At 46.3% G+C, this 72,089-nt stretch overlaps 1 long non-coding RNA gene across 1 annotated transcript; it reads right to left on the bottom strand.

Annotated features, from left to right (window-relative positions):
* Window positions 1-55,619: 55,619 nt before the first annotated feature.
* LOC119353482 lies at window positions 55,620-57,379 on the bottom strand. The gene is made up of 2 exons (XR_005170442.1): window positions 56,974-57,379; window positions 55,620-56,147 (listed from the first exon to the last, which is right to left on the bottom strand). It is a non-coding gene; the product is annotated as an uncharacterized LOC119353482 (long non-coding RNA).
* Between the last annotated feature and the right edge of the window lie 14,710 nt (window positions 57,380-72,089).

The raw sequence follows: 72,089 nt of genomic DNA, 5'->3' as shown, positions 1-72,089 counted from the left end.
CCACAATGATATGACCGAGGTGGAAATCTGTGGAGCGGGGCATCGCACACGGCTAAAACAATCAATTTGTGTGTCTATGGGGTGCCCCTCCCCCATATATAAAGGAGGCGAGGAGGAGGCCGACTGGCCCTAGAGGGCGCGCCAAGGGGGGAGGAATCCTCCTCCTAGTAGGAGTAGGATTCCTCCTTTCCTAGTCCTACTAGGAGGGGGAAGGAAGGAGAGGGGGAGTGAGAGGGAAAGAGGGGCCACCCCCCCTAGTCCAATTCAGACTCCCTTGGGGGGCGCCACCTCCTGGCTGTTGCCCTCTCTCTCCCCTAAATCCCACTAAGGGCCCAATAACTTCCCGGGGGGTTCCGATAACCCTCCGGCACTCCAGTTTTATCCGAAACCTCTCGGAACACTTCCGGTGTCCGAACATAGCCGTCCAATATATCAATACTTATGTCTCGACCATTTCGAGACTCCTTGTCATGTCTGTGATCACATCCGGGACTCTGAACTATCTTCGATACATCAAAACACATAAACTCATAATACTGATCGTCACCGAAGTTAAGCGTGCGGACCCTATGGGTTCAAGAACTATGTAGACATGTCCGAGACTCATCTCCGGTCAATAACCAATAGAGGAACCGGGATGCTCATCTTGGTTCCTACATATTCGACGAAGATCTTTATCGGTCAAACCGCACAACAATATACGTTGTTCCCTTTGTCATCGGTATGTTACTTGCCCGAGATTCAATCGTCGGTATCATCATACCTAGTTCAATCTCGTTACCAGCAAGTCTCTTTACTCGTTCCGTAATGCATCATCACGCAACTAACTCATTAGTCACATTGCTTGCAAGGCTTATAGTGATGTGCATTATCGATAGGGCCCAGAGATACCTCTCGGATGCACGGAGTGACAAATCCTAATCTCGATATATGCCAACTCAACAAACACCATCACAGACACCTGTAGAGAATATTTATAGTCACCCCATTACGTTGTGACATTTGATAGCACACTAAGTGTTCCTCCGGCATTCGGGAGTTGCATAATCTCATAGTCATAGGAACATGTACAAGTTATGGAGAAAGCAATATCAGTAAACTAAATGATCATTTGTGCTAAGCTAACGGATGGGTCTTGTCCATCACATCATTCTCTAATGGTGTGATCCCATTCATCAAATGACAACACATGTCTATGGTCAGGAAACTTAACCATCTTTGATTAATGAGCTAGTCAAGTAGAGGCATACTAGGGACACTTTGTTTTGTCTATGTATTCACACATGTACTAAGTTTATGGTTAATACAATTCTAGCATGAATAATAAACATTTATCATGATATAAGGAAATATAAGTAACAACTTTATTATTGCCTCTAGGGCATATTTCCTTCATTGATGTCTGCTAGAAGCCTAGAACTACGTCGGTATTTCTCCAAAGAGGAAGGGAAGCAATGGTAGGTCTTTCCCTCAGTGATGATGCCAAGGTTATCGAACTAGTAGGAGAACCAAGCAACACTACGTAAACATCACCTGCACACAAATAACAAATACTCGCAACCTGACGTGTTAAAGGGGTTGTCAATCCCTTTCGGGTAACGTTGGCACAAATTGGCAAACGGACGCGAGAGAGTTGTAAATATTGATAGATCGAACGCCAAATAAAATAAATTGTAGCAAGGTATTTTTGTATTTTTGGTTTAATAGATTTGAAAATAAAAGGTAAATAAAATAGACCGCAAAGACAATATGAGAAAGAGACCCGGGGGCCGTAGGTTTCAGTAGTGGCTTCTCTCGAGAAAAATAGCAAATGGTGGGTAAATGAATTACTGTTGGGAAATTGATAGAACTTTAAATAATCATAACGATATCCAGGCAATGATCATTATATAGGCATCACGTCCAAGATTAGTAGACCCGACTCCTGCCTGCATCTAGTTCTATTACTCCACACATCGACGCTATCCAGCATGCATCTAGTGTATTAAGTTCATGGAGAAATAGAGTAATGCAATAAGAACGATGACATGATGTAGACAAGATATATTTATGTAGAAATATACCCCATCGTTTTATCCTTAGTAGCAACGATACATACGTGTTGGTTCCCCTTCTGCCACTGGGATCAAGCACCGTAAGATCGAACCCACTACAAAGCACCTCTTCCCATTGCAATATAAATAGATCAAGTTGGCCAAACAAAACCCAAATATCAGAGAAGAAATACAAGGCTATAAGCAAGCATGCATATAAGAGATCAAAGAAACTCAAATAACTTTCATGGATAAAAAGAGATAGATCTGATCATAAACTCAAAGTTCATCGGATCCCAACAAACACACCGCAAAAAGAGTTACATCATATGGATCTCCAAGATACCATTGTATTAAGAATCAAACGAGAGAGAGGAAGTCATCTAGCTACTAACTACGGACCCAAAGGTCTACAAAGAACTACTCATGCATCATCGGAGAGGCACCAATGGAATTTGTGAACCCCTCTGTCATGGTGTCTAGATTGGATCTCGTGGTTCTGGACTCTGCAATGGCTAGAATTGATTTTCGCCGACTCCCCTAGGGTTTCTGGAATATTGGGGTATTCATAGAACAAAGAGGCAGTCCCGGGGGCACCCAAGGTGGGCACAACCCACCAGGGCGCGCCTGGGCCTCCACGGGCCTTGGTGGGTTGTGCTCCCCTCGGATCACCCCCTAGGCGCTTCTCTGGCCCATTGGATGTCTTCTGGTCCAAAAAACGCCACAAAAAGTTTTGATGCGTTTGGACTCCGTTTGATATTGATTACCTGCGATGTAAAAACATGCAAAAAAACAGCAACTGGCACTATGTCAATTGGTCAGTATCAAAAAATGATATAAAATGATTATGAAACATCCAAGAATGATAATATAACAGCATGGAACAATAAAAAATTATAGATACGTTGGAGACGTATCACGCATTCTGATCCAAATTTAAACGAAAAGCTTCAGCCCTTATTCATTGTGGCTCGGCCTCTGTCGGTGGGAATGACACCTATGGGATCACAAGAATCCCTACTGTGGTTAGCAGGGCGCGGGGTCGTGAGAAGAACGGATCAAACAGATAGCACACGGTTCGTTTATCCAGGTTCGGGCCGCGAGGATGCGTAAAACCCTACTCTTGCTTTGGTGGATTGTATATCTGTGTTCTTGAGCTAGCTATGGGGCGTGAGGAGCTCCAAAATGCCGAATCCCCCCTCTGGTCGCCTCGGGCCTCCTTTTATAGAAAAAGGGGTTGCCACAGTGGCACACAGGAGGTGGAAACGGTACAGTGCTGCGAGGTTATCCCTCGCATCACATGACAATGCGCATTTAATGTGTCTTGCTTAGGTGTCCTTGCTTTGACGGGGGGAGAGATCTGTCTCGTCCGTCGCCCCTCCTTCTTGTGTCGACACGCGCCCTGGCCAGCGACGCCTGCGATGCCATGTAGGTACGCAGGCAGCTGAGGTGGCGTAGTGGTGGGTCTTCACGAAGATCTGCATGCCGCCACGCAGGTGCCTACCCAGCTGGTTGGGTCGGCAGCTCCATGCATGCGGCGGTGGAGGTTTAGTCGGCGTGGGCCTGATGGTGGCCCTGCGGGTGTCCTCGGTGTCGGTGTCAAAATCGGCGGATCTCGGGTAGGGGGTCCCGAACTGTGCGTCAAGGCCGGATGATAACAGGAGACAAGGGACGCGATGTTTTTACCTAGGTTCGGGCCCTCTCGATGGAGGTAATACCCTACTCCTGCTTGATTAATATTGATGATATGGGTAGTACAAGAGTTGATCTACCACGAGATCAAGGAGGCTAAACCCTAGAAGCTAGCCTATGGTATGATTGTTGTGTATGGAGTTTATTCTGCCCTACGGACTACAACCCTCCGGTTTATATAGACACCGGATAGGCTTAGGGTTACATGGAGTCGGTTACAATGGTAGGAGATCTTGAATATCCGCATCACCAAGCTTGCCTTCCACGCCAAGGAAAGTCCCATCCGGACACGGGACGAAGTCTTCAATCTTGTATCTTCATAGTCCAGGAGTCCGGCTGAAGGTATAGTCCGGCTATCCGAACACCCCCTAATCCAGGACTCCCTCAGTAGCCCCCGAACCAGGCTTCAATGACAACGAGTCTGGCGCGCAGATTGTTCGGCATTGCAAGGCGGGTTCCTCTCCAAATCCTGTGTACCTGTAGGAATAATGTCCGATTATTGTAATATAGTGCTCCTCAGCTCCCACGCCCAATAATGGCCGTCTTCCATGTGTCAAACGAATGCGAAAAGCCAGGGCGTTTTTACATCCACACCCCTAGCCATATAAACGAGTCGCCTATTTAACGGGATGGGGATTTAGGTCCAAACCACATCTTCTCCTCTTCGCGAGTTATCATTAGAGCGCTTCCAGCAAAGGTCCCTTCCAACATGACCAGCCATCGCAGCTCCTCCCCTCGCCCCTCCGGTTCCAAACCCGGGGACTAGGAGAGTTGTACCATCCCGCACAGCGAGTTAGCGTCGCTTCAGGCCAAGGGATTTCTCCCTCAGGCATACATGGTCCCGGTCCGAGCCAGTCTCGCCACCTATAATGGCGGAAAACAAGCGGAGAGCACCCCCAATCCTTCTAAAGGAGAGCGGGTGTGGCTCGTCCCCTATGTAATAAGGGGACTGGGATTTCCAATCCATCCCTTTCTCCGCGGGCTTCTGGAGTTCTACAGCCTCCAGCTGCATAATCTCACGCCTGCCTCCGTATTACATATTGCGGGTTTCGTCACCCTTTGCGAGCTATTTTTAGGTGTCGAGGCTCATTTCGCGCTGTGGAAGAGGTTATTCTGTCTGGTGCCCCGTTCTCAAGAGGGGTCTATATACCAAGTGGGCGGAGCCGAAGTATGGCGCATCGCCTGGACCGGATACCTATCCGGAACCCCAAAGAAGGCGTCCGAGGACTGGCCTTCGGAATGGTTTTACATAGATGACGTCCCACTGCCGGACCCTATCCGGGTCGGTCTCCCTGAGTTCAACAGTGCTCCATTGAAGAAACGCTTGAGCTGGCACACGCGGAGCTCTCAGAGAGAAAGCAACAGAGACGTCCTTTACCTGATGGGCCGGATAAGACTGTTGGCCCATTCCGGACTAACCATGATTGGAGTCATGGTCGCGTGCATTATGCGGGGGGTGCAGCCGCTTCAATATAGAGGCCACCCAATGTGGGATTTTAACGGGGAGGATGACGCCACCCGTTACGGTCGTAAGGGGCCGGCCTCAGCTGCCGCTCTAGAAAAGATCTTATCCTCTTTGTACAAGGTAGAAAAGGAGGAATTCCTCCGCGTCAATCCGCAGGCCGGATTTACCATGTACGATCCTCCAAGTTGGGTAAGTGAACAATTGCGCTTGCCCATTCGTTTTATATTCCCATGGTTAGGTATGTAGTTTAACGACTGCAGTGCAGGAACTACGACACGAAGTAAAGGATATAAACAGCCGCCCTCCACAGCCCGAGGACCCAGAACGGTCCCTCGATCCGGACTCCGAAGAGGACCCGGACATATCGGTGGAGCTTATCAACGGGGTGTTTTATCAGCTAAGCAAGGACAATACCTTGGTAGCCATCCTGGCTGATTACCCAGGGTTAATCCCGGCCTCCCAGGTGATAGAAACCAGAGTCTCATTCCCTTGAGAGAGATTCCACTCTCACGTATTCCGGTGTTTCTAACGACAACCGTGTTTTGCAGGGGAGATTTCCGAGGCAGGAGGCCGAACCTGCGGCGGCTAGCCAACGAGGGGCCGCGGGGCCCTGTGGGACAAAAAGGAATGTAGTCCGGACTGAGATGCTGGCGCAAAGGTATAGCGCACCCTCTGTTTCCCTGGTGTTATTCCGTCAGGGCGTATTAATGTTTGTGTTATCTTCAGAATGAAGAGATCTCGCCGGACTACATCCGGAGAGGTTGCTAATCGCGCCTCCACCAGCCAGGCGCCAACGTCTGGCCAGGAAGCGGAGGCGAGCACAAGGCGCGCACCAGACGCTCCTCCGACAGAGGATGCGGATAGGCTGTCTGCCACAAATTCTGAAGTGGAGAGTGCCATGAACCATAGGCGTCGCCGGACAATTCTACGCGACGCTTGTTTCTCCCAAGAGGCTTTAGATGCCTTTAATTTGGGAGATGCGTACCTCCGTGCCGCTCAAAATGGTTTAGCCAGAGCCACAGAGCAGTATGTAAAAGACATACGGGTAAGAAAATTTTGGTTAAATATATATATATGCCAGTAGCCCCCGAGACTTGAAGCAGTTAGAGCAACTGATTTAAGGATCATTTAATATGCAGGTTCTTACCGAGAAGAATGCCGTACTGTCCCAGGAGCTGAAAAAGTGCAAGGCCCAACTAGAGGCCGCACTAGCCGCAGCATGGGAGCCCAAAGAGACCCCCTTAGGTAAGATACACTTCGAAAGATTTGTATTCTGCGGTGTGGGTGCAAATCTGACAAATCATATTGCAGATGGCGCCGGACTCGATCCGGACAAGCAACAACTCTTACGCCGGCTAAAGGCCGGTGAGAGTATGTTGACAAAGGTGAGGCGAGAGAAGAATGATCTTCAGGATGCCAACACCAAGCTGGACGTCGAACTTAAAGATGTTCGTGGCCAGCTGTTGGAATCCACGAAGGAGAATCAGCGGCTTCGACGCGGCATTTTTAGTAAGTGCTTGAACGAACTTCGAAAAAAAAGTTCGGCGAGGAAGTCGACTAACAATGTAATGTCTGTAGGTATGCTCACAGGTCGTCCTGCAGAGGAGATGCCCGGTTCTACGGGTGACCTTCTTCCCGAACTCTTGCAACTGTACGAGCGAATTCGGCAGGCGATGCGGGGTATTGCCCAAGCCTTATGGCCTGCCCACTCCGTGCCCGAGGGCCTTGGAGAGCTTGCAGAGAAGCTGAAGGGAGCTCGACGGCGCTTCCGGTTGTGGAAGATATCGGCCTACCGGCAAGGCGCTCAGGAGGCCTGGGCCATGGTGAAGACCCGTTTTATGAAGTCTGACCCAAACCATATGGCCGAGGTCGGACCAGTGGGGCCTGACAGGAAGGAGATCCCTGTGAGCTTAGTATACGGCCAAGTAGAGTTGGCCACGAGGTATTCCCAGCAGGACTGTAAATTAGACAGCCTATTAGATGGTATAGAAGAGGAATACAATCAGTCAGAATGACTATGTAATTTTGAATTGACATGTGTAATGCCTTCTAGCCGGATTGTAGATCGTTTGTCGTTGCCGACCTTTTCGCTTCAACCTCGGGACCTGACGGTCCGGAGTGTGTCTGAATACCATAGCGGTTATATAAGAACCGTGGTATGCATGGAGACCAGGCGTAGGGGTCATTAGTGCGTTATCAAACAAGTGCCCAACTAGTTATGTTATATTACATGGTTAGTAAGAAACATCTTCCAGAGAGGATAGTTCCGTTAGGGGTTCCTTTCGCTGGGAGGCATGCCCTAAAGTGCATGTCCGGACTGCGTGAAAAGAGGCAGAAAAAAAAGCATCTGGGGGCGTATAAAATGAGTAAAAGATCATCTTTTATTTCACTGACCGAATATTCCCTTAAGAACGCTAGCTTTCGGCTTCACCCAGTCTGAGGTACACATCCGGCTGACCCGGTAGTAGCAATCGCAGAGGTGCTCCCTTTACCGCCTAGCCGAACAATCGGGAACATAGGGGTAAGCACAGGAGCCAGGCAACCCAGCTTGGCCAAAACTTAAGTCATATCGATGCATATAATGGTGAAGAAAAAGGTACATGCGGAAGTTTGATGCATGTGTTGGGCGTGAAGCCCGTATAAATAAGCATCTATTAAAGAAGCCCCCAGGTTTAATGAGCGCGAGTGGCGCGTCACTAGATGAGCCTTTAAGGGCTATAAAAGAAAAGAGGGGAAGGAGAGAAATGTAAGACAGAAAAATGCAAAAAATGGACAGAGGAAGGAGACGAACACAGAGTCCGGTGCTAGGCATAGAATCTTCGGAGACTGGTGGCGTTCCACGGGTTCGGCTCGAGTCGGTTATCCGACGCATCTCGCAGGTGGTACGCCCAGCCAGTCAGGACTTGGTCGATTATGAATGGACCTTCCCACTTGGGCTTGAGTTTGTCCTTTTTCTTGTCCGGTAGGCGTAGAACTAGTTCGCCAACATTGTAATTTTTGGCCCGTACTTCTCTGCTTTGATATCTTCGGGCCTGCTGTTGATAAAATGCGGAACGGGCTTTTGCCACATCGCGCTCCTCCTCCAAGGCGTCCAAGTTGTCCTGCCGATCGAGCTCGGCTTCTATTTCTTCGTACATACACACTCTAGGTGATTCATGAATTATGTCGCAGGGCAGAACTGCCTCTGCGCCGTACACCATGAAAAATGGTGTGTATCCGGTGGTGCGATTCGGCGTGGTCCGCAGCCCCCATAGCACGTAGTCGAGCTCCTCTACCCAGTGCGTGTTAGATTCCTTGAGGGACCGCACCAGTCTGGGTTTAATGCCGCTCATGATAAGACCATTTGCATGTTTGACCTGGCCGTTGGTTTGTGGGTGATAGACGAAAGCATAATCGAGTTTGATGCCCATGTTTTTGCACCAGAGTTTTACCTCGTCGGCGGTAAAGTTTGTACCGTTATCGGTTATGATGTTGTGGGGGACGCCGTAATGGTGTACAACCCCAGATATGAAGTCTATCACAGGTCCGGATTCGGCCGTTTTAACAGGCTTGGGTTCTATCCATTTGGTGAATTTATCCACCATGACCAGTAAGTATTTTTTCCTATCGGTCCCACCTTTAAGGGGTCCGACCATGTCAAGCCCCCAGACCACAAAAGGCCAGGTGATGGGTATAGTTTGGAGTGCGGTGGGTGGCATATGGCTTTGGTTGGCAAAAAGTTGGCAACCAGCGCATCATTGGACTAGGTCCTAAGCGTCTGCCCGGGCCGTCGGCCAATAAAAGCCTGTACGGAAAGCCTTGCTAACAAGGGACCGAGCAGCAGCGTGGTGACCACCGAGTCCTGCATGAATTTCAGCCAGAAGGTTCCGCCCTTCCTCTTCGAGGATGCACCTTTGAAGGACTCTGGTGGTGCTTTTCTTATAAAGCTCTCCCTCATGGACTATATAGGCTTTAGAGCGCCGCACTAAGCAGCGGGCCTCGTTTTGGTACTCCGGGAGTTCCTGCCTAGTAAGGTAGGCTAGGAATGGTTCTGTCCACGGGGCGATAACCGCCATTATTACGTGGGTTGAAGGTGTAATTTCATTGGCAGAACCTCCAATTGTGTCCGATTGTTCGGCGTCGAGTGGTGCGGCTGGGTCCGGGCTGTTATTTGCAGATTCCCCCTCCCATGCTACGGATGGCTTGAAAAATCTTTCTAAAAAGATGTTGGGGGGGACTGCATCGCGTTTTGCTCCGATGCGTGCCAGGACGTCCGCTGCCTGATTGTTTTCTCGGGCTATATGGTGAAACTCCAGCCCTTCGAAACGAGCTGACATTTTTAGGACGGCGTTGCGGTAAGCTGCCATTTTTGGGTCCTTGGCGTCGAAGTCTCCATTTACTTGGGATATCGCGAGGTTTGAATCCCCACGTACCTCTAGGCGCTGGATACCCATGGATACTGCTATCCGGAGACCATGTAGGAGGGCCTCGTATTCGGCTGCATTGTTGGAATCCGTGTACATGATCTGGAGCACATATTGGACTGTGTCTCCTGTGGGGGACGTCAGGGCGACGCCAGCCCCCAGTCCGGCCAGCATTTTGGAGCCATCGAAATGCATAATCCAGTTTGAATATGTGCCGTACTCTTTAGGGAGCTCGGCTTCCGTCCATTCTGCGACGAAGTCGGCCAAAACTTGCGATTTAATGGCTCGCCGTGGCTTATAGGTTATATCGAACGGGAGAAGCTCGATGGCCCATTTTGCGATCCGGTCCATTGCATCGCGGTTGTTGATAATATCGTTGAGTGGTACTTCCGAGGCTACTGTTATGGAACACTCTTGAAAGTAGTGTCGTAGCTTCCGGGATGCCATGAATACCGCGTATGCAATCTTTTGATAATGCGGGTACCGTAATTTGCATGGAGTGAGGACAGTGGATACGTAGTAGACCGGCCTTGGAAGGGGGGATTTGTGTCCATCCATTTCCCGCTCGACAACTAACACTGCGCTGACAACTTGATGTGTTGTTGCAATGTACAATAGCAATGGTTCGCCGGTGTTCGGCGCGGCCAGGACTGGGTTTGTTGCCAATATGGCTTTTATTTCATCAAGTTCGGCCGTGGCGGCATCCGTCCACTTGAAGTGTTCAGTGCGCCGAAGGAGGCGATAGAGGGGTAGTGCCTTTTCTCCCAAGCGGGAGATGAAGCGGCTTAAAGCCGCCACGCATCCGGTTAATTTTTGTATTTGTTTGAGGTCCTTTGGGACATCCAATTGTGACAAAGCTCGGATCTTGGCTGGGTTTGCTTCAATTCCTCTACCGGATACAATGAAGCCCAAGAGCTTTCCGGCTGGAACGCCGAAGACGCATTTTTCCGGGTTGAGTTTGATGTCATATTTTCGGAGGTTATCGAATGTAATCCTCAAGTCGTCTACTAGAGATTCGACATGTCTTGATTTGACGACCACATCATCTACGTACGCCTCCACTGTTTTGCCGATCTGGTTTGCCAGACATGTCTGGATCATGCGCTGATATGTTGCGCCGGCGTTTTTCAGCCCAAAGGGCATTGTGTTGAACCAGAATGGGCCGTATGGTGTGATGAATGCTATTGCGGCTTGGTCTGATTCTGCCATCTTGATTTGATGGTAACCGGAATATGCGTCGAGGAAACACAACGAATCGTGTCCTGCGATGGCATCGATAATTTGATCGATACGGGGGAGGGGGAAGGGATCCTTGGGGCAAGCCTTGTTAAGGTCTTTAAAATCGACACACAGGCGCCAGGATTTGTCCTTCTTTGGTACCATCACCAGGTTTGCTAGCCAGTCCGGATGTTTTATGTCTCTAATGAATCCGGCCTCCAATAGCTTGGCTAGCTCCTCTCCCATAGCCTGTCTCTTGGGTTCGGAAAAACGCCGAAGGGCTTGTTTGACAGGTTTGAATCCTTTTAGGATGTTTAAGCTGTGTTCGGCCAGCCTGCGTGGGATCCCTGGCATGTCTGAAGGGTGCCAGGCGAAAATGTCCCAGTTCTCTTGTAGGAATTCTCGCAGTGCGGCGTCTACATCAGGGTTCAGTCGTGCCCCCATGGAGGCTGTTTTATTAGGGTCCGTTGGATGGACCTGGAATTTGACTATTTCGTCGGCTGGCTTGAAGGATGTGGATTTGGATCTCTTGTCGAGTATCACATCATCCCTGTTAACTGTGGAGCGCAGCGCAGTCAGTTCCTCGATCGCTAAGGCTTCGGATAGTGCCTCAAGGGCTAATGCGGCTGTCTTGTTTTCGGCGCGGAGTGCTATGTCCGGATCACTAGTTAGAGTGATAATTCCGTTTGGCCCGGGCATCTTAAGCTTCATGTACCCGTAATGGGGTATTGCTTGGAAGATTGTGAATGCTTCCCGCCCTAGTAAAGCGTGATGTCCGCTTTTGAACGGGGCCACCTGAAACGTGACTTCTTCGGACCTGTAATTATCCGACGTGCCGAACACCACATCTAGTGTGATTTTTCCTGTGCAGCGCGCTTCCCGACTGGGGATTATTCCTCTAAAGGTTGTGCTGCTTTGCTCGATGCGGTTCCAGTCTATTTCCATTTTTTGAAGGGTTTCCTCATAAATGAGGTTCAGTCCGCTGCCTCCATCCATGAGCACCTTGGTGAGGCGAAAGCCGTCCACTATGGGACTGAGGACCAATGCGGCTGGTGCTCGGGCAGTTCGGAATCTAGGTTCATCACTTGCGTTGAAGGTAATAGCAGTGTCGCTCCATGGATTTATTGTTGCAACTTGATAGACTTCGGCGAGGTTGCGGAGTGTTCTTTTTCGCATATTGTTTGATGCGAAAGTCTCGAAGACTGTGAGAACGGTACTGGTGCCCTCGGGCTGGCTTTCTGCGGCCTCCGGAATTAAGAGATCCTCGCCAATTTTGGCCACCTGCCGGAGTATCCAACATGCTCTAAGGCTGTGAGTTGGTGTGGCGTCCTGTGTACTGTGAATTCTACAGGGTCCATCAAGCCAGCTTTCCAGTACGGTTCCATGCCCATTAGAGGGTTTTGGCTTTTTGGTGTTTATCCCGGGTGTCCTGTGATAATGCACCCTCTTAGTTCGGACGGGATTACTATTCGAGGCCAGATTATCCCAAAAATTTATTTCGGTTTTCCAGGCGCTTTCCATCGCACAGTATTTTTGTACTATGGACTGTTGGAAATATGCCCTAGAGGCAATAATAAATTGATTATTATTATATTTCCTTGTTCGTGATAATCGTTTATTATCCATGCTAGAATTGTATTGATAGGAAACTCAGATACATGTGTGGATACATAGACAACACCATGTCCCTAGTAAGCCTCTAGTTGACTAGCTCGTTAATCAATAGATGGTTACGGTTTCCTGACCATGGACATTGGATGTCGTTGATAACGGGATCACATCATTAGGAGAATGATGTGATGGACAAGACCCAATCCTAAGCCTAGCACAAGATCATGTAGTTCGTATGCTAAAGCTTTTCTAATGTCAAGTATCATTTCCTTAGACCATGAGATTGTGCAACTCCCGGATACCGTAGGAGTGCTTTGGGTGTGCCAAACGTCACAACGTAACTGGGTGGCTATAAGGGTACACTACGGGTATCTCTGAAAGTGTCTGTTGGGTTGGCACGAATCGAGATTGGGATTTTGTCACTCCGTGTAAACGGAGAGGTATCTCTGGGCCCACTCGGTAGGACATCATCATAATGTGCACAATGTGACCAAGGGGTTGATCACGGGATGATGTGTTACGGAACGAGTAAAGAGACTTGCCGGTAACGAGATTGAACAAGGTATCGGTATACCGACGATCGAATCTCGGGCAAGTACCATACCGCTAGACAAAGGGAATTGTATACGGGATTGATTGAGTCCTTGACATCGTGGTTCATCCGATGAGATCATCGTGGAACATGTGGGAGCCAACATGGGTATCCAGATCCCGCTGTTGTTTATTGACCGGAGAACATCTCGGTCATGACTACATGTCTCCCGAACCCGTAGGGTCTACACACTTAAGGTTCGATGACGCTAGGGTTATAAAGGAAGTTTGTATGTGGTTACCGAATGTTGTTCGGAGTCCCGGATGAGATCCCGGACGTCACGAGGAGTTCCGGAATGGTCCGGAGGTAAAGATTTATATATAGGAAGTCCTGTTTCGGCCATCGGGACAAGTTTCGGGGTCATCGGTATTGTACCGGGACCACCGGAAGGGTCCCGGGGGCCCACCGGGTGGGGCCACCTGCCCCGGGGGGCCACATGGGCTGTAGGGGGTGCGCCTTGGCCTACATGGGCCAAGGGCACCAGCCCCTAGAGGCCCATGCGCCAAGATAAAGGAAAAAGGGGAGAGTCCTAAAGGGGGAAGGCACCTCCGAGGTGCCTTGGGGAGGATGGACTCCTCCCCCCCTCCTTAGCCGCACCCCTTTCTTGGAGTAGGGGGCAAGGCTGCGCCTCCCCCTTCTCCCCTTCCCCTATATATAGTGGAGGGGAGGGAGGGCATCGATACCTGAGCCCTTGGCGCCTCCCTCCCTCCCGTGACACCTCCTCCTCTCCCGTAGGTGCTTGGCGAAGCCCTGCAGGATTGCCACGCTCCTCCATCATCACCACGCCGTTGTGCTGCTGCTGGATGGAGTCTTCCTCAACCTCTCCCTCTCTCCTTGCTGGATCAAGGCGTGGGAGACGTCACCGGGCTGTACGTGTGTTGAACGCGGAGGTGCCGTCCGTTCGGCACTTGGTCATCGGTGATTTGAATCACGACGAGAACGACTCCTTCAACCCCGTTCACTTGAACGCTTCCGCTTAGCGATCTACAAGGGTATGTAGATGCACTCTCCTTCTACTCGTTGCTGGTCTCTCCATAGATAGATCTTGGTGATTCGTAGGAAATTTTTTGAATTTCTGCTACGTTCCCCAACAGTGGCATCATGAGCTAGGTCTATTGCGTAGATTCTTTGCACGAGTAGAACACAAAGTAGTTGTGGGCGTTGATGTTGTTCAATATGCTTACCGTTACTAGTCCAATCTTGTTTCGACGGTATTGTGGGATGAAGCGGCCCGGACCGACCTTACACGTACTCTTACGTGAGACAGGTTCCACCGATTGACATGCACTTGGTGCATAAGGTGGCTAGCGGGTGCCAGTCTCTCCCACTTTAGTCGGAACGGATTCGATGAAAAGGGTCCTTATGAAGGGTAAATAGCAATTGGCATACCACGTTGTGGTTTTGCGTAGGTAAGAAACGTTCTTGCTAGAAACCCATAGCAGCCACGTAAAACATGCAAACAACAATTAGAGGACGTCTAACTTGTTTTTGCAGGGTATGCTTTGTGATGTGATATGGCCAAGAAGAATGTGATGAATGATATGTGATGTATGAGATTGATCATGTTCTTGTAATAGGATTCACGACTTGCATGTCGATGAGTATGACAACCGGCAGGAGCCATAGGAGTTGTCTTTATTTATTGTATGACCTGCGTGTCATTGAAGAACGCCATGTAAACTACTTTACTTTATTGCTAAACGCGTTAGTCATAGAAGTAGAAGTAGTCGTTGGCGTGACAACTTCATGAAGACACGATGATGGAGATCATGATGATGGAGATCATGGTGTCGTGCCGGTGACGATGATGATCATGGAGCCCCGAAGATGAAGATCAAAAGGAGAAAAATGATATTGGCCATATCATGTCACTATTTGATTGCATGTGATGTTTATCATGTTTATGCATCTTGTTTGCTTAGGACGACGGTAGTAAATAAGATGATCCCTTACAAAATTTCAAGAAGTGTTCTCCCCTAACTGTGCACCGTTGCTACGGTTCGTCGCTTCTAAGCACCATGTGATGATTGGGTGTGATGGATTCTTACGTTCACATACAACGGGTGTAAGACAGTTTTACACAGCGAAAACACTTAGGGTTAACTTGACGAGCCTAGCATGTGCAGACATGGCCTCGGAACATGGAGACCGAAAGGTCGAGCATGAGTCGTATGGTAGATACGATCAACATGAAGATGTTCACCGATGATGACTAGTCCGTCTCACGTGATGATCGGACACGGCCTAGTTGACTCGGATCATGTGATCACTTAGATGACCAGAGGGATGTCTATCTAAGTGGGAGTTCATAAGATGAACTTAATTATCCTGAAATAGTCAAAAGACCTTTTGCAAATTATGTCGTAAGCTCGCGCTTTAGTTCCACTGTTTAGATATGTTCCTAGAGAAAATATAGTTGAAAGTTGATAGTAGCGATTATGCGATCAGTAGAAAGCATATGTCCTTAATGCACCGCTCAGTGTGCTGAACCCCAACGTCGTTTGTCGATGTTGCGAACATCGGACATACACGTTTTGATAACTACGTGATAGTTCAATTAAATGGTTTAAGTAGAGGCACCAAAGACGTTTTCGAAACGTCGCGGAACATATGAGATGTTTCGAGGGCTAAAATTGGGATTTCAGGCTCGTGCCCACGTCAAGAGGTATAAGACCTCCGACGATTTTCTTAGCCTGCAAACTAAGGGAGAAAAGCTAAATCGTTGAGCTTGTGCTCAGATTGTCTGAGCACAACAATCACTTGAATCGAGTGGGAGTTGATCCTCCAGATGAGATAGTGATGTTTCCCCAAAGTCATTGCCATCAAGCTGCTAGAGCTTCGTGATTAACTATAACATATCAGGGATAGATATGATGATCCTTGAAATATTCATGATGTTTGACACCGCGAAAGTAGAAATCAAGAAGGAGCATCAATTGTTGATGGTTGGTGAAACCACTAGTTTCAAGAAGGGCAAGGGAACAAAGGGATACTTCATGAAACGGCAATTCAGCTGCTGCTCTAGTGAAGAAACCCAAGGTTGAACCCAAACCCGAGACTAAGTGCTTCTGTAATAAGGGGAACAACCACTGGAGCAGCATTACCCTAGATACTTGGTAGATGAGAAGGCTGGCAAGGTCGATAGAAGTATATTGGATATACATTATGTTAATGTGTACTTTACTAGTACTCCTAGTAGCACCAGGGTATTGGATACCGGTTCGGTTGCTAAGTGTTAGTAACTCGAAATAAAAGCTACGGAATAAAAGGAGACTAGCTAAAGGTGAGCTGACGATATATGTTGGAAGTGTTTCCAAGGTTGATATGATCAAGCATCGCACGCTCCCTCTACCACCGAGATTGGTGTTTGCGTTGAGCATAGACATGATTGGATTATGTCTATCGCAATACGGTTATTCATTTAAGGAGAATAATGGTTACTCTATTTTTGAATAATACCTTCAATGGTCTTGCACCTAAAGGAATGGTTTATTGAATCTCGGTCGTAGTGATACACATTTTCATGCCAAAAGATATAAGATAGTAATGATAGTACCACTTACTTGTGGCACTGCCATGTAAGTCATAATGGTATAAAACGCATGAAGAAGCTCCATGTTGATGGATCTTTGGACTCACTCGTTTTTGAAAAGTTTGAGACATGCGAACCATGTCTATTGGTGTATATGCATGAAGAAACTCCATGCAAATGGATCGTTCGGACTCACTTGATTTTGAATCACTTGAGATATGCAAATCATACCACATGGGCAAGATGACTGAAAAGCCTCATTTCAGTAAGATGGAAGAAGATAGCAACTTGTTGGAAGTAACACATTTTGATGTGTGCAGTAGAATGAGTGCTGAGGCATGCAGTGAATATCATTATGTTCTTACTTCACAGATGATTCGAGTAAATGTTGAGTATATTTACTTGATGAAACACAAGTCTGAATTATTGAATGGTTCAAGTAATTTCAGAGTGAAGTAGCAGATCATTGTGACAAGAGGATAAAATGTCTATGATATGATCATAGAGATGAATATCTAAGTTACGAGTTTTGGCACACAATTAAGACATTGTGGAAATTGTTTCGCAATTAATACCGCCTGGAACACCATAATGTGATGGTGTGTCCGAACATCATAGTTGCACCCTATTGGATATGGTGCGTACCATGATGTCTCTTATCGAATTACCACTATCGTTCATGGGTTAGGCATTAGAGACAACCACATTCACTTTAAATAGGGCACCACGTAATTCCGATGAGATGACACCGTATGAATTATGGTTTAGAGAAACCTAAGTTGTCGTTTCTTAAAAGTTTGTGGCTGCGACGCTTATATGAAAAAGTTTCAGGTTGATAAGCTCGAACCCAAAGCGGATAAAATGCATCTTCATAGGAAACCCAAAACAGTTGGGTATACCTCCTAATTCAGATCCGAAAGCAATATGGATTGTTTCTAGAATCGGGTCCTTTCTCGAGGAAAAGTTTCTCTCAAAAGAATTGAGTGGGAGGATGGTGGAGACTTGATGAGGTTATTGAACCGTCTCTTCAACTAGTGTGTGACAGGGCACAGGGAGTAGTTCCTGTGGCACCTACACCAATTGAAGTGGAAGCTTATGATATTGATCATGAAACTTCGGATCAAGTCACTCCCAAACCTCGTAGGATGACAAGGATGCGTACTACTTCAGAGTGGTACGTAATCCTGTCTTGAAGGTCATGTTGCTAGACAACAATGAACCTACGAGCTATGAAGAAGCGATGGTGGGCCCGGATTCCGATAAATGGCTTGAGGCCATAAAATCCGAGAGAGGATCCATGTATGAAAACAAAGTGTAGACTTTGGCAGAACGGCTCGATGGTCGTAAGGCTAATGAGTACAGATGGATTTCAAAAGGAAGACGGACAATGATGGTAAATGTCACCATTAAGAAAGCTCGACTTGTCGTTAAGATGTTTTCCGACAAGTTCAAGGAGTTGACTACGATGAGATTTTCTCACTCGTAGCGATGCTAAGAGTCTGTTGGAATTATATTAGCGATTACTGCATTATTTATGAAATCTTGCAGATAGGATGTCAAAACATTGTTTCCTCGACAATTTTAATGAGGAAAGGTTGTATGTGATACAACCGGAAGGTTTTGTCAATCCCGAAAGATGCTAATAAGTATGCAAAGCTCCAGCAATCCTTCTAAGGACTGGAGTGAGCATCTCGGAGTTGGAATGTATGCTTTGATGATGATCAAAAATTTTGGGTTTGTACAAAGTTTATGAGAAACTTGTATTTCCAAAGAAGTGAGTGGGAGCACTATAGAATTTCTGATGAGTATATGTTGTTGACATATTGTTGATCAGAAATGACGTAGAATTTCTGGAAAGCATATAGGGTTATTTTGAAAGTGTTTTTCAATGGAAAGCATGGATTAAGCTACTTGAACATTGAGCATCAAGATCTATAAGGATAGATCAAAATGCTTAATAATACTTTCAAATGAGCACATACCTTGACATGATCTTGAAGGTGTTCAAGATGGACCATTCAAAGAAGGAGTTCTTGCCTGAGTTGTAAGGTACGAAGTTAAGACTTAAAGCTCGACCACGGCAGAATAGAGAGAAAGGACGAAGGTCGTCCCCTATGCTTAAGACGTAGGCTCTTCAGTATGCTATGCTGTGTACCGCACCTGAAGTGTGCCTTGCCATGAGTCAGTCAAGGGGTACAAGAGTGATCCAAGAATGGCTCACAGGACAGCGGTCAAAGTTATCATTAGTAACTAGTGGACTAAGGAATTTTCTTGATTATGGAGGTGGTAAAAGAGTTCGTCGTAAAGGTTACGACGATGCAAGCTTGACACCTATCCGGATAGCTCTGAGTAGAGAGACCAGATACATATAATGGACCAATAATTTAGAATAGCTCCAAGTAGAACAGTTGTTTGGAATAGCTCCAAATAGAGCGTGGTAGCTGCATCTAGGAGATGACATAGAGATTTGTAAAGCACACACGGATCTGAAAGGTTCAGACCCGTTGACTAAAACCTCTCTCACAAGCAACATGATCAAACATAAAACTCATTGAGTGTTAATCACATAGTGATGTGAACTAGACTACTGACTCTAGTAAACTCTTGGGTATTAGTCACATGGCGATGTGACCTGTGAGTGTTAATCACATGGCGATGTGAACTAGATTATTGACTCTAGTGCAAGTGGGAGACTGTTGGAAATATGCCCTAGAGGCAATAATAAAAGTATTATTATTATATTTCCTTGTTCATGATAATTGTCTTTTATTCATGCTATAACTGTATTATCCGGAAATCATAATACACGTGTGAATACATAGACCACAATATGTCCCTAGTGAGCCTCTAGTTGACTAGCTCGTTGTGATCAACAGATAGTCATGGTTTCCTGGCTATGGACATTGGATGTCGTTGATAACGGGATCACATCATTAGGAGAATGATGTGATGGACAAGACCCAATCCTACGACTAGCACAAAAGATCGTGTAGTTCATTTGCTAGAGCTTTGCCAATGTCAAGTATCTCTTCCTTCGACCATGAGAGCGTGTAACTCCTGGATACCGTAGGAGTGCTTTGGGTGTATCAAACGTCACAACGTAACTGGGTGACTATAAAGGTGCACTACAGGTATCTCCGAAAGTATCTATTGTTTTATGCGGATCGAGACTGGGATTTGTCACTCCGTGTAAACGGAGAGGTATCTCTGGGCCCACTCGGTAGGACATCATCATATGCGCAATGTGACCAAGGAGTTGATCACGGGATGATGTGTTACGGAACGAGTAAAGTGACTTGCCGGTAACGAGATTGAACAAGGTATTGGATACCGACGATCGAATCTCGGGCAAGTAACATACCGATAGACAAAGGGAATTGAATACGGGATCGATTGAGTCCTTGACATCGTGGTTCATCCGATGAGATCATCGTGGAACATGTGGGAGCCAACATGGGTATCCAGATCCCGCTGTTGGTTATTGACTGGAGAACGTCTCGGTCATGTCTGCATGTCTCCGAACCCGTAGGGTCTACACACTTAAGGTTCGATGACGCTAGGGTTATAAAGGAAGCTTGTATGTGGTTACCGAATGTTGTTCGGAGTCCCGGATGAGATCCCGGACGTCACGAGGAGTTCCGGAATGGTCCGGAGGTAAAGATTTATATATAGGAAGTCCTGTTTCGGCCATCGGGACAAGTTTCGGGGTCATCGGTATTGTACCGGGACCACCGGAAGGGTCCCGGGGGCCCACCGGGTGGGGCCACCTGCCCCGGGGGGCCACATGGGCTATAGGGGGTGCGCCTTGGCCTACATGGGCCAAGGGCACCAGCCCCTAGAGGCCCATGCGCCAAGATATAGGAAAAAGGGGAGAGTCCTAAAGGGGGAAGGCACCTCCGAGGTGCCTTGGGGAGGATGGACTCCTCCCCCCCTCTTAGCCGCACCCCTTCCTTGGAGGAAGGGGCAAGGCTGCGCCTCCCCCCTCTCCCCTGCCCCTATATATAGTGGAGGGGAGGGAGGGCATCCATACCTGAGCCCTTGGCGCCTCCCTCCCTCCCGTGACACCTCCTCCTCTCCCGTAGGTGCTTGGCGAAGCCCTGCAGGATTACCACGCTCCTCCATCACCACCACGCCGTTGTGCTGCTGCTGGATGGAGTCTTCCTCAACCTCTCCCTCTCTCCTTCCTGGATCAAGGCGTGGGAGACATCGTCGAGCTGTACGTGTGTTGAACGCGGAGGTGCCGTCCGTTCGGCACTAGGATCATCGGTGATCTGAATCACAACGAGTACGACTCCATCAACCCCGTTCACTTGAACGCTTGCGCTTAGCGATCTACAAGGGTATGTAGATGCACTCTCCTTCCCCTCGTTGCTAGTCTCTCCATAGATAGATCTTGGTGACACGTAGGAAAATTTTGAATTTCTGCTACGTTCCCCAACATGGACGCCAAGTCAGCAAAGCGTGTGATATCACGACGACTTACGGCGTTAAGGATTCCCTTGTCCGTGCAATTACTGCAGAAAATTGAGATTGCGTCCTCCTCGCGGCAATCCTTTATCCTGTTCATAACCAGGAGGAATCTGGCCCAGTAATGATGTACTGTTTCCTCGGGCCTCCGCCTGATTTGGGAGAGATCGCTTATGATCGGGTGGGCGGGTGTCGTTGAATCTGAAACCTCACCCAATCCAAGATTCGGAGGCCGAAGAGTTTCCGAACTCTGATGTTCGGATTCTTGGATGTTATCCGATGAATCTAGCCCGTTGCCTGATCCAAAGCTCAAGTCTTGAGTTACATCCTCCCCTTCACGGGTATCCGGCTTGGAGGGGTCGGGAATTCGGACGTAGCTAGTCCTTAAAATAGATGAAGGGTCGCCGCACTGCGCCTCTACCACGGCAACGTGGTGGGTGACTTGGGGAGAGTTAATTTCTCTTAGATCGGGTTTAAGCCCAACCTGGTCGTAATCCGTAGCGACCCCCAGTGCGGCGATGCGATCCAAGAGCTCGTTTACGGAAGAGAGCTCCATTGGATCTAGCTGCTCGACGAGCTTCGAGCTGACGTGTAGGTTGCTTTTGATGACCCGAGAGGTCACTGTCGGCGCAACAGCCGAACAGGCGGTCATGAGGAAACCTCCTAGCCGGAGGGTTTGGCTGACAGCCAAGGTTCCCTTAGCAACGGCGCCGTCTTTAAAGACGGGAGGAGGCATCCTTCCTGATTGTGACGGCACAGAGGAACTCTCAATGAAAGCACCAATGTCGGTGTCAAAACCGGCGGATCTCGGGTAGGGGGTCCCGAACTGTGCGTCAAGGCCGGATGGTAACAGGAGACAAGGGACGCGATGTTTTTACCCAGGTTCGGGCCCTCTCGATGGAGATAATACCCAACTCCTGCTTGATTAATATTGATGATATGGGTAGTACAAGAGTTCATCTACCACGAGATCAAGGAGGCTAAACCCTAGAAGCTAGACTATGGTATGATTGTTGTGTATGGAGTTTATTCTGCCCTACGGACTACAATCCTCTAGTTTATATAGACACCGGATAGGGTTAGGGTTACATGGAGTCGGTTACAATGGTAGGAGATCTTGAATATCCGCATCGCCAAGCTTGCCTTCCACGCCAAGGAAAGTCCCATCCGGACACGGGACGAAGTCTTCAATCTTGTATCTTCATAGTCCAGGAGTCCGGCTGAAGGTATAGTCCGGCTATCCGAACACCCCCTAATCCAGGACTCCCTCACTCGGTAAGGGCCTTGCCGGGGCCCCGGCAAGGGTCTTGCCGAGGCGCCTGCTGTCATCCCCGGCAAGGCGCTTGCCGGGGGCCTTGTGGTCTTCCTCGGCTGGGATCCCGTCAAGGGTTGTCGTCTCCTTAGTGCGTATCTGAACTTGAATGTCTTTACAAAGATCTGCATGCCACCACGGGGATGTTTCCCGAATCCTTGCCCCATGGGGGCAATGGACTCAAGGGTGATTTGCTCCGTAGGTGCGGGACGAGTCGCCACGGCAAGGGTCTTGCCGGGGCTGCTAAAACTGTCCCCCGGCAAGGATCTTGACGGGGGAGTCCACTTCGTCCCCTTTGCTTTTTGTGGTCTTGGCCTTGGCGTCGTTCTAGTTCTCTTGAGCTTCGGTCTTACCCTGGCTCACCTCCCTTGCCTTGCTTGGTGTGGTGGTGCCCGTGGCTCAGACTGCCCGTGCACAGTTATAGGGGTACAAAAAGTGTACCCCTCTTTTTGTACACCGACAGGAGCCCCCGGGCCTGTGCCACACATAAGCGCAACGCGTTGTTGGGCTAGGCCCAAAAATGGTGCGCGGGCAGGCGGGGCGGTTTTTACCAGGGTAAGGTTCTTCGCGCGCTGCGCTTCCCACGACTCCCGCGCGTGGCGCGGCGTGGGGAGGTGCATGTGACGTGGGCAGCATGCGTGGGGTTGGTTCCTGCGGGCATGCGTCACACCATAGTTAATGTGAAAGCAGGCGGCCCGTGTTTTCCCCCATAAAAAAGGAATAACCGCGGGCGCGCTGCTCACTTTCTCCTCTTTCCTCGTGCCTTTTCCAATCTTAGAGCCGCCGTTTCCTCTCTTCCTTCCTTCCTAAGCTTCCGCCGTCGCCCGCCGTCATTGCTTCGCCATCCCCCTTCCTCATCCCTCTAAACTTCTTGGCCGTCATGGCGCCCAAATCCGTCAAGGGCAAAGGGGTGGCTAAGGGCGCTGGGACTATGGAGCCGCTGGAGAGCACGCTGTCGGGGGACCGGACGAAGTCGGCCTTTTTCTTCCCCTCGACGGTTGATGTTCATGAGCTCCGGGCCTCCTTCAAGCCCCTATGGGGAGCGAAGACGGGGGGAGAGAATTCGGGACACCCGGCGATGCGCGTCATTCCTGCTGCTTGCGCCGATCCTACTCCAAATCGGTACCCCATTTTCATCAATTATCTTTCTTGCGGGTTATGCCCCCTTTCTCCGATTTCTTCTGCGACATTATGCACACCTTCGGCTTTCGCCTCTTGGATTTTACACCGAATGCGGTGGCGTGCATGGCTTTCTTCGCGCATCTTTGCGAAGGCTTTGTCGGGGTGCAGCCCAACACGATGCTCTTCCGCTATTATTTCTTCCCTCGGATCCAGCCGGGAGGTGCCGTCTATGGTTGCGTCACTGGATCCCAAGATCCAAGGGGGCGTACCCGGACGGTGCCGTGAAGGAGAGGTGGGAGAAATGGCGTGGCCGGCGGTGCTGGATTGAGGATGAAGACCCGCCGGAATTCTGCAAGGTCCGCCGAGTGCCGCCGGTCCGTGGCAGCGATTGGAGCGATGTCGACGCCGCCGACGGGAGGCTCACTGTTGCCACTACTAGGATTCTCCAGCTCACCCGGGCTGGACTCACCCTTGAGATGATCGGGGCGGACTTCATTTGTCGCCGGATTGCCCCGTTGCACAACAAGGGGAGGCCAGCCTGGCTTTTTACGAATCCGGCTGACATTATGCGACTCCGCCTCGGCCTCGACCACAATTTCACGGTGTTGGCGCATGCCCACTTCTGCCAGCGGCTTTTTCAGCTTGATGTGGGTCGCGATGGCAAGGTCGAACGGACCGGCAAGGCCGCGAGGGCTGCCGCAAAGGTTGGCAAGGCCCTCAAGGGGCCGTTTTTCAAGCTGCCAGCGGGGGTGGTCCCGTTGTGCAACAATTCACGTCGGCCCAAGATCATCGCCATGATGCCGGACTGTAATGTGCACGGCCCTGTCTCGAGCTGGAAGGAGCCGAAGGACGCGAATGTGCAGCAATTCTTTGACACCTTGATCGAGGTGTATGTCAATGCTGACGCCGAGTGGTGGCTTGTCATGGACACCACCCAGGCAGAGATGGACTACATCGCCACTAGGGCGAGGGAGGCACAGCTTGCCATGGAGGCCGGCAGCGCCGGGGGTGTGGAGGACAAGGCCGCAACCGCTGCGGAGGAAGAGGAGCTCACCCGGTGGGCGGCGGCCACCGAGGAGGTCAGCAGCACCGACACTGGAGCTCCGCTTGTCGAAGACGCAGCCGACGAGTCGTTGTCGGAGGAGGACGTGGCGGCAGGCTCGACGCCAACCAGGGGAAGAGGGCGAGTCCTACGGCGGGCTGGCTCCGGTGAGCCGGTCCGGCCCGGCAGGGCTGCGCGGCCTCAATTGACCCTAGAGGGGTCCGGGCGTCATACGAGGGACACGACACCGAAGAGGCTGACGAAGGCCGCTGAGAAGAAGAAGACAACTGCCCCTTCCCCATCTGGCCGCGCACAAACCCCGCCTTCTTTGCCTCCTCCGGCAGATGTCGACTCGGATGTTGACGCGGAGCTCCCTTTTGATCTTGGGCCTCTCAGCCCGAAGAGGAAAAGGGAAGTGGTGGAAGAGGAGGAGATGGATGATGAGTAAGTACTCCTTTCCTTACTGCCATTTCCATTCCTCTGAATTAAGGCACTCATCTTGATCCGTTTTTTCTTTTGCAGGGATGCAGAGACGTTGGCCCAGAGGGTGAAGAGGGCGAAGGCCTCGGCGAGCAGTCAGCCCCCGGCTGGGGCTTCAAAGACACCACTGGTGGTGTTGAGCAGTCCAGACAGCAGCCCCCGGCACAGCCCCCAGCGTAAGTTCGTCACCCTCCTCTTATTTGACACGTGGTAGGCATTCGATGCTATGGTGTTGACCTTGTCCGGTTTGCAGGAGGGGAGCGGCAGCAGGAGGAGCCGCAGAGGGATACCCCCAACACACCACCCCCATCGACTACGCCGCCGCGAGGGGCGTCCCCGGCAAGGGCATCAAGCACGGAGCCCACACCCATGGAGGAAGAGGGGAACTTGGGCGCTGGTGACTCTGCGACGGCGCCAAATGCTGGTGGGGAGGGGACTTCTGCTTCACAGCCTGGCACTGGTGAGTCGCCTGTCCTCCGTCTGTGTTTTTCTCTTATTCTTTTTCTTGGCTTCAATGCTCCCATTACTATCCAGGCCCTCCTTCAATAGGTATGGAGGACATGGATACTGTTGTTGGGAATATTGCTGAGGAGGCCGCGGCGGAGGCCGACGGGATTGCCGCCGAGGAGGTCGCCAGGGATGCTGACGAGGTCACCGCTGATGAGGCCGCCAAGGATGCTGCTGAGGACACCGCTGCGGGGGCCGCCAAGGCGACCGGCGAGGCTTCTGCCGAGGGCGCCAACGGTGGGCCTGCCGGGGAAGCCGGCAAGGCCACTGCCGAGGAAGAGGTGGTTGATGATCAGCCTCCCTCCTCCTCAACCTCGGGCCTCGGCAGATACCTGAAGGTGGGCGACGATCTTTTCGTCCATCTCCCAGGGGCGTCAAGTTCTCGAGCGCCCGCCGAAGGGGAAGTTTTTGACGGCGAGGTTCTTGCCGCCATCGGGCTCGAGGTTGTCGATGAGCCAGGCGTTGGCGGTGATGGTTCTCCAGAAGAGCAGCTTTTCCGTGCTATGGGGGCCAACTTCTGAAAACTCCAGGCGCTCTACCGTGTCCGTCTGGACAAGGTTAAGTCCAGGACGACAACGGTGGACCAGGCGGAGGTGGATTTCAAGGTGCGCGTTGCTGAGACACAGACCAGGTTCCACCAGACTCGCGAGGAGCAGAGGGCCTTTCAGGAGGAATTGGCCAAGCGCAATGTCGAGCTCACCATGAAGATGGCTAACATCGAGAAGGCCCAGGAAAAGGCGGCAAACGTGGCTGCCGCGGCCGAGGCCGTCCGGAACCAACATCAAGACGCACTAGATTCCCAGGAAGAGGACTTCACCGTGCGTGAGGCGAAGCTTGCCGCAGCGCTCCGTGGCAAGGATGAGGAGCTCGAGGCCCTTGTCGCGCGGCGGACTCGCGAGCTGGAGCAGAGGCGCAAGGAGGCACGCAATGCCCAGGCTCTGGCCCATGCCGGCAAAGTAAGGGAGTTGGAGGTGGAGCGGGACAAGCTGAAGGAGCAAGCCCTCAAGCTGTCCAACGAGAAGAGCACGCTCAACAGCGCCTTGGCGGAGGCGCAAGGACCAGTCATCAGCGGGAATGGGGAGCTCTCCGAAGCGCAAAACTCCGTCAGAGATCTCAAGCTGAAGCTGGAGGATCTCGAGAAGATGTTGTCGGAGAGCAGGGCTCGGGAGGAGACCTTGACCAGGAGCCTGGAGGAGGAGAAGCAGCTACGGGCGGACGAGGCCGCCTCCCACCAGGAATTGTGGCGGGCGAGAACAGATGGATCAGCCGTCTGGAGGACGTCGCCGGCAGGGTCACCTTGCAGTTGGCCACCATGGGGATGCCAAACATGAGGTATGCCCCTGAGCGCAGCTGGACCGTCAACGCCAAGCTGACCCAGTTCTTCGAGGGCGTCCTTGGAGCCTTGGCTTATCTTCACTCCAGCAGAGCGGCCACGTTGGCCGGGGAGGCTCGGCGACTTTGCCGGAGGGTCGTGACCAAGGTCCTCACCAAGATGGCGTACTGGAATCCCGACCTTGACTTCGAGGCCGCGATGGATAGCTTGCCGGATGGTACTGACCTCATGGTGCTCAAGGAGTGCATCAAGCCCATCATCGACTGCATCGACGAAATCAAGAGGGTGGAAGGCCAGCGCCGGGATTAGGCATCTCGTTCTTATTCGCCGCTGCGGGTTCCCGACCAAGACAAATTTTATCTTTAGTTAGAACCGCAGCAATGATGTGATGTAACATAACTTTTGCAGTACTCTTAATTTCATGCATGTTATTTCCCTATTCAATTCCTCTTTGTATGCGCGCCCTATGTCTATTGGGTAGGCTCGCCAGCGTGGAAGCCCCTAGCGGCGTTTTGGGGACGGATCCCCATGGGTCTGCTGGGTATGCGTGCTGCCGGACGAGCCACCTTTCCATTCTGAACGCGGCCTCTCGAACTTTCGAGCTTGACTCGAGTCAGAATCGAGAGCATTGTTGATCGCGGAAGGCTACTCTGCCATTCTCGACGTAGTCGCTTGAGCTGTTGAGCGGACTCGAAACAGGGCAAGGGCGTGGCCGATCATGGGAGAGCCCCCTGGCGTGCAGGTTTCTCATACAAAGGCGTGACATCTCCAGGGGGAATAACCTCATGTAAGAAGGATAGAACAAATAAGGGTTCAGTGTAACTTAGCTTCTGTTTGCAATCGCTCGAGTGCCGATCTTCTGGCCTCCTTTCTTCTCCAAGGGTCAGGAAGATGAAGGAGTGCCAGGCAAACTGCTAAAGCCAATTCTCACAACTACGCCCCCTACCTAGCACGCCAAAGATGTCGGTGGGAACGACACCTATGGGATCACAAGAATCCCTACTGTGGTTAGCGGGGCGCGGGGTCGTGAGAAGAGCGGATCAAACAGATAGCACACGGTTCGTTTATCCAGGTTCGGGCCGCGAGGATGCGTAAAACCCTACTCCTGCTTTGGTGGATTATATATCTGTGTTCTTGAGCTAGCTATGGGGCGTGAGGAGCTCCAAAAAGCCAAATCCCCCTCTGGTCGCCTCGGGCCTTCTTTTATAGAAAAAGGGTTGCCACAGTGGCACACAGGAGGTGGAAAGGGTACAGTGCTGCGAGGTTATCCCTCGCATCACATGACAAGGCGCATTTAATGCGTCTTGCTTAGGTGTCCTTGCTTTATCGGGGACGGGGGAGAGATATGTCTCGTCCGTCGCCACTCCTTCTTGTGCCGACACGCGCCCTGGCCAGCGACGCCTACGATGCCATGTAGGTAGGCAGGCAGCTGAGGTGGCGCAGTGGTGGGTCTTCACGAAGATCTGCATGCCACCACACAGGTGCCTGCCCAGTTGGTTGGGTCAGTAGCTGCATGCATGCGGTGGTGGAGGTTTAGTCGGCGTGGGCCTGATGGTGGCCCTGCGGGTGTCCTCGGTAAGGGCCTTGCCGGGGCCCCGGCAAGGGTCTTGATGAGGCGCCTGCTATCATCCCCGGCAAGGCGCTTGCCGGGGGCCTTGTGGTCTTCCTCGGTTGGGATCCCGTCAAGGGTTGTCGTCTCCTTAATGCGTATCTGATCTTGAATGTCTTTACAAAGATTTGCATGCCACCACGGGGATGTTTCCCGAATCCTTGCCCCATGGGGGCAGTGGACACAAGGGTGATTTGCTCCGTAGGCGCGGGACGAGTCACCGCGGCAAGGGTCTTGCCGGGGCTGCTAGAACTGTCCCCCGGCAAGGATCTTGCCGGGGGAGTCCGCTTCGTCCCCTTTGCTCTTCATGGTCTTGGCCTTGGCGTCGTTCTAGTTCTCTTGAGCTTCCGTCTTACCCTGGCTCACCTCCCTTGCCTTGCTTGGTGTGGTGGTGCCCGTGGCTCAGACTGCCCGTGCACAATTATAGGGGTACAAAAAGTGTACCCCTCTTTATGTACACCGACAGCCTCCAACGCGGCTCGCTTTGTCGCCATCCTGATATTCTCTGCATCGAGATCCTCTCGGGCCTTGGTCACCTCGTCTCGTACCTTTGCAACTTCTGCATTATGTTGCGCTTGATTTGCCTCTACAGCTAACAGGGTCACCAAGGTATCCAGGAACTCAGACAAGACTTGAGCCAGCAGCCGTGCAAAGCCGCTCGCCCCGGCCATCGCAACGGCAATTGAGCCGGATGTCATGGTCATGGCCATCGAGGAGTTCAACATTGGTTGTGTGCTAGCCATAAAAATAGCAGCCCTACTCGGCAGCTCATAAGGGTCCGAAATACTGTCACCATCGGAGTAGCCCCCAAGCCCCCGTCTTGAAGTTGATAGATTGACCCGGTCTCTCCAGTTGAGGACTCATCACCTGAATAGATGGTCGTCTCTCCACTAGACACAGAACCTTCCTCAAGATCCACCCCATGAACAAAGCCAGCAGAGGCATGCTTCCGGCTGGGTTGAACCCTCATGGGTCGTGCGCGCCGAGCCGTCTCGATGATGTCGGTGCAGGTGTCCGGCTAAGGTTCTGACTCACCAATCTTGCCGATGAAGACGTGAATTCTGCCAAAGGGGACCCGGTACCCATACTCGATTCAGTCGACCTCGGGACCCCAACCAACATCGTCGATGTAGATCTTACCGCGGTTACTCTTAATCATCCGGCCCACAATGTATCCTTCAATCCCTGAGAAGTCACCCTTCAGGAACTCGAAACCACCGTGCTCTGCCCCCACGGTGGGCACCAACTGCCGTGGTTTTGTCACGGCAGATGCCCTAGTGAAAGGACTTAGGTGTGGAGCCATCGCAACATAGGTTAGCTCGAAGGGGTTGAACGAGACAAAAGACACAAAGGATTTACCCAAGTTCGCCCCCCCCACAACGAGGTAAAACCCTACGGTATGCTTCTAGTCGTATTGCTTTGGTTTTGATTACAAGGGAGTGAATAGGCTTGACCTAGCTATCGATCAATTGTCTCTTGGGTTAACCCGCCGCTAGGTCTCGCCTTTATATACAAAGGTCGAGGCCCGAGGCATACAAGGGTCTGAGCCAGATCACACAACGTGATCGGCCTGGTTCCTAATTATCTCGCCTTAACAGGAAAGCCACCATATGGCGGTTTACATGTCTAGGCCTTGGGCCAACCCCAGGGCCGCCTCTATGAGCTGTCGTCTTCTCACTTCGTCTTCTTGGGCCTCTTGGGCCTTCTTCATATTAAGTTGCCAATGTTGTAACCCGGCCCCTCCTAGGCGGGTCACACCTCGAGGTTGTATCCCCAACACCTATTGAGATTGAAGGTTTTAGGAATAAATATCTCATTGATGAAAATATTCTGTTGCAAGAACAAATCATCGCCCTCCGGAGCATCATTCGTAGATTGGAGTACCTTCTGAGCCTGAAGTGTTACACTACCTCATCACCACGACCATCATCATCTTCCCCACCAAAGGAGACTTGAGTACATGGTATGGGCACTCCCCTTGTCTTGTGCCAAGCTTGGGGGAGATGCCCCGGTATCGTTTCACCATCACTTCTACTATCTTTACCTATTTTAGTTCGATCTTTAGTTTTATCATGAGTTAGTTGAATAAAATTCAGCATGATCTCCTTTTGAGTGTTAGTTTTTGTGATCCGTCTATCTCTGTAACCGAGTGAGAGTTATATAATAAAGTTTAGTTTGAGTTTTTGCTTCTTTACTTTCTTGTTGCAATCAAATAAAAATAAATAAATGAAAAAGATCATAGGCTAGTCTTATGGTAAGTAATGACATCACATAAGGAAAAGTATAAGTGGTAAAATTTATTGAGATTGACAAACATGGCATTGGTCAATGATGCAACTCATGAAAGAATTAATAAGGGAAGAGAAGATTCACATGCAAATACACTATCTTGGACATTTATTATGATTGTGAGCCCCCATTAAATATTATATGTCAAAATTGTTGACGTTGGACAAGGAACACAACATAATGATTTATGTTTGTTCATATTCACATAGAAGTTATATTGTCATAGATCCTTCAACATGTGGTGCTTGCTCAACATCTTTGCTAGCTAAAATTCTGCACTAAGTGGAGATACTACTTGTGCATCCAAAACCCCGAACCCCAAACTCATGTTTTGAGAGTCCACCATACCTACCTATGGATTGTGTAAGATCCTTCAAGTAAGTTTGTCATTGGTACAATAAGGCAATAAAAATTGCTTCTAAATGTGTTGGATCATTTAGTGTAAGAGAAAATTGAGTGTTGTATGAACTTGTGATGGCAAAGTAATAAAAGTGACGGACTGCATAATAAAGGTTGCTATCATAAGGGGCAATATAACGTGACATTCTTTTCCATTAAGGGATTTGGCATACAAACAAAAAGCGCATGGGAACCTCTACTTCCCTCTGCGTAGGTCCTAACTTTTACTTTTATGTATTTACTTTTATGCAAGAGTCAAAGTATTCTTCCCTATCCCTTTTTATTTTCTCTTTTTGCAAGCATCACGTGGTGAGGAAAGATCTAGGCACATATACCCAGTTGGATATGAGTGAGCATGAGTTATTATTGTTGACATCACCCTTGAGGTGAATACGTTGGGAGCCGAAACTATAAGCCCCTATCTTTCTATGTGTCCGGTTAAAACTTTAAGCTCATGGGTATGTTGTGAGTGTTAGCAATCATAGAAGATTAAATGATAGTTGAGTATGTGGACTTGCCAAAAGGCTCCGATACACGACCCTTCCTAAAAATATGATGAATTGTAGTTGCAAAGTTGACTGAGAACATAGTTCATCGGTTTTCAATAGAGTTTATGCTCTATACTTCAATGTTGTGATGAATTGTTACTTGTTCATGAGAAGTTATATGATAAAGCTTTATGATTAAGTTTGTTGCTGTTATAATAATAAGCATGATGCTACTATGTTCGTACTTTTTTTATCAACACCTCTCACTCTAAGCATGTCGATATGTTTTTCGATATCGATTTTTCACTTGAGGACAAGCGAGGTCCAAGCTTGGGGGAGTTGATACATCATTTTGCATCATGATTTCCTACTGCTATTTATAATGTTGTTATGTATAATAATGATTTATGGAGTAATTCTAATGCCTTTTCTCTCATAATATGTAAGGTTTACACAAAGAGGGAGAATGCCGGCAGCTAGAATTCTAGACCTGAAAAAGCTACGCCATAGATGCCTATTCTACACATCTCCAAATGAGCTAAAAATTTACGGAGAATTATCTTGGAATATATGAAAAATACTGGAGCAAATAACTACCGGAGGGGGGTGATACGTCCATTTTGCATCATGCTTTCCTACTGTTATTTATAATATTTTTATGCATAATAATGCCTTTTGGAGTAATTCTAATGCCTTTTTCTCATAATATGCAAGGTTTACACAAAGAGGGAGAATACCGGCAGCTGGAATTCTGGACCTGAAAAAGCTACGTCAGAGTTTCCTATTCTACACATCTCCAAATGAGCTGAAAATTTACAGTGAATTTTTATGCAATATATAAAAAATACTGGAGCAAATAACTACCAAAGGAGGCCCACCAGGTGGGCACAACCCACCTGGGCGTGCCAGGCCCCCCAGGCGTGCCCTGGTGGGTTGTGCCCTCCTCGGCCCACCTCTGGTGCACATCTTCTGGTATATAGGTCATTTTGACCTAGAAAAAATCAGGAGGGGACTTTCGGGAGGAAGCGCCATGTCTCGAGGCGGAACTTGGGCAGGAGCACTTTTGCCCTCCGGCAGAGCGATTCCACCGGGGGAACTTCCAGGAGGGGGAAACCGTCGCCATTGTCATCACCAATAACTCTCCCATCTTTGGGAGTGCCATCTCCATCAACATCTTCAGCAACACCATCTCCTCTCAAACCCTAGTTCATCTCTTGTGTTCAATCTTTGTACCGGAACCTTAGATTGGTACTTGTTGGTGACTAGTAGAGTTGATTACATCTTTTAGTTGATTACTATATGGTTTATTTGGTGGAATGTTATATGTTCAGATCCATTATGCTATTTAATACCCCTCTGATCTTGAGCATGATTATCATTTGTGAGTAGTTACTTCTATTCTTGAGGTCACGGGAGAAGTCATGTTGCAAGTAATCATGTGAACTTGATATGTGTTAAATATTTTGATGATATGTATGTTGTGATTACCTTAGTGGTGTCATGTGAATGTCGACTACTTGGCACTTCACCATATTTGGGTCTAAGGGGGTGCATTGTGGAATAGTTATTAGATGATGGGTTACTATAGTGACAGAAGCTTAAACCGTAGTTTATGCGCTACTTCGTAAGGGATCGATTTGGATCCAAAAGTTTAATGCTATGGTTAGATTTTGTCTTAATACTTTTCTCATAGGTGTGGATGCTTGCGAGGGGGTTAATCATAAGTAGGAGGTTTCTTCAAGTAAGAACAACACCTAAGCACCGGTCCACCCACATATCAAATTATCAAAGTAAAGTAGCGAACACAAATCAAACCAACATGATGAAAGTGATATGATGAAATTCCCGTATACCCTCAAGAACGCTTTGCTTATCATAAGAGACCGTTTTGGCCTGCCCTTTGCCACAAAAGGATTGGGTTACTTTGCTGCACTTGATTTACTATTACCATTACTTCCTTGTTACAAATTATCTTTCTATCAAACTACTTGTTACCGACTATTTCAGTGCTTGCAGAAAATACCTTGCTGAAAACCACTTGTCATTTCGTTCTGCCCCTCGTTGGGTTCGACACTCTTACTTATCGAAAGGACTCGGATTGATCCCCTATACGTGTGGGTCATCAAGGCTCTTTTCTGGCGCCATTGCCAGGGAGTGAAGCGCTCTTGGTAAGGAAAAATTATTACTATGTGCTGAAATTTATTGTTACTTGCTACTATGGAGAATCATCCTTTGAGAGGTTTGGGTATCTTCACCTCGACCGGAACCACAATTAGCTACCCCTCAACCTACTGCACTTACTGAAAATATTGGTTATGAAATTCCTTCGGGTATGATAGAACAACTGCTATCTAATCCTTATGCAGGAGACAGAACTGAACATCCTGATATGCACTTGATATATGTGGATAAAATTTGTGGATTATTTAAGCTTGCAGGTTTATCCATAGATGAAGCTAAGAATAAGGTTCTTCCTTTATATTTGAAGGTAAAAGCATTGACATGGTATAGGCTATGCGATGATATTGGATCTTGGAGCTGGAATCGATTGAAATTGGAATTTCACCAAAAAAACATCCTATGCATCTAGTTCATCGTGATCGGAATTATATATATAATTTTTGGCCGCGCGAAGGATAAAGTATCGCTCTAGGTTGGGGGAGGCTTAAGTCAATGTTATATTCATTCCCCAATCATGAGCTCTCTAGAGAAATTATTATTCAGAATTTTTATACTTGGCTTTCTCGTTATGATCGATCCATGCTCGATACCTCTTATACTAGTTCTTTTATGAAGAAGACTATTGAATTCAGGTGAGATCTTTTACAAATAATTAAACACAATTCTGAAGATTGGGAACTCGACAAAGGTAAAGAGTCAAGTATTAAGCTTGAATTTGATTGTGTTAAACCTTTTATGAATACCGATGCTTTTCACAAGTTTAGCACTAAATATGGACTTGACTCTGAGATAGTAGCCTCTTTTTGTGAATCATTTGCTACTCATGTTGATCTCCCTAATAAGAAGTGGTTTAAATATCATCCCCCTATCAAAGAATAAATTAAAGAACCCGACATAGCTAAAGATGAAAATATTATTTACAATGTTGATCCAGTTGTGCCTACTGCTTATATTGAAAAGCCACCTTTCCCTATTAGGATAAAGGAACATGCTAAGGTTTTGACTTTGGTTCGCAAAAGTAATATTAGAGCACCTAAGCCTGCTGAACAAATTAAAGTAGAACCTAGTGTTGCTATGGTTAAAGATCTCCTAGTAGAAAATATTGATGGGCATGTTATTTACTTCTATGATGAAGCTGGTAGAATTACCAAACCCGATGAAAAAGACAAACATAGACCTGTTGTTGGCATGCCTGTTGTCTCAGTTAAAATAGGAGATCATTGTTATCATGGTTTATGTGATTTAGGTGCTAGTGTGAGTGCTATTCCTTTTACCTTATACCAAGAAATTATGAATGACATAGCACCCGCTGAAATAGAAGACATAGATGTTACTATTAAACTTGCTAATAGAGACACCATCACACCACTTGGGATTATTAGAGATGTTGAAGTCTTGTGTGGGAAAATAAAATACCCTACTGATTTTCTAGTTCTTGGTTCCCCACAAGATGACTTCTGTCCCATTATCTTTGGTAGACCTTTCTTGAACACTGTCAATGCCACTATAGATTGTCATAAACAATCTGTCAGTGTTAGCTTTGGTGATGAGTCTCATGAGTTTAATTTTTCCAAGTTTAATAGACAACCTCATAGGAAAGAATTACCTAGTAAGGATTAAATAATTGGTCTTGCTTCTATTGTCGTGCCTCCTATTGATCCACTAGAACAATATTTGCTGGACCATGAAAATGATATGCATATGCATGAAAGAAATGAGATAGATAAAATTTTCTTTGAACAACGACCTCTGCTCAAACACAATTTGCCTGTTGAAACTCTAGGAGGTCCTCCTCCACCTAAAGGTGATCCTATGTTTGAATTAAAACAATTGCCTGACACTTTGAAATATGCTTATCTCGATGAGAAAAGGATATATCATGTTATTATTAGTGGTAACCTTTCAGAACATGAAGAAGAAAGATTATTGAAAATTCTGAAGAAGCACCACGCTGTTATTGGATATACTCTTGATGATCTTAGTGGCACTAGTCCCACTCTTTGTCGGCACAAGATTAATATGGAACCTAATGCTAAACCCGTTGTTGATCAGCAACGACGTTTGAATCCTAAGATGAAAGAAGTAGTAAGAATTGAAATATTAAAGCTTCTAGAAGCAGGTATAATCTATCCCATAGCTGATAGTAGATGGGTAAGCCACGTTCATTGTGTCCCTAATAAGGGAGGTGTTACCATTGTTCCAAATGATAAAAATGAACTCATTCTACAAAGAATGTTACTGGCTATAGATTGGTCATTGATTTTGGAAAATTAAATAAAGCAACTAGAAAAGATCATTACCCTTTGCCTTTTATTGATCAAATGCTAGAAAGATTATCAAAGCACACACACTTTTGCTTCCTTGATGGATATTCTGGCTTTTCTCAAATACCCGTCTGACAACCTAAACAAGATAAAACCACTTTTACTTGCCCTATTGGAACTTATGCTTATAGATGTATGCCTTTTCGTTTATGTAATGCACCTGCTACCTTTCAAAGATGTATGACTCTATATTCTCTGATTTTTGTGAAAAGATTGTTGAGGTTTTCATGGATGGTTTTTCTGTATATGGAACTTCTTTTGATGATTGCTTGAGCAACCTTGATCGAGTTTTGTAGAGATGTGAGCAAACTAATCTTGTCTTGAATTGGGAGAAGTGCCACTTTATGGTTAATGAAGGTATTGTTTTGGGGCATAAAATTTCTAAACGAGGTATTGAGGTGGACCAAACTAAAGTTGATGCAATTGAGAAAATGACATGCCCTAAAGATATTAAAGGTATTTGTAGTTTTCTCAGTCATGCTGGTTTCTATAGGAGGTTTATTAAAGACTTCTTTAAAATTTCTAGGCCTCTTACAGATCTTTTACAAAAGGATGTTCCATTTGTTTTTGATGATGCTTGTGTAGAAGCCTTTGAAACACTCAAGAAAGCCTTTCTGCACCTATTGTTCAACCACCTGATTGGAATTTGCCTTTTGAAATCATGTGTGATGCTAGTGATTATGTTGTTGGTGTTGTTATAGGACAAAGAGTTGATAAGAAAATAAATGTTATTCATTATGCTAGCAAAACTCTAGACAGTGCCCAAAGAAATTATGCTACTACGGAAAAGGAATTTTTAGTAGTTGTGTTTGCTTGTGATAAATTCAGATCTTACACTGTTGATTCTAAAGTTACTGTTCACACCGATCATGTTGCTATTAAATATCTTATTGAAAAGAAAGATGCTAAACCTAGACTCATTAGGTGGGTTCTCTTGCTACAAGAATTTGATTTACATATCACTGATAGAAAACGAGCTGAGAACCCCGTAGCTTATAACTTGTCTGGGTTAGAGAATATCCTTGATGACCCAATACCTATTGATGATAGATTTCCTAATGAGCGACTGGCTGCAATAAATGTTTCTCATAACAGTCCTTGGTATGCTGACTATGCTAATTATATTGTTGCTAAATACATACCACCTAGTTTCACTTACCAACAAAAGAAAAAAATTCTTCTATGATTTAAGACATTACTTTTGGGATGACCCACATCTTTATAAAGAAGGAGTAGATGGTAGTATTAGACGTTGTGTACCTGAGCATGAACAAGAACAAATCCTACGGAAATGTCACTCTGAAGCTTATGGAGGGCATCATGTGGGAGATAGAACTGCACACAAGGTATTGCAATCTGGTTTTTATTGGCCTACGCTCTTCAAGGATGTCTGTAAGTTTGTTTTATCTTGTGATGAATGTCAACAAATTGGTAATATTGGTAAGCATCAAGAAATGCCTATGAATTATTCACTTGTTGTCGAACCATTTGATGTTTGGGGTTTTGATTATATGGGACCTTTTCCTTCCTCTAATGGGCATACACATATTTTGGTTGATGTTGATTACATTACCAAGTGGGTAGAAGCTATTCCAACTAGTAGTGCTGATCATAACACTTCCATTAAAATCCTTAAAGAAGTTATTTTCGCGAGGTTTGGAGTCCCTAGATATTTAATGACTGATGGTGGTTCACACTTTATTCATGGTGCTTTCCATAAAAGGCTTGCTAAATATGATGTTAACCATAGAATTGCATCACCCTATCATCCTCAATCTAGTGGTGAAGTTGAACTTAACAATAGAGAAATAAAACGAATATTACAGAAAATTGTTAATAGGTCCCAAAAGAATTGGTCTAACAAATTAGATGATGCACTTTGGGCCTACAAAACAACATATAAAAATCCTATGGGTATGTCTCCCCATAAAATGGTTTATGGAAAAGCTTGTCATTTGCCTCTAGAGTTAGAACACTAAGCATATTGGGCAATTAAATAACTCAACTATTATTTCAAACTTGCCGGTGAAAAGAGGGTATTTGATATTAGCTCACTAGATGAATGGAGAACCCAAACCTATGAAAATGCCAAGTTATTTAAAGAAAAGGTTAAAAGATGGCATGACAAAAGAATCCAAAAGCGGGAATTCAAAGTTGGAGAATATGTTATTTTGTACAACTCTCGTTTTAGATTCTTTGCAGGAAAACTTCTCTCCAAATGGGAAGGACCATATATCATCGAGGAGGTTTATCGCTCTGGAGATATCAAAATAAATAATGCCAAAGGTACCAACCTGAAGGTGGTCAATGGGCAAAGAATTAAACACTATATCTCTGGTACGCCTATTAATGTTGAAATCAATATTATTCAAACCATGACATCGGAGGAACACATAAAAGAGACCTTTCGAAACTCTCCAGAATACTAAAAAAGAGGAGGTACGTGATACGGTAAGTAAACGGACTCCGGAAAATCTGCAAAAATATTTTCTATCAGTTTTGGAATATTACAAAAATTAGGAAAATAAGAAACAATCAGGAAGGCACCCGAGAGGGCATAAGACACCAGGGCGCGCCTGGGCCCCCTGGCGCGCCCATGTGGGTTGTGCCCACCTCAGGAACCTTCCCGACTTCGTTTTCCTCCCGTTTGCTTGTTTCCCAAGATAAAAAATCTTTATATACCCCCCGAACGTATTGACCACCATATCACGGAGAATCCTTTGTTCTTCTTTCTTGTTCTTTTCTGGCAGATCTGAAAATATGTCATCTCAAGATTTGGAAGGTGAGAGCTATGTTGCAGACTATACTGCAAACTCCAAGGTTTACGGAGATGTGGAACATCATGGTTGGACCACAAAGGAAGAAGAAGACTATGATCTAAAAGGGAATGAAGAGACAAGTTCGGATGAAGATGAAGTTCCATTACCCCAACCTGGGGACATGCACGTGGAATTCAAGAAGGCAAGTCTCCCTAATAAAGCAAAGAAACCTAAGATCCAGTTTATCCCTTTTCATCTCTTGCAGGAAAACAAGCAGGAACTATGCAAGAAGATATTAAAGCTTGAGTAGGAGATCGACGAGTTGAGGGAAGAAAATTTCATCCTCAAGCGTAAGCTAAGGAAGAAGATCGAACCTACTTCACCACCACCTTCATCATCTTCTCCAACAAAAGAAACTTGAGTTCATGGTATGGGCACTCCCCTTGGCTTCTGCTAAGCTTGGGGAGGTGCCCCGGTATTGTATCACCACCACTATTTTTGCTTTTATCTATTTTAGTTCGATCTTTAGTTACCCTTTGATCTAGTTGAATAAAAGTTTAGTTCTATCATTTCTTTTCGAGTGTTTTCTTGGTGATCTATCTATCGATGTAATCGTGTGTGAGATATATAATAAAAATTAGTTTGAGTTTTGTTTCTTCACTCTTTTGTTCCAATAAAAGAAAGGAAAATAATGAAAAAGATCATATGCTAATCTTACGGTAAGTAATGACACCACATAAGGAAAAGTATAAGTGGTAAAATTTATTGGAGATTGACAAACATAGCATTGTTCAATGATGAAATTCATGAAAGAATTAATAAGGTAAGAGAAGATTCACATGCAAATACACTATATTAGACATATTTTATGATTGTGCGTCCCTATTAAATATTTTGTGTCAAAATAGTCGATGTTGGAAAGGAAGACAATGTAATGATTTATGTTTGTTCATATTCACGTAGAAGTTATATTGTCATAGATCCTTTAACATGTGGTGCTTGCTCTATATGTTTTCTAGCCAAAAATTCCGCACTAAGTAGAGATACTACCTGTGCATCCAAAAGCCATTAACCCAAATCTTATTTTGAGAGTCCACCATACATACCTATGGATTGAGTAAGATCCTTCAAGTAAGTTGTCATCGGTGCAATAAGGCAATAAAAATTGCTTCTAAATGTGTTGGATCATTTAGTGTAAGATAAAATTGAGCATTGTACAAACTTGTGATGGCAAAGTAATAAAAGCAGAGGACTGCATAATAATGGTGGCTATCATAAGGGGAAATATAAGGTGACGTTCTTTTGCATTAAGGAATTTGGTACACTAACAAATAAGCGCATGAAAACATGTGCTTCCCTCTGCGAAGGGCCTATCTTTTACTTCTATGCATTTACTTTTATGTAAGAGTCAAAAGTTTTCTTCCCTATTCCTTTTTATTTTCTGTTTTTGCAAGCATCATGTGGTGAGGAAACATCTAGGCACATATATCCAGTTGGATATGAGTAGGCATGAGTTATTATCGTTGGCATCACCCTTGAGGTGAATACGTTGGGAGGCGAAACTATAAGCCCCGATCTTTCTATGTGTCCGGTTGAAAGTTTTTGTTCATGGGTATGCTATGAGTGTTAGCAATTATAGAATATTAAATGATGGTTGGGTATGTGAACTTGCCTAAAGGCTCCGATACATGACCCCTCCTAAAAATATGATGAATTGTAGTTTCAAAGTTGACTAAGAACATTGTTTGTTGGTTTTCAATAAGGTTTATGCTTTATACTTCAATGTTGTGACGAATTGTTACTTGTTCATGAGAAGTTGTACGATAAAAGTTTTTTATATTAAAATTTCTTTGCTGTTATAATAATATGCATGATGCTTCTCTGTCCGTATTTTATTTTTGTCGACACCTCTTTCTCTAATCATGTGGACATGTTTTTCGATTTCGGTTTTCGCTTGAGGACAAACGAGGTCTAACCTTGGGGAGTTGATACTTCCATTTTGCATAATGTTTTCCTACTGTTATTGTTTTTATGCATAATAATGCTTTTTGGAGTTATCCTAATGCCTTTTCTTTCATAATATGCAAGGTTTACACAAAGATGGAGAATACCAGCAGCTGGAATTCTGGACCTAAAAAAGCTACGTCACAGTTATCTATTCTGCACATCTCCAAATGATCTGAAAATCTACGGAGAATGTTTTTGCAATATATAAAAAATACTAGAGCAAATAACTAACGGAGGAGACCCACCAAGTGGGCACAACCCACCTGGGCGCGCCTTGGTGGGTTGTGCCCTCCTCGGCCCACCTCCGGTGCCCATCTTCTGGTATATAGGTCATTATGACCTAGAAAAAATCCAGAGGGGACTTTCGGGATGAAGCGCCGCTGTCTGGAGGCGGAACTTGAGCAGGAGCACTTTTGCCCTCCGATGAAGCGATTCCGCTGGGGGAACTTTCCTCCCGGAGGGGGAAATCATCGCCATCGTCATCACCAACAACTCTCCCATCTTTGGGAGGGCCATCTCCATCAACATATTCAACAACACCATCTCCTCTCAAACCCTAGTTCATCTCTTGTGTTCAATCTTTGTACCGGAACCTTAGATTGGTACTTGTGGGTGACTAATAATGTTGATTACATCGTGTAGTTGTTTACTATATGGTTTATTTGGAGGAAGATTATATGTTTAGATCCATTATGCTATTTAATACCCCTATGATCTTGAGCATGATTATCATTTGTGAGTAGTTACTTTTATTCTTGAGGTCACGGGAGAAGTCATGTTGCAAGTAATCATATGAACTTGATATGTGTTCAATATTTTGATGATATGTATGTTGTGATTCCCTTAGTGGTGTCATGTGAACGTCGACTACATGGCACTTCACCATATTTCGGCCTAAGGGGATGCATTGTGGAGTAGTTATTAGATGATGGGTTGCTAGAGTGACAGAAGCTTAAACCCTAGTTTATGCGCTACTTCGTAAGGGACCGATTTGGATCGAAAAGTTTAATGCTATGGTTAGACTTTGACTTAATATTTTTCTCGTAGTTACGGATGCTTGCAAGGGGGTTAATCATAAGTAGGAGGTTTCTTCAAGTAAGAACAATACCCAAGCACCGGTCCACCCACATATCAAATTATCAAAGTAAAGTAGCGAACACAAATCAAACCAACATGATGAAAGTGATATGATGAAATTCCCGTGTACCCTCAACAACGCTTTGCTTGTCATACGAGACCGTTTTGGCCTGTCCTTTGCCACAAAAGGATTGGGTTAACTTGCTGCACTTGATTTACTGTTACCGTTACTTGCTCATTACAAATTATCTTGCTATCAAACTACTTGTTACTGACTATTTCAATGCTTGCAGAAAATACCTTGCTGAAAACCACTTGTCATTTCCTTCTGCCCCTCGTTGGGTTCGACACTCTTACTTATCGTAAGGACTATGATTGATCCCCTATACTTGTGGTTCATCAGGGGGGCACCTGGTGAGCACAAGACACTAGGGCACGCCAGGCCCCCCAGGAGCGCCCTAGTGGGTTGTGCTCAACCCAACCTACCTCCGGTGCCCATCTTCTGGTATGTAAGTCATTTTGACCTAGAAAAAATAAGGAAAGGACTTTCGGGATGGAACACCGCCCTCTCAAGGTGGAACTTGGGCAGGAGCACTTTTTCCCTCCGGTGTAGCGATTCCGCTGGGGGAACTTCGCTCCCGGAGGGGGAAATCGAAGCCATCGTCATCACCAACCTCAATCGCCATCAACATCTTCAACAGCACCATCTCCTCTCAAACCCTAGTTCATCTCTTGTGTTCTATCTTTGTACCGGAACCTTAGATTGATACTTGTGGGTGACTAGTAGTGTTGATTACATCTTGTAGTTGATTACTATATGGTTTATTTGGTGGAAGATTATATTTTCAGATCCATTATGCTATTTAATACCCCTCTGATTTTGAGCATGAATATCATTTGTGATATTTATTTTAGTTCTTGAGGTCACGGGAGAAGTGTTGCAAGTAATCATGTGAACTTGACATGTGTTCGATACTTTGATGATATGTATGTTGTGATTCCCTTAGTGGTTTCATGTGAACGTCGACTACATGGCACTTCATCATCTTTGGGCCTAAGGGAATGCATTGTGGAGTAGTTATTAGATGATGTGTTGCTAGAGTGACAGAAGCTTAAACCGTAGTTTTTGCGCTACTTTGTAAGGGACCGATTTGGATCCAAATGTTTAATGCTATGGTTAGATTTTATCTCAATACTTTTCTCATAGTTGTGGATGCCTGCGAGGGGTTTAATCATAAGTGGGGGGTTTGTTCAAGTAAGAACAGGACCCAAGCACCGGTCCTCCCACATATCAAATTATCAAAGTAGCGAATGCAAATCAAACCAACATGATGAAAGTGACTAGATGAAATTCCCGCGTGCCTTCAAGAACACTTTGCTTATTATAAGAGACCGTTTTGGCCTGTCCTTTGCCACAAAAGGATTGGGCTACCTTGTTGCACTTTATTTACCATTATCGTTACTTGTTCGTTACAAATTATCTTGCTATCAAACTACCAGTTGCCGACTATTTCAGTGCTTGCAGAAAATACCTTGCTGAAAACCACTTGTCATTTCCTTCTGCTCCTCGTTGTGATCGACACTCTTAATTATCGAAAGGACTATGATTGATCCCCTATACTTGTGGGTCTTCAGCTTGTTGTGGCTGGAAAACATGTCCCCCATTGACAAACTAATCTCCTTCATCATCGTCAGGATGGACATGGACTACTAACCCATTGCTCCACTCTTGACGTCTGCTCTGACCCCCTCACCATCGATGACCTATTCGCCATGGTGGCTAGCTTCTACTAGTGCGATCGGCTTTTTCATGGGACGGGTGCTGGCTGCTTCATTGGTGAACACTCACGATGGTCTTTCAAAGGGGTACGGAGGCGGTCTAACAACAAAGGAGGGGGTGATCGCGCAGGCTACAATAACGACAATGGTCAAGGCCGGGGCGACGGTGGCTATGGAGGCGGCCACGACGATGACTATGGCGGAGGCTACAACATCCAAAACTAGGGTAATTCTAGGCGCCCCTACTACTACAACAACACTAGTCGTCATGGTGGTGGCGGCTCCTCTTAACAAGTACTGAAGCATAATTGCACTCACATTTATAAGTTAAATGCCCTTCGATTCTACAAACATCACAAGTGATTGGATATTCTTCGCGTATTAGCGATGACCACTTGTCCAATATTTGGAGAAATTCTTGTATCTTCTCAGCATTGATAGCCAATGGTGGGCTTGTGTCTCTCTTGTCTTCCATTGCAGATTTCGTCTATTTATTGAGAGAAATCTCGGAAGGCATTATTAGTAAATTTTTATTTTCGGGCGGTTTAAAGAAAAAAGAGTAAGATAATGACCACTATTTTCCCTAGCAACGGCGCCAGAAAATGCTAGATGTCCTATAAGTGCATAGGGATTTGTAGCACTTCCATGGTAAGTAAGGTTTGTCGATCTCATAGGGAGTGAATAAGAAGGCATCACAAACCCCATAGGTATGTTGCCACTTACGCAGTTCTATACATACCCAAAACGGAGTTTGAAAATAGTCTACTCTATCGGTTGCTAGGGAAATGGATGATGGTGCTTTAGAAGTACACCATTCTCGAGGGTTCAGAAATCATCACTACTAATATGAACTATTGTATCTCTAATCCACTCTTCATGTGCATAAGTGGACGGTTCCTGGTACAGAAAATGATCTACTCTAGGTAGACTTCATACCACATATGCCACCAACTGTAGTTTTCCCATGCCAATTATCAGTAGGTTAACGGTTTCCCCATGAACGCAGTCAGATGTGAGTTTCCGGGTTACTCCCCTACCAACTGCAACATGCAAATAAAGAGGCTTTTACTATCACCTCGAATTACCTCAAATCCTAGTGTAGAGTAGCGGTAGTAGTATACTTCACAGACAATCATGGCGATAATGCGAGTGAGGCCTCCTCTTAACCTTCGCGAAGGCTACTAACTCCAACATGAACAAGAAGATAAATGATCACATCAATTAATCATATAGAGTTCATCCATATTACTGAGAACTAATACAACTAGTCAAACATGTAAACGAACAACAGAAAAGGGAGGGTCAGGTTACAAGCCGGTATTGATCCGGTGAATGGAGAAGGCATGGCAATGCTGGCGGCAATGGCGTCGGTAATTGTGGAGAAGGGGGCAACTCCGATGGAGGCGGTGCGATGGAGATGGTGCCGACCCGAAGGGCGGTGTGTGTGGTGGCGGAGCCTCCTCTTCTTTATATTGATCTTGTCCCTTCTTCTATGGAGGTGGAGTTGGGGCAGTAATGGAGGTGATGAAGATTGATCTTGGATGAATGACTGATGACAATGGCGGCTAGGTTTGGAGATGTATTTATAAGAGTTTTCCCCAAACCTCCTTCATAGATGTAGGGTCTCTCCTTTGATCCAAGGGATCAAGATGAGTCAAATCCTCTCCCAAACCCTTCCTTTTCAGCCAAGGATCATGAGGGAACAAATTGGGACAAAATCGGTGCAGAATCTCGTTTCAAAGGACAACTTTCGGGCCTATCTGCACTTGGTACACATCGAGGCCTCCTTCGGTATATAAGTCGTGATTTCTTCATATGAACTCTTATGTTTGACGTTTTTGGACTCGTTGGAACCATGTGAGCGACACCAACACCCCGGTGGTATTAGATATTGATTTGGAGTATTTTTGGAAAATGAAAATTTTGTCATCCCAAATTCCAAGTCTTTTTTTTAAAGGACAGCGGTAGGGGAAGTCCCCCACAGTGAGTTTTTTTAAGTAATAAGAACCCAAATTCGCGCTCGTGAGGACATGAACCTGGGTGGCTGGGTTGTACGTCCACTCCCCTAGCCAAGTGAGATAGGCTCACTTCCTGTAATTCCAAGTCTTGTGCCCCGAAGTCCCCATACTGAAATCATGTTTGGCATTTTCATCTTGCTTTGTCGTAGGTTGCTCCAAAACACCTATAGACACAACAAAACAAATGAAACTAACAAACACTAATTGTGCAATGCTTGATAACCCACAAGTATAGGGGATCGCAACAGCTTTCGAGGATAGAGTATTCAACCCAAATTTATTGATTCGACACAAGGGGAGCCAAAGAATATTCTCAAGTATTAGCAGCTGAGTTGTCAATTCAACCACACCTGGAAACTTAGTATCTGCAGCAAAGTGTTCAGTAGCAAAGTAATATGATAGTGATGGTAATGGTAACAAAAGAGTAATGAAAGCAAAGTAATTTTTTGGTATTTTGTAGTGATTGTAATAATAACAACGGGAAAGTAAATAAGCGTAAACCAGTATATGGAAAGCTCGTAGGCATTGGATCAATGATGGATAATTATGCCGGATGCGGTTCATCATGTAACAGTCATAACATAGGGTGACACAGAACTAGCTCCAATTCGTCAATGTAATGTAGGCATGTATTCCGAATATAGTCATACATGCTTATGGAAAAGAACTTGCATGACATCTTTTGTCCTACCCTCCCGTGGCAGCGGGGTCCTAATGGAAACTAAGGGATATTAAGGCCTCCTTTTAATAGAGAACCAGAACAAAGCATTAGCACATAGTGAATACATGATCTCCTCAAACTACGGTCATCACCGGTAAATATCCCAATTATTGTCACTTCGGGGTTAACGGATCCTAACATATAATGGGTGACTATAGACTTGCAAGATAGGATCTAGAACTCTCATATATTGATGAAAACATAATAGGTTCAGATCTGAAATCATGGCACTCGGGCCCTAGTGACAAGCATTAAGCATAGCAAAGTCATAGCAACATCAATCTCAGAACATAGTGGATACTAGGGATCAAACCCTAACAAAACTAACTCGATTACATGGTGAATCTCATCCAACCCATCACCGTCCAGCAAGCCTACGATGGAATTACTCACGCACGACGGTGAGCATCATGAAATTGGTGATGGAGGATGGTTGATGATGACGACAGCGACGAATCCCCCTCTCCGGAGCCCTGAACAGACTCCAGATCAGCCCTCCCGAGAGGTTTTAGGGCTTGGCGGCGGCTTCGTATCGTAAAACGTGATGATTTCTTCTCTCTTATTTTTTTCTCCCCGAAAGCAGTTATATAGAGTTGGATTTGGAGTCGGGAGGTCTCCAGGGGGCCCACGAGGTAGGGGGCGCACCCTAGGGGGGCGCCCCCCACCCTCGTGAGAAGGGTGTGGACCCCCTGGTCTTCATCTTTGGCAAGGATTTTTTATTATTTATTGTAAAATATTCCGTGGAGTTTCAGGTCATTCCGAAAACTTTTGTTTTCTGTACATAAAACAACATCATGGCAATTCTGGTGAAAACATCGTCAGTCCGGGTTAGTTCCATTCAAATCATACAAGTTATAGTCCAAAACAAGGGCAAACTTGTTTGGAAAAGTAGATACGACGGAGACGTATCAACTCCCCAAGCTTAAACCCTTGCTTGTCCTCAAGCAATTCAGATGACAAACTGAAAGAAATAAAGAAAAACTTTTACAAACTCTGTTTGCTCTTGTTGTTGTAAATATGTCAAGCTAGCATTCAAGTTTTCAGCAAAGATTATAACTAACCACATTTGCAATAATTCTCAGGTCTCATGATTACCCATATCAATAGCATAATCAACTAGCAAGCCATAATAATAAATCTCGGATGACAACACTTTCTCAAAACAATCATAATATGATATAACAAGATGGTATCTCGCTAGCCCTTTCTGAGACCGCAAAACATAAATGCAGAGCACCTTTAAAGATCCAGGACTGACTAGACATTGTAATTCATGGTAAAAGAGATCCAATCATAGTCACACCCAATATAAACTAACAATAATGAATGCAAATAACAGTTGCGCTCTCCAGCTAGTGCTTTTTAATAAGAGGGTGATGACTCAACATAAAAGTAAATATATATAGGCCCTTCACAGAGGGAAGCAGGGATTTGTAGAGGTGCCAGAGCTCGGTTTTGAAATAGAGGTGAATAACATTTTGAGCGGTATACTTTCATTGTCAACATAACAACCAAGAGATGGCGATATCTTCCATGCTACACACATTATAGGTGGTTCCCAAACATAATGGTAAAATTTATACTCCCCCTCCACCAACAAACATCAGTCCATGGCTTGCTCGAAACAACGAGTGCCTCCAACATACATCAGGTCCCAGGGGGAGTTTTGTTTGCAATTATTTTGATTTAGTTTGCATAAATCATGGGACTGGGCATCCCGGTGACCAGCCATTTATCTCGTGAGTGAGGAGCGGAGTCCACTCCTCTTGAGAATAACCCGCCTAACATGGAAGATACAGACAGCCCTAGTTGATACATGAGCTATTCGAGCATACAAAACAGGATGATTATTTGAAGGTTTAGAGTTTGGCACATACAAATTTACTTGGAACGGCAGGTAGATACCGCATATAGGAAGGTATAGTGGACTCATGTGGAATAACTTTGGGGTTTAAGGAGTTTGGATGCACAAGCAGTATTCCCGCTTAGTACAGGTGAAGGCTAGCAAAAGACTGGGAAGCGACCAACTAGAGAGCGACAACAGCCATGTACATGCATTAAAATTAATAAACATTGGATGCAAGCATGAGTAGGATATAATCCACCATGAACATAAATATCATGAACGCTATGTTGATTTGTTTCAACTACATGCGTGAACATGTGCCAAGTCAAGTCACTTAATCATTCAGAGGAGGATACCACCCTATCATACCACATCATAACCATTTTAATAGCATGTTGGCACGCAAGGTAAACCATTATAACTCATAGCTAATCAAGCATGGCACAAGCAACTATGATCTCTAATTGTCATTGCAAACATGTTTATTCATAACAAGCTGAATCAAGAACGATGAACTCATCATATTTACAAAAACAAAAGAGGTCGAGTTCATACCAGCTTTTCTCATCTCAGTCAGTCCATCATATATCATCATAATTGTCTTTCACTTGCACGACCGAACGATGTGAATAATAATAAGAGTGCACGTGCATTGGACTAAGCTGGAATCTGCGAGCATTCAATAAACAGGAGAAGACAAAGCAATATGGGCTCTTTTGTTAGATAAACAATAATGCATATAAGAGCCATTTCAACAATTTTAATCATGGCCTTCTCCTACTGATCCACCCCCCCCCCCAAAAAAAAGAAAAGAAACAAAACTATTTACACGGGAAAGCTCCCAACAAGCAAAAGAAGAACAGGAAATATTTTTGGGTTTTCTTTTTAGTTAATACTACAAGCATGGAAAGTAAATTAATTAAAAGCTACAACTAATTTTTTTGGTTTTTTCTTAAGGTTTATTAAACACACAAGAAGAAAGCATAAAAGAAAATAAACTAGCATGGATGATACATGAAAAAGTATGAGCACCGACATCTAGCAATGAGTGTGTGTGAACATAAATGTAATGTCGGTGGGAAATATGTACTCCCCCAAGCTTAGGCTTTTGGCCTAAGTTGGTTTATGGCCACGGCTGGCCTGGCTGATATCCATAATAATAGTTGGGGTCATACTGCGATGAGGAAGAAGAAGGCTCCGATTGCCACTGGCTGACAATCATCTCCAGATCCCACTGATAGTTAGACTGTCGTGAAGGATCAAATTGTGGTTCAGGTTCTGGCTCCTCGGCTGGTGTAGGGTTCCGGTAGGCGTGGATAGCCGTCAACGGAACAAGGTACGTGCCTACAGTCAAATCAAACAAAGCAGGAGCAGGCAAGGTAATAGTCTCAGGATGATGTTTATTAAAGAACAATTGATATTTAAGCTCTCCTGCCTTATTCTTAACAATAAAATCATGTGCCACCATACTTTTATAATCTAAATAAACACGGGGCAGCACTTTTTCTTCCTTCTCAGCATGCCTAATAGGAATGTTAAAATCTGCAGCTAGGCGTGTAGCATAGATGCCTCCAAAGATGGGACCCTTAGTACGGTTCATACTTAACCGTCTAGCAATAATGCTGCCCATACTAAAAGTGTTATCACTGTATAAACCTTGGAGCAAAATAATAATATCAGGGATACTAAGGTTTCCACAGTTTCCGCGACCAATTAAGCAACGACTAGCAAATAATGCAAAGTAACGTAAGACAGGAAAATGTATGCTAGTGATTCGTGCATCGGAAACCTTCCTAGTTTCCCCTAAAGTGATAGTATTAATAAATCCCTCCACATCATCATGATGTGGTTCTTCTGTCTTGCCCCCAAAAGGGACTAAACAAATCCGACAGAAATCATAAAGTGACATCTCCTTATGCTCATCATATAAATGAAACTCCACCGTAGGTGGTGAGTTCCTAGAATGAAAATGAAAGTTTTGCACAAAGGTATTTGTGAGTAAGAGATACTGATCACATTGGTCATGGAGGAAAGCGGTGAGGCCTGCATTATGAGCCAATTCATGAAAATCTTCATAAATCTCGACTGCTCTCAAGAAATCCTCGGAAGGCCATTCACACGCCCGAACCTCTGCAGTGCGCGGCAAATTATACTTAGGCTTCGGTGCCTTTTCCTTCGAGCTTTGGCTCGATGAGCCCCTCAATAATCTCCTCATCATTTTCTAAAAATTCTGAAATTTTTAGTAACTTCAAAATAAAAGTAAACCAAACTCAATAATATTGATAGTAACTACTCCTACAAGTGCCTAGAGCCTATATCATGCATCAAAACTACTTTTGACCATATAAATTTGACATGCAAGCTCAAGAACAGGGTCACCTAAGCAGCAAAAATTTGCAATGAATAAAGCACTAGAACAAAAACTGATTGGACCAATGGAGGAGTCACATACCAAGGAACAATCTCCCCAAACAGTTTTGTGAGAGGTGCTTTGAGCAAGGAGATCGAAAATGGCAGCAAAGAGGGCTGGAACTCGTGCATGAGTTGGTTTTTCGTGTTTGTGGGAGGAAGATGAAGTGTGTGGGTGCAGGAATAAGTGGAGGAGGGCCACCGTGGGCCCACGAGGCAGGGGGCGCGCCCTCCACCCTCGTGGCAAGGTGGTTGGCCCCCCTGGTGTGTTCTTTGCACCATAAATCCTCAAATATTCTAGAAAAAATCATATTTAATTTTCAGGGCATTTGGAGAACTTTTATTTTTGAGATATTTTTATATTGCACGGATAATCAGATAATAGACAGAAAATTATTTATTTTGTTTTATTTCAACTAAATAACAAAAAGTATAGAGAGGGTATAGAAGGTTGTGCTTCTAGTTTCATCCATCTCATGCTCGTCAAAAGGAATCCACTAACAAGGTTGATCAAGTCTTGTTAACAAACTCATTCCGATTAACATGAAACCGGAGAAATTTCGAATAACACTAGGTTACCTCAACGGGGATATGCACATCCCCAATAATAAGCATATCATATTTCTTCTTGACAGTAGGAAGAGGAAATTCAAAACCTCCAAATATAATCGACGAAATTTTTCCGATAGAATTGATACTATGAACTTGAGGTTGTTTCCTCGGAAAGTGTACCATATGCTCATTACCGTTAACATGAAAAGTGGCATTGCCTTTGTTGCAATCAATAACAGTCGCTGCAGTATTAAGAAAAGGTCTTCCAAGAATAATAGACATACTATCGTCCTCGGGAATATCAAGAATAACAAAGTCCGTTAAAATAGTAAGTTTGCAACCACAATAGGCACGTCCTCACAAATATTGACAGGTATAGCAGTTGATTTATCAGCCATTTGCAAAGATATTTCAGTAGGTGTCAACTTATTCAAGTCAAGTCTACGATATAAAGAGAGAGGCATAACACTAACACCGGCTCCAAGATCACATAAAGCAGTTTTAACATAGTTTCTTTTAATGGAGCATGGTATAGTAGGTACTCCTGGATCTCCAAGTTTCTTTGGTATTCCACCCTTAAAAGTATAATTAGCAAGCATGGTGGAAATTTCAGCTTCCGGTATCTTTCTCTTATTTGTAATAATATCTTTCATATACTTAGCATAAGGATTGGTTTTGAGCATATCATCGCATACGCAAAAAGATAGGTCTAATCATTTCAGCAAAGCGCTCAAAATCCTCATCATCCTTTTTCTTGGATGGTTTGGGAGGAAAAGGCATGGGTTTCTGAACCCAAGGCTCTCTTTCTTTACCATGTTTCCTAGCAACAAAGTATTTCTTATCATAACGTTGATTCTTTGATTGTGGGTTATCAAGATCAACAGCAGGTTCAATTTCTACATCATTATCATTACTAGGTTGAGCATTATTATGAACATCGTCATTAACATTTTCATTAGGTTCATGTTCATTGCCAGATTGTGTTTCAAGATCAGACATAGAGATATCATTTGGATTATCAGGTGGTTCAGCAATAGGTTCACTAGAAGTTTGCACAGTTCTATCATTTTTCTTTTTCTTCCTTTTTGAAGAACTAGGTGCATCAATTTTATTTCTCTGAGAATCTTGCTCAATTCTCTTAGGGTGGCCTTCAGGATACAAAGGTTCCTGAGTCATTCTACCAGTTCTAGTAGCCACTTTAACAGCATAATTATTTTTCTTACTATTCATCTCATTGAGCAATTCCTTTTGAGCTTTAAGTACTTGTTCTACTTGAGTGGTAACCATAGAAGTATGTTTGCTAACAAGTTTAAGTTCACCTCTAATATTAGCCATATAATCACCCAAGTATTTAATCATATCAGCATATTGTTTTAATTGTCTACCAAAATAAGCATTGAAGTCTTCTTGTTTAATCATAAAATTATCAAACTCATCCAAGCATTGGCTAGCAAATTTTGCAGGAGGGATCTCAGCTTTATCATATCTATAGAGAGAATTTACCTTTAGTACCTGTGTTGGGTTATCGAGGTCTGGAGGTTCTTCAATAAATAAAGGATTAAGATCATATGTTTCTTCAACAAGCGGTAAATTAAACCCATGTATTTCTTCAATAGGAGGTAAATTCTTAACATGTTCAGCTTTAATACCTTTTTCTTTCATAGATTTCTTTGCCTCTTGCATATCTTCGGGACTGAGAAATAGAATACCTCTCTTCTTCGGAGTTGGTTTAGGAGTAGGATCATTAATTGGAGCAGGGGCTGGCTCAGGAGCTAGCTCAGGAGGTGCCCAATTATTTTCATTTCTCAACATAGTATTCAATAAGATTTCAGCTTCATCCGGTGTTCTTTCCCTGAAAAGAGAACCAGCACAACTATCCAGGTAATCTCTGGAAGCATCGGTTAGTCCATTGTAAAAGATATCAAGTATTTCATTTTTCTTAAGAGGATGATCAGGCAAAGCATTAAATAACTTGAGAAGCCTCCCCCAAGCTTGTGGGAGACTCTCTTCTTTAATTTGCACAAAGTTGTATATTTCCTTTAAAGCAGCTTGTTTCTTATGAGCAGGGAAATATTTAGCAGAGAAGTAATAGATCATATCCTGGGGACTACGCACACAACCAGGATCAAGAGAATTAAACCATATCTTAGCATCACCCTTTAATGAGAACGGAAATATTTTAAGGATGTAAAAGTAACGAGTTCTCTCATCTTTAGTAAACAGGGTAGCTATATCATTCAATTTAGTAAGATGTGCCACAACGGTTTCAGATTCATAACCATGAAAATGATCAGATTCAACCAAAGTAATTATATCAGGATCAACAGAGAATTCATAATCCTTATCAGCAACACAGATAGGTGAAGTAGCAAAAGCAGGGTCAGGTCTCATCCTAGCATTTAGAGATTGCTTATTCCATTTAGCTAATAAACTTTTGAGTTCATATCTATCTTTGCAAGCTAAAATAGCTAAAGTAGCTTCTTGATCAAATAAATAACCCTCGGGAATAACAAGTGATTCTTCATCGTCACTTTCATCTTCATAATCAGATTCAATATTTTCAAACTCTCTAGCCCTAGCAAGTCGTTCCTCAAGAAAATCACTAAGTGGCATAGTAGTATCAGGCATAGAGGTAGTTTCATCATAAGTATCATGTATAGCAGAAGTAGCATCATCAATAACATGCAACATATCAGAATGAATAGCAGAAGCAGTTTTAGGTGTCGCAAGCTTACTCATAACAGAAGGTGAATCAAGTGCAGAGCTAGATGGCAGTTCCTTACCTCCCCTCGTAGTTGAGGGATAGATCTTGGTTTTTGGATCTCTCAAGTTCTTCATAATGATAAGCAGATATAAATCCCAACTGACTCAAAGAATAGAGCTATTCTCCCCGGCAACGGCGCCAGAAATTAGTCTTGATAACCCACAAGTATAGGGGATCGCAACAGCTTTCGAGGATAGAGTATTCAACCCAAATTTATTGATTCGACACAAGGGGAGCCAAAGAATATTCTCAAGTATTAGCAGCTGAGTTGTCAATTCAACCACGCCTGGAAACTTAGTATCTGCAGCAAAGTGTTTAGTAGCAAAGTAATATGATAGTGATGGTAATGGTAATAAAAGAGTAAAGAAAACAAAGTAATGTTTTTGGTATTTTGTAGTGATTGTAACAATAACAACGGGGAACTAAATAAGCGTAAACCAGTATATGGAAAGCTCGTAGCCGTTGGATCAATGATGGATAATTATGCCGGATGCGGTTCATCATGTAACAGTCATAACATAGGGTGACACAGAACTAGCTCCAATTCGTCAATGTAATGTAGGCATGTATTCCAAATATTGTCATACGTGCTTATGAAAAAGAACTTGCATGACATCTTTTGTCCTACCCTCCCGTGGCAGTGGGGTCCTAATGGAAACTTTCGGTGTCAAAACCGGCGGATCTCGGGTAGGGGGTCCCGAACTGTGCGTCTAGGCGGATGGTAACAGGAGATGGGGGACACGATGTTTTTACCCAGGTCCGGACCCTCTCGATGGAGGTAAAACCCTACTCCTGCTTGATTTATCTTGATGATATGAGTATTACAAGAGTTGATCTACCACGAGACCGAAGAGGCTAAACCCTAGAAGCTAGCCTATGTTATGATTGTTGTTGTTGGTCCTACGGACTAAACCCTCCGGTTTATATAGACACCGGAGAGGATTAGGGTTACACAGAGTCGGTTACAAGAAAGGAGATCTACATATCCGTACTGCCAAGCTTGCCTTCCACGCCAAGGAGAGTCCCATCTGGACACGGGACGAAGTTTTCAATCTTGTATCTTCATAGTCTAACAGTCCGGCCAAAGGATATAGTCTGGCTGTCCGGATACCCCCTGATCCAGGACTCCCTCAGTAGCCCCTGAACCAGGCTTCAATGACGATGAGTCCGGCGCGCAGATTGTCTTCGGCATTGCAAGGCGGGTTCCTCCTCCGAATACTTCATAGAAGATTTTGAACACGAGGATTGTGTCCGGCTCTGCAAAACAAGTTCCACATACTGTAAAAACCCTCAAAATTAGATAACGATATTTTTGACGGCGTCAGAATACATCAGTCTCACCAGGCATAATCAGTTGAATGATTACAAATAACGACAACACCATTATTAAAAAAATATGCAGCCGAAAATTTAGTATGTAGCCTTCTACAATGTTTCTTCCCCAAACCTTCTTATAGTTTGCAAATTTAGAGTTGAACTTTGTCTCATTTTACACACAGAAGAAGCAATGTAAAAACCCTCAAACAAATATAACGGTCTTTTTGACGATAGTAGGATACATCCATATTGCTAAATACATATTAGAATCGCCACAAACAACATCCAGGATATTGATCTTAATTTAGATCACAACCAATCTTTGATGTGCTTTTTACAATGTTTCTTGAGCCCAATGTAAAATTAAAATTTTACAAACAACTAATAGGCCATATACTTAGGCATGAAGAAAATGCCAACTAATGTCCAACCAAGCACTAAACACTTGTCCATTCTACAGCTCATATGATTACAAGTGGAGCCTTGCATGCGTATGCAACCATGCATGCCAGCCACCTGCTCCATTTTACCAAACCGACATAGCATCCTCCACTACTATAAATAGCAGCCTGCACCTTTCACCTTTCACTTCCTCTACTGCACACAACACGCACAAGAGAGAGAACCAAGCTCTTCCCACCATCCCCATCCACTCTTTTGGTCGAATGCCGAGTTGCGATCAGGTACTATTCAAGTACCTTGCTTTTGCAGCTCTGTTTGCTTGATGCTTGGCACCTTGATCCATCTTTACCTTTGCTTAGAACATGAACACCTAATCTTCTGGACTCTAGTTACCTTGCTGTAAAAAGAGAAACAATAGTTAGTGAAAAAAAACATAAAGTAGATGGAGGAAAACAAAGACATTGCAGTTTTGTGATTCATGTGTAGCTGTAAAAGAAAATCTATGTTTGTGTTCATCTCTACCTTGTATTAGATCTGACATGCTAAGAATTAAATCTTAGAAATTAACCCATTATTAAGATTGCATGTGTAGCTTTGGGGCCAGACAATCTGTGTATGCTACTTGACCACTATCATTTTCAGTAAACATTGGTTGGTTAATGTTCTGTTAAGAAATAAATCTCAAGATGGTATGTCTCACTTGCACATACCCTGTACCGGAAAATAACCCATTTAACTTTTGCACAAATGAAATCTTGCTAGAATATCTCACTCATTTTCTTTCCGGTTTCCCTTAGTATAATTTGAGTCTATCAATGTTGCTGTTCACTTGGTTGTTTGTGGGGTTCAGAGAGGAGTGTGCGCGCACACACAGTAGGAATACTTAGATTTAATTTGTGGCAGCACCTAACCATCACAAGCAATTAACTTGCCACCCATAGATTTGTAGTAAGCCTTTAACAGTGGGGATTCACTGGTTAATTCCTAGTTTCGAGCTTAATAAAAAGAATCATAGTAGTGCAGGGATAGCATAGTACAGCCAAAAATAATGATAAACAATATGGAGCAAATCTGCAGACCACGTCCACACCACAAGAGTAAAGCTTGATTAATTCCTTGGTCTTGAGATTAACAAGAAGCATGGCAGTAAGGGGAGTCACGGCACAAACACTTGTAGTAGAAGCAAGAACACTGCACAGAGAGGAATTTGGACTGGCACTTACACTAGTAGCAGTAGACAAAGGCGAGCCGGGCGCTGGTAGCGGCCATGTTGCCGGAGCCGCGCCGGTGAAGCCGCTCGCACCTGACGGCCGTAGTTGCACGCCTCATGCGTGCAGCTCTGCTGGAGGAAGATGTAGGCATGGAGACGTCGTTGCCGCTGCAGCCGGTGGCAAGCCCACCGGACCTGGATCAAGCGGCGCTAGGATTGAGTGGTGGCGACGTTTTTGGCGGCGGCGGATCAAATAAATAGGGGGATATGGTAGAGGGAGACAAGGAGAATCTGTAGGTATCTGTCGTGTCGCCGGAGATGCCCGGACGGGGCAGATCGAGGCGACGGCGGCCGTGCTCTGTTCTTGGGGGAGAGAGAGAGAGGTGAGTGGGCTGGTTCTGTTCGTGGGACAACGAGAAGTTAAGTAGTCTCTCTGGATAGACACGGGCCTTAACCAGCGAAGTACTAGTAGTACAGTACTGGGCTACTGTTCTTTTTACTTATCATTTCTTTTACCACTCTCTGGACTGGATGACATACGTGCATGCTACTCTGTTTTGGATGGCTTAATGCATTTTATCTCTCAATGGAACACTAGGACGTATCACCACTTAGTTAATTACATGTGGCTTGCTCAACATGGCCGTATTGCTGGATGTTAGATTTTTAATTAGGAAAATAAATAATAATATAAACATGTTCCTGAAATAATTATCAGGAGTCGATCTCGGACCCGTAGGAGCCACGTCTAGTGGTTCCGAGTTGATCGAAGCACTATCCGGCAAGTCGTCATCTCCTTGACCATGTCTTGATAAATGTTTTCCGGGCTATGGGTCATTTCTAAAATTTTGCATAAGAATTAAAAATAAATATTTTTCATAAATGAAATGAGATTTGGATCAGGTGGATCCACTAATTTGGCAATTGGACCAAATCAGGTGAAGTATCTCTATTAAGTAGTTGTGACCTGGGCAGGGCTACATTATAAATAAATATTTGGTGGGTAGGGGAGCTTATGTTGGTGAAGGCAACCCGGGTAGGGTTGGCTTGGATGGCGGGCTCCTCTACATAGGGTATCACATTAGGACACAACCAACTGGCACTTACTTCAAAAGTGGTGCAAATCGTACTGACCATAGACCTGGAATGGGACGGGCTGAACCGACTACCCATGCCAAGTAGCTGCCTCTGCATGGGTGAGAAGGTGGCTGTAGCCGGGTAGGTACAGTCACCCTAGGGCGGGACCGCCGGTCAGGGGTCTCGACCCGCGGGCCTTTAGTAAGGCAAGGTGGAAAAGCAGAGGTAGTGTACGGGTTGGTTAAAGGTTCTGGTTCCTTGGTCTAGTCGTGCGCATGGGTAGCGCATGGACGACTTGTACCAAGTGATGCTATGGGCAAAGCAGTACACCTCTGATCAGAGTAAATGTAATATCACTCCCAGCTTCCGGGATTGGAAGTGCGTCGTGTAGGTTTTCCTCTAACACAGGATATAAGATCCCACGTCGCTCTGTCGCTAGTAGATTTTATGAATAAAATTTGGTTTTCAACAAAATGGGTTAAGGGAAAATATTTTTACCTACATAGTATTTTGAGATAATGGCTCGGTGGTGGTAGCCGTGGCCGATGAAGTTTTTCCTCTTTAAAAACTCATACATCCACTTTTCCCGGCGACTTGTGAAGTACGTATTTTATACGTACTCAGCTGCACTTATGTTGTTTTTCAGAGCAAGAGAGTTATGAGAACTCCGAGGCGATAGAGAATGGTACTTATGATGAGTCTGGTCATTTTAACGACTTCGGTTATACAGAAGTGGAGTATGATTATGAGGAAGTCGACAATCAAGGCTATGAAGAGTAGATGCCCTCCATGGTTGGTCGAAAAGGCTCGTACTAGAGGCGGGTGACGATCTATCGTCATGGCCGCTTAGGCTTAGTCGACACTTGAGGTGTCAATGTAATAAAAGCTTGCCTACTCATGGCAGCCGCTCCGTCTTGTACATGATACTGTTCTCCTTAACTGATCCTGGCGCAACTCTAAAGTGACGGCTTCCGTTACGCCTGACTCTGTTGGACGTAACGGGGCGTCACACATACCACCGTAGAGATAATAATATTTCCATAAATCTAATCTGCTGACGTACCCCGTAGTGTGACATCACACCACAGCCAGGTCTTTATTCGAATCGTTTTTCACAACCAACCTCAGCGTGTTTCGCGGGGCGGTTTCCTTGGAATGTCTTGTCGAAGCAGAGATCGTGTCCCCTTTATGACGGGATTCTCATCAATACGGACGTGGGTAACCCAACCATGCCTATTGGTAGGACTCCTAGATTTTAGGCAAGTCCCAAACGGCCACGAGGAGGACGCTTGATATTCACCCTCTTTATAAAGGGGACACGGCTTTTTCTTTTTTCCCTCTCGTGCTCAATGAAATCCTTCCCCCGCCTCGAGTTCTAACACCCAAAACTCAGGTCAGGTGCTTCGAACCTTCAACTATGTCCGGATCCAACCTTCAAGGTCGGTGGATGCCTTCCTCCATCACGGAGGAGGACATCAAGAGGTTGAGAGAGGCGAGATATCTGACCGCCGAAATTTCGCATCGGCTGCCCGCCCGAGGGCAGGTCGTCCCTACTCCCGAACCCAACAAGAGCGTCGTGTTCGTCTCTCACTTCCTCCGAGGACTAGGCCTCGCTCTGGATCCCTTTGTTCGGGGTCTTATGTTCTATTATGGGCTAGATTTTCACGATCTGGCCCCGGATTCCCTTCTTCACATTTCGTCATTTATTGTCGTATGTGAGGCCTTCCTCCGCATTACCCCTCACTTCGGCCTGTGGCTCAAGACCTTCGATGTGAAGCCGAAGATGATCGAGGGGCAGCACGCAGCGTGCTGAGGCGCTTTAATAAGCAAAATTGTTGACGCTTCATGGCCTGGGGGTAGCTTCCCAAAGGTGTCCGGATTGTGGTAGCGGGAGTGGTTCTACATCACAGCTCCCCGAAGTGCCAAGCGGGTAGCTGCCCCCACCTTTCGCTCAGGCTCCCCGCCACAACTGACGTCATGGATCAGCAAGGGGCTGAGTTGGGGTCCAGCCAAGGACGTGCCAATACTGCAAAGCCGTATTCAAGATCTCTTTGAGAGAGATTTCAGTCTTGTTATGGTAGTGCAAGTTATGCTAGTTCGTCGAGTCCAGCCTTGCAAACGCCGGCCCCTTCGCATGTGGGAATTCAACCCGGAAGGACTGCGAGCTATTCAACACTTCCTTGGAATGATGCCTGAGGAGATGTACAAATTGATCTTCGAACCACAAATAATGTGTCCGGAAATCACTGAGGATGCAGGTCTGAGCTGCAATCACCCGGATACCCAAGTAAGTAGCCCCGCATCCGAACACACTGTCCGGTTGTTTATCGCAACGTCGCCCTAAAAAAGCCGCTCTTTGACCAGGATTGGATAGCGAAGGCAAAGTTGATCAGGTGTCCGGCCCCCCTCCCTGAGACATCACCAAATCCCGTGCTAACCAGGATGCTGGAAATCGCGCTTTATCAAGCGCCCTCAGGAGAAGATAAATGGGGGGACAAGGAGGCTAGCACCTCTGCGAAGGAGGTTAACTAGGGAGGAGGAACTGAAACTTCCTTTCCCCAGGGAAGGAAGAGGAACGCCTCTGAGGACCCGGAGACCACAATCTCCAAACGGGGGAAGAAATCTTCGCCGGAGGGTCCTGCCCTGGGGGATACCCCGGTCGCACTATGCCCTCAAGGGGATCAGCCCTCCACCGAGCTATAAGTAAAAGGGTACTTAATAATGAAAATATCTCGCCTTACTTCTGAGGAAAATAACGGAAGCATTTATCTTGCAGTTCGGATCTTAGCCCTTCTCAGCAGAGCTCGTCTTCATAGGATCTTCTTCCAGAGATGATGGAGAGCGAAATGCCTCCCCCTGCCATACCGCCTCATGAGGCGGGCGACCCGGAGGTGTCGTCACGGAGGGTTTCTCCTGATCTGGCAAGGCCAGAAGATAATCCTATGGCCACCTGAAGTCCTCAGTATCCGGCTCTTAAAGAGGGCAATCGAAAGAGTCCGGCACCGTCTGGTGTACGGTCGGACGTACTGAGGGATCTTCTAGAGCAAGCGGCTATCTCAGAAGAGCACCGCACGTTGATGGGTACGGTGATTGAAAGGATTTCGTCCGCCAAAAGCGGGTTGCATGAAGCCTTTATGAGTCTACTGACGGGTTTTGCGGTACGTGAAATGATGTACATTTTTGACGATACCGCACATTTTTAGATGTGCCATGTGTAGATAGTAGCCCCTGAGACTCTGGGTGCTGTCGAAGACGACAGTGCACACAGGATCATAGTCCCAGGAATAATCGTGCCGCCTTAATATGTAGGTGGCAGAGGGTTCGGTGGCCAGCCGGACTGATGAGTTTGCCGAGCTAAAGCGGCAGCTTGACGTGGTAGACGCCTACATCGCACTTGTCAACAAGCGGCTTGACGAGGCACAGGGTATGTGATTCCTCCGGTGACACATGGGAAGAGGAGCATGATGCCAGTATCTATAACATGTGTGTGAATGCAGATGAAGCTGCGGCCGTGGAGAACCTTCGGGCGGAACTTGCCCGAGCCAAAGAACAAGCCAGGAAAAGCGATGCGGCTGCCCTAAAGGCAATCGAGGAGCTGAAAGCCGAACAGGCTGCTCACTGCCAAAACAAGGAGGAAATAGCCAGGATGGCTGTGGAATTGAAGAACGCCGCTGACCGTTACGAGCTTCTTGAAAAGGAAGATCGAGCGAAGAGGACAGACCTGAAGAAGGCCACGATGGCGACCAAAGACACCCGCTCTGCAATGGGAGCGATGAAGGAGGAGCTGCGTCAAGCCGGGCATATCGTGGCTGGGAAGTCCTTTATGCTGCGGATGAAGTTTGGAGATCCTCGGTACGCCCCTTTGGACCGACTGTGGAGTTCTGCGGACGCATATCTGGACTTAGCGGCCAGTGCTGCCGATGTGGCCGAATACTTCCGATATCAAAAAGATCGCGAAGTGGACAAGATGTTATGGTCATAATTTAACGTTCTAGAGCGTCCGCTTCCATTGACTGATCGGTTGGCCGAATGGGACGAGCTGAATAGATTGTCCGGACTTGCCATGAGGTCTGTTGTGGATCATTTGTGGCCGGAAAGGCCAAAGCCGAACAATTATTTTAGTTTGGTGCAGCAGTTCCTTGGTGCGGTGCCGCACATCAATGCGATGAAGAGGTCAGCGTGCGTAGAGGGTGCGCGGATGGACCATGCCCGTGTGAAGACATACTGGGCGGAGATGGAGGCCACTGCCATTGCAGCCCAAGATTCGGACGAGAGTCGAGTACCTGCCGAGCACTACTTTCGAGAAGTTCTTGAGGGCGCTCATTCAATAGAAGCGCAGTGCTCGAAGAATATTATGTTCTAATGACATGTATTTCCATTGAAAAACAATGTTTTATTGAGTTTATCAAGGCTGTTTTTATACTTTTGCCCGAAAGTACTATGATGCCTCCTGTGCGACCGTTTATGTATATATATGTATATAACCTGAAAGATCGCAGTCGTCGGCTTCAGCCCCCATGCATATAATGCGGGGGTGCTCGCAGAAGACACATGTTCACACTTGATCCAACGTCTTGGTCCATTAAGGAGGTGATAGCGCAGCGAACTAAGCAATCGGACTATAATGCTTTAACACTTTCGCTTAGCCAGAGGAGTTTGACAGTGGGGCTACTATATAGCCCCTGGTGGCTCCACGCTCATCCGAATTCGGGGCACGTACATGCCTGGCCGGGAAATGGTCCTTCGTTAAGGCGGAGGAATCCCGAAGATTCCGCTAGGTCATCGAGTGGTTGACCAGTCTCACGCTATATCATGACAGTTAGTTTTTGGCTTTCTCTACTGAGGTGTTCATCCGGATGAATCAGGGCACAATCGTAGTAGTTCTCCTGGTGCCGCCCTAGCCGATAGAGCGGAACGTAAGGCAGCAAAACACAGGAGCCGGGCAAACCCAACATTTGACCAAAGACATGATTCAGAGCTGATGCATATAAGGCCAAACTCGTGACGGCGAACACTCCCTAAGGTATTCGGTCTTTATGATGTAAACCGGGCTAAACAGTGCCCTTTGTAATAAGCCCATGGTGTCTAGGTATGTGCACTATTCTGACGTGGCCACATGCCAATACGTCAGCATCCTTCTCAGTTGTACTGAGAATCCGGGGGATGTGTATTAACAAGAGACAGTAAAAAAAGGTTTATGCAGGGTCTTAATCTAAAAAGAATCCTTGGAATGGGTCCCTGCTGCACGTCTGCGCCTGTGTCTCCATTGTGCCGTATCCTGGACGGGTGTAGCATGATGGTCATCTGAAAAAGAGAGGAACTTAGTTGAAAAGTTGTCGTGCAAAAGGTAGGTTATACTAAATAAACCATGTATAGTTCCCGATGAGTAAAGTTGAGCCTAATTGTCACTTGTTCACACGCGTTGAGCCCCTTGTATTGTTGTAGGGGTATAGCCATCAAACCTGTATCAATTATATATAGCTACACCGGACTCGTCTAACCGTGTCTGTGGTCTTAACGACCTGTCAGATGCTCTAGTTGGTGAGGTCGTCTAGTGTGCGGCTGCCAAGGCAGCCGCACGGTCTTCCGCGCGCAAGGAGCGCTCAATATTTCCATTTACTGTAATGATGCCACGTGGACCGGGCATCTTCAGCATGAGAGAAGCATAATGCGGTGTTGCATTAAAGCGAGTGAAAGCTTCATGTCCGAGTAGTGCTTGATAGCCACTTTGGAACGAAGCGATGTGGAAGGTTAACTTTTCGCTATGGAAGTTATCGGGAAAGCCGAATATAACCTCTAGTACCAAGGAGCCCGTACAATGGGCTTCTGGACCTGGCGTTACTCCTTTAAAGGTAGTATTGCTATGGCTGATTTTTGTTGCTTCTATCCCCATTTTGCGGACTGTGTCCTGATATATCAGGTTTAAACTACTGCTGCCGTCCATCAGGACTCGTGTGAAGTGGTATCCGTCAATTATTGGGTCTAACACCAAGGCAGCCCATCCTACATGCCGGATACTTGCCGAGTAATCCCGATGGTCAAAGGTGATCGGTTGGGACGAACAGTGGCAGAACTCCGCGGTGATAGGCCCTGGGGCATGTGTCTCTAGGAGTGCCTCTTTGTTTCTCCCCTTCATCACGTGTAACACGTTTACTAATTTGACTTCTGGTGGGAATTTCTTCTGTTCCCCAGTGCTTTGCTTGCGAGGCTTGTCCTCGTCTTCACTGGGTGTATCCTGCCCCTTGTGTTCGGCGTTGCATTTGTCGGACTGCTTGAAGACCCAACATTCTCTATGAGTATGATTTGCAGGTTTATCAGGGGTGCTGTGGATCTAACATAGTTTGTGCAGAATCTTATTCAGGCTGGACAGTTCGTCTCTGTTGCCTTTGGAGGGCAGCTTTTGTTGACCTAGCCGAGAGCTTCTGAATCCGGCGTTTACCGTCGTGCTCTTCGGGCTGTCTTCTTTATTCCGGCACTTGTTTTTGTTGCGTCGTGGCTTCCCATTTCCGTCCCTGACTTCGGATGTACTTGGGTCGCTGGTGCTGCATCGGGCTAACCAGCTGTCCTCGCCCGCGCAAAAGCGGGTCATGAGGCTTGTTAATGCTGCCATTGTTCTCGGCTTTTCTTGGCCGAGGTGTCTGGCAAGACATTCGTCTCGAACGCTGTGCTTGAAAGCTACTAAGGCTTCGGCGTCCGGACAGTCGACTATTTGGTTCTTTTTAGTGAGAAACTTGTTCCAAAGCTTTCGGGCTGACTCTCCGGGCTGTTGAGTTATATGACTTAAATTGTCTGCATCCGATGGTCGGACATAGGTCCCTTGAAAATTTGCCTGAAAAGCGTCTTCGAGCTCTTCCCATCTTCCAATGGAGTTTTCGGGGAGGCTTTTAAGCCAGTGCCGAGCTGGCCCTTTGAGCTTGAGGGGTAAGTACTTGATGGCGTGGAGATCGTCTCCTAGAGCCATGTGGATATGGAGGATGTAGTCCTCAATCTAGACCCCAGGGTCTGTCGTTCCGTCGTATGCCTCTATGTTTACGGGTTTGAATCCCTCTGGAAATTCATGGTCCAGCACCTCATCGGTGAAACATAGGGGGTGTGCGGCACCCCTGTATTTGGGTGTACCGTGGTGTTCGGATTTTTGTTGTGTTGCATTGCGTGCTGGAGCGCGCTTGCTTGGCCCGTAGATGGATCTGATTGCGTTGTCCTTTTGATGCGAGCCCTCACGTGGATCGCATACTGGCTTGTGTGCGGCGTCGTTTGCCACTCTATGTTGGCCACGAGGTCGTCTATCCGATCGGATGGCTGTTTTGTTTTTTGATTGCGGGGATCTAAGGCCTCCTCGTCGAATTTAGGTAGCAGCTTTCACTTCGGGTAGCTCTTTGTGTGGCGACTACCGCCGTACTTTGTTGCAGTGTTGAGTACTTCACTCCATATAATTCTGAGTGTGTCTTGTGCAGCCCTGAGCCTTTGCTTCTGTTTTTTCAGACTCCTCGCAGTGGCAACAAGCCTTTGATGGGTATTCTGTTGCTCCGGGTGCCTGTCCGGTGTGATGTCATCCGGACTGTTATCTCCGCCGGAGTCGGGTTGTTCGGTTTGATTCTCCATGTTGTCGTGGTCGGACGGTGGTTCAATGCCGTGTTTGTCGTCCGCTGGCTCACCCTGCTCTATCGCTGGGTCTATATGATCGTTGTTTCTGCCGAGGAGGGATTTGGAGCGGCACTTACGCCGCCGCTTTGACTGCTTCTCGAGGGAACGATCCTTCACTGTGTCCTTCCATTCCTCGTCGTTGTTTTCTTTGGGTGTGTCCACCATGTATACATCATATGATGAAGTGGGCGTCCAGTGCCCTGTGGGCAGTGGCTCCTGTTCGTCTCCTGCATTGTCGTCCATACCGTCGATGTCTTCGGAGTCGAAGGCGAGCATGTCGGTCAAATCGTCCACAGTGGCTACTAAGTGGGTGGTGGGTGGACGGCGAATTTCTTCGTCGTCCGCATCCCGATCTGGCCGGCCATAGTTCGGCCAGGACTCTCCTGACAAGGAGAGAGACCTTAATGAGTTCAGCATGTCGCCAAAGGGCGAGTGCTGAAGGATGTCCGCGGAGGTGAACTCCATGATCGGCGCCCAGTTGGATTCGATAGGCACGGGTGCAGGCGGTTCGGAGTCCGTGGCCGGGGAAGAATCCGGCAGTTCGGCGTCACGGCTCCCGTGAAGGGTAAGGTCGATACTCGGCTCGATCGCCGCTGAGAATGCGGCCTCCGTGGCGGGGTCTATCCACCCGTCCATGGATGGCGCAAAGCTCCGAATTGAGGGTCGGAGCGGTTGCCGGTGCGGTCTCCCGAACACTCTCCGATGGTAGAGCTAAATCATGCTCATCGTGACCGTGCGGCGCACTCGGCAGGGGCTCGAATCCGTCGAAAATCAAGTCTCCGCGGATGTCGGCCGTGTAGTTTAAGCTTCCAAACCTGACCTGGTGGCCAGGGGCGTAACTCTCGATCTGCTCCAGATGGCCAATCGAGTTGGCCCATAGTGCGGAGCCGCCGGATACAAAGATCTGTCCGAGGAGAAAAGTCTCACCCCAGACTGCATCGCTATCGATGATTGAAGGAGTCATCCAGCCTAACGATGTCGACACAGAGGAACTCTCAATGAAAGCACCAGTGTCGGTGTCAAAACCGGCGGATCTCGAGTAGGGGGTCCCGAACTGTGCGTCTAGGCGGATGGTAACAGGAGACGGGGGACACGATGTTTTTACCCAGGTATTGGCCCTCTCGATGGAGGTAAAACCCTACTCCTGCTTGATTGATCTTGATGATATGAGTATTACAAGAGTTGATCTACCACGAGATCGAAGAGGCTAAACCCTAGAAGCTAGCCTATGGTATGATTGTTGTTGTTGGTCCTACGGACTAAACCCTCCGGTTTATATAGACACCGGAGGGGGCTAGGGTTACACAGAGCCGGTTACAAGGAAGGAGATCTACATATCCGTACTGCCAAGCTTGCCTTCCACGCCAAGGAGAGTCTCATCCGGACACGGGACGAAGTCTTTAATCTTGTATCTTCATAGTCCAACAGTCCAGTCAAAGGATATAGTCCGGCTGTCCGGATACCCCCTAATCCAGGACTCCCTCAGAAACTAAGGGATATTAAGGCCTCCTTTTAATAGAGAACTGGAACAAAGCATTAGCACATAGTGAATACATGAACTCCTCAAACTACAGTCATCACCGGTAAGTATCCCGATTATTGTCACTTCGGGGTTAACGGATCATAACACACAATAGGTGACTATAGCTTGCAAGATAGGATCTAGAACTCTCATATATTGATGAAAACATAATAGGTTCAGATCTGAAATCATGGCACTAGGGCCCTAGTGACAAGCATTAAGCATAGCAAAGTCATAGCAACATCAATCTCAGAACATAGTGGATACTAGGGATCAAACCCTAACAAAACTAACTAGATTACATGGTGAATCTCATCCAACCCATCACCATCCAGCAAGCCTACGATGGAATTACTCACGCACGGCGGTGAGCATCATGAAATTGGTGATGGAGGATGGTTGATGATGACGACAGCGACGAATCCCCCTCTCCGGAGCCCCGAACGGACTCCAGATCAGCCCTCCCGAGAGGTTTTAGGGCTTGGCGGCGGCTCCGTATCGTAAAACGCGATGATTTCTTCTCTCTTATTTTTTTTCTTCCCGAAAGCAGTTATATAGAGTTGGAGTAGGAGTCGGGAGGTCTTGAGGGAGCCCACGAGGTAGGGGGCGCGCCCTAGGGGGGCGCCCCCCACCCTCGTGAGAAGGGTGTGGGACCCTTGGTCTTCATCTTTGGCGAGGATTTTTTATTATTTATTGTAAGATATTCCGTGGAGTTTCAGGTCATTCCGAGAACTTTTGTTTTCTGCACATAAAACAACATCATGGCAATTCTGCTGAAAACAGCGTCTGTCCGGGTTAGTTCCATTCAAATCATACAAGTTAGAGTCCAAAACAAGGGCAAAAGTGTTTGGAAAAGTAGATACGACGGAGACGTATCAATGCTCACAATAAAAAGGGTGCAAACCAGAAATCATGCATAATGGACATATATTTGGTTCAATGAGAAATGCTATATGGAGAGAACATGTAAATGAGCTCTAAAAATGCATAAAATATAGAGTCATTGGTCCGTGGCAAATATTTTTGGATCTGGTTGGTGTTAGTCTTTGACAAAATCATCTGGATTTGGTTGATGATCATGGTTGTTGGTGTGTTTGTAGGTACGGTCCTTCCAATCTAACGTTGTATTCGTTGACGGTGGTTGTTGCTTTGATGCACTGACCCTTTGGGGTCTTAGCATGATGACTTCTTGACTGTCAAATACAACAAACTTTGTCTGGCTCCGGCAAGGGAGAGGTCATGACCACGACGTACCTTTGGCTCGCTGCGCTGAATGTAGTCGTCACTAAGTGGACCGTGGACCTGTTTTTTTAGTCGTTCCCTTAGGATCTCAATTCATTACAAAATAAATAAAAGAGTTGTCTAGTTAATTTTCGAAAACCGAATGAAAACCGCCACAGCACACCCGCAAGACAGGACACCTTGCCGGCCTAGCTACCCACAAGACCCAAACACACTGCTTAAAGGAAGAACACCCCTGAAGATGCCTACAAAGTGTCACCGTCATCACTTCTCCCGAGCAAGTGACTCCGACTTCATTGCCGAAGACCATTTTGGAGTCTGGAAAAACCGAACGAAGCATGAGAACCCCATGGGTGTATGCTAAACAACTGACCAAACGTGTTGAGGACCTGACAGCTCCAACTTCGGTAACGGGACTCATCTAAGAAAGTAGTGTGTCTTGTACCAGTGTAGCCTGGTCTACCCCCATCATATGATATCATTGCCGCCATTTCACGTTGCAACATTGCAGCTCTGACTTCATACTCAGGACATGTTGAACCGTTGACAACAAAGGACATGCTGCGACCCGGCTGCTCTGGCCACCATCATCATTGCCACATGATTTGCAAAACCATTGAAACCTCCAACACCACCGGTCGAGCACCCACTGACCGCGGTGTCATGTATGTCGAGCACAAAGGGAGCACAAGCGGGATCGAGCTCTTCGGGACAAAGCCACCAGCCTGGTTGTAATCTTTTTTACTTATGTGCATATGTGTACTTCTATTATATTATTATTAGAACGGAAGAATTTTTTGCAATTGCAATAGAGGATAACTATCACAAATGCTCGTGCGTTGCAACGGGAGACATTGTTACCTCCCATGCGTCCACTTATTTCCATTTGTCTCACCCTACGGTCCTCCTTCTCTCCCTTGGAATTCCTATTAACATTAATCATGTTTATACTTTTCCACTTCAAAAATATGATGTCCAAAAGGTAAAGAGTTTACAATGCTTGTCGTTATTTTTGTTGACATGTTGCTGCCAGCAGTAGGAGCACACCCCACTCGCCAACATGACAACTTCCCTGGACATCATCATCTCGCCTTGTTGGGGATCAAGATTTGGGCGCGCAGTGTTGCGGGAGAGGTGGTAAAGCGTAGGGGGTGATCCCCCCAGCTGGCGTGCGGGGCAAAACAGGATGTGAGCAGGATGCACTATTGTCACATTCTCTCTCTACTCTTCACCCCTCCCTCTCTCCTCCGCGTCTCGCCAACGACATTGGTGCCATCCAGAGTTGAGGAATATTTTAATTGTCAGCAAGTTGATGAGCTCCAAATACCTTGTCCCTCAAGAAATATTTATTCCACGGGCGCTACCACCCCAGATCCGACGGCCTCTGCTCCGACGCCTTGCTTGGCTGTAGCTTGCTTGTTTTCATCCTTCAGATCTCTTTGATCTTTCTTTGATCAATTATTAGGCTCTTATGGCAGTTTTGTAGCCACCGTTCCCTTCCCCCTCTTGTGAATAAGAGTATTCACTACGCCTCATCTTTGTTTGCTGATTTTTGTGGTTGCTTGTTGAATCATCATTGAGTACCTATATGAACTGGTGAGGTTAGACGTAAAGAAGTGATGTGGGATTATTATTTATCTGTATGAGCATAGAAGAAAATCATTTAATCTTTTTGGCATGATGGACCACATACATGCAAGGCCCAGATCCTCAAAATTAAGAGCATCTCCAATAGATGGTCCAAAATTTGGCAGTACAAAACCGGAGATGTAAAATTTGGATCGTCAAAAAGTGTGTTTTGGAGCTACGTAAAAAGCTCAACTCCAACAGATGGTCCAAAAGAGCAACTCCAACAGATGGTCCAAAATCAAGATGTAAATTTCTTAAAACGACATACTAGTAGTCCATTCAACATAGTTCAAACATCAAATTCAACATAGTTTCATCCATGAACTTCAACTACTACTTACTCAAACTACTAGATAAACTACTCCTCATTGTCGGAGCTGTGGAACTGCGCCTAGAACTCCTCCTTCGTCGGGTCGTCGCACCCCTCCCCCTCCGCCACCTTGTCCGAGAAGTCTGCCTAGTCCTCCTCGAAAGAGAACTCGATAGGGATCACCGTCGAGGGACCGACCTCGTCCTCCTTCTTCGGCCCCTTCTTCTTCTGCTCCGCCTCACGCTTCCAGTAGTACTCCAGCTCGGCCTCGACGTACTCCGGATGCTCCCGAGCAAACCTCGCCATCGCCTCCTCGTCGGTCTCGCCAGCACTGACGACAACGGACGGCTTCTTCATCTTCCTCTTCTTCGTCCTGATCTCCTTCATGTTGATGCCCTGCGGCACAAGCATCTCCGCTTCCGCCCGACACTCGATCTCTGGGAAGTATAGGTGCGACCGAGGCCACTCGGCATGCAACACTGCCACGTCATAGGCACACGCGGCCTCGTGGGCAAAGGGGCACGTGCCGATCCACTAACGCCTTCCTGCGTCAGAGAACTCCACACCCCAGTTACCGGAGGACTTCCGCCTCACGCCGAAGAAGCCCGAATTGCTCTTCGGCGTCTTCTTCGACACCATCGAAGAGCGGTGGAGCGGCGGTTGTCAGTGTCAAAACTGGCGAATCTCGCGTAGGGGGTCTCGAACTGTGCGTCTAAGGTCGATGGTAACAGCAGACAGAGGACACAATGTTTTACCCAGGTTCGGGCCCTCTCTATGGAGGTAATACCCTACGTCCTGCTTGATTGATCTTGATGAATATGAGTATTACAAGAGTTGATCTACCACGAGATCATAATGGCTAAAACCCTAGAGGCCTAGCTTGTATGGTTATGGTCATGTTTGTCCTCTGAACTAAGTCCTCCGGTTTATATAGACACCGGAAGGAGAGAAATCCGGACACGGGTGCCTACAAGCTAGGCCTTCATATCTAGTCGCCAAGCTTGCCTTCCATGCCAAGGAGAGTCCTATCCGGACACGGGTGCAGTCTTTGGTCTTCGTATCTTCATAGCCCACCAGTCCGGCCCATGGCTAACAGGCTGGACACCCGAGGACCCCTTAGTCTAGGACTCCCTCAGTACCCCCGAACCAGGCTTCAATGACGAGGTGTTCGGCACGCAGATTGTCTTCGGCATTGCAAGGCGGGTTCCTCCTCCGACGGCTTCCAAGTAATGTATTCGGTTTTTAATTCAAGGTCATGCCCCTCGGCTTCTCTGCATCGATGACTTCAACTTCCACGTGTCGGGCGAATGCAGACGGTCAGGGTATTTTTACAAATAACACCTTGGCCATGCAAGAAAGAGCGTCTATTTAAAGAGATTGGGTCTCGGATCCATTTGGCACCATGCGGAGAAAATCCTCAGAGATTGCCAGGAAAGACCATTCCAACATGGCTAGCATTCCCAGCTCCTCCTCCCGTTCCAACCCAGAGAAAGGTGAGTGGGAGAGGTGCTCTGTGTCCCATAGTCAATTGGCGAAGTTGCAAACGCAGGGATTTCTCCCCCCTGCGGATCTGATCCCTGTTCGAGCAGGGTTGGCTTCCTTCAACGGCAAAACCTAGGCGGAGGATTTCCCCAATCCTTTTGCGGGGGAACGAGTGTGCTTCATCCCCTATCTGCTGAGGGGCGTGGGATTTCCAATTCAACCA

This window comes from Triticum dicoccoides, chromosome 2A (assembly GCF_002162155.2).
Source record: "Triticum dicoccoides isolate Atlit2015 ecotype Zavitan chromosome 2A, WEW_v2.0, whole genome shotgun sequence".
NCBI lineage: Eukaryota > Viridiplantae > Streptophyta > Magnoliopsida > Poales > Poaceae > Triticum > Triticum dicoccoides.
Note: the sequence above shows the minus strand (reverse complement) of the source record. Positions and strands in the feature narration are given on the sequence as shown.